General features: G+C 40.7%; 2 protein-coding genes and 2 long non-coding RNA genes across 4 annotated transcripts in view; 2 read left to right on the top strand and 2 right to left on the bottom strand.

The window, feature by feature from the left end:
* Positions 1–5,314, bottom strand: part of LOC143853963 (uncharacterized) — a 6,018-nt gene extending 704 nt beyond the window's left edge. Inside the window, exons 1-5 of the mRNA XM_077363659.1 lie at positions 4,490–5,314; positions 3,177–4,241; positions 2,041–2,282; positions 1,378–1,677; positions 973–1,033 (exon numbers count right to left, since the gene is read on the bottom strand). Of these exons, the coding sequence (XP_077219774.1) occupies positions 973–1,033; positions 1,378–1,677; positions 2,041–2,282; positions 3,177–4,241; positions 4,490–5,314 (2,493 nt within the window). The remainder of the gene's footprint in view (positions 1–972; positions 1,034–1,377; positions 1,678–2,040; positions 2,283–3,176; positions 4,242–4,489) is intronic.
* Positions 5,315–14,618: 9,304 nt separating this feature from the next.
* On the bottom strand, positions 14,619–39,277 carry LOC143854554 (uncharacterized). Its single transcript, XR_013237543.1, has 3 exons — positions 39,091–39,277; positions 37,716–37,778; positions 14,619–14,888 (listed from the first exon to the last, which is right to left on the bottom strand). It is a non-coding gene; the product is annotated as an uncharacterized LOC143854554 (long non-coding RNA).
* On the top strand, positions 21,734–39,334 carry LOC143854555 (uncharacterized). Its single transcript, XR_013237544.1, has 2 exons — positions 21,734–22,627; positions 38,607–39,334. It is a non-coding gene; the product is annotated as an uncharacterized LOC143854555 (long non-coding RNA).
* Positions 39,335–40,738: 1,404 nt separating this feature from the next.
* Positions 40,739–67,910, top strand: AAK6 (P-loop containing nucleoside triphosphate hydrolases superfamily protein). The gene is made up of 3 exons (XM_077364630.1): positions 40,739–41,134; positions 67,180–67,325; positions 67,423–67,910. The coding sequence occupies exons 1-3, from the start codon at positions 40,934–40,936 to the stop codon at positions 67,607–67,609; spliced, it is 534 nt and encodes a 177-aa protein (XP_077220745.1). The 5' UTR covers positions 40,739–40,933; the 3' UTR covers positions 67,610–67,910.
* The last annotated feature ends 4,179 nt before the right edge of the window (positions 67,911–72,089 follow it).

Genomic DNA, 72,089 nt, shown 5'->3' with positions numbered 1-72,089 from the left:
ACTTCAAAAACCCTTTGAAAATACTTTCAAAGCCTTGAACTACGCGGACCTGATCCCAACCTCTTTGGGGTACGTAGGTAGCCTGACAAACTCAGGTTCGGTTACCTTTTGGCGAAGCCAATAGAATCCTTCACGTCATCTCATTCAACCCCTTTCCACACAGAAAAGCCTCGAACTACGTAGACCTAATCCCAACCTTCCTTCGAGTACGTAGGCAGCCTGATCAATCCAGGTTCGGTCACGTTCTGTAAAACAACCTTAAGTCCAAGATTTCACAAGCAAGTCTTCCCAATATTCAAAACAAGAAGATCTGAAGACCTGCTAGATCAAAAACCTGAAAAGGCGACTTAGGCAAAATTTAGGGTCATTGCTCCCGTAAAAATGAAAACCCGAATGGGCGTTTCTGGCTCAGGGCAAAACGGTCCGCCAAGTCAAAAACCTGGAAAAGGCTACTTGGCTGTTGGCAATGCATGCCTTCAATAAAGACCGGGCGAAGCACTCTTTGGTCTAAAACAAATTACTTTAAAACTCTGAACAATCTAAAGGGTTTTTGGACCATGATTGAAAAATCGGGGGCAGGGAATACTGCCCATGTACAAATACATCCAAACTCATCTTCTAAGGTTCACCTACCTAAAATAAATCGAAAGCATTTGTTTCAGTAAGAGTCGAGTCTTCTTCCTTTCTTCTAAACTTCACAGGAAAGGTCAGAGAAAAGATCAACTTTCCCCCAGTAAGCCGTTACCCAGCAAAAGTAATCATGTGTTGAAGGAAAAACACATCGGATCTCTCTCTCTCTCTCTTAGGGAAACTCAGAGAAAATATCAACTTTTCCCTAACATACTGTTACCCAGCAAAGGTAATCATGCGTTGAAGGAAAAACATCAGATCTCTCTACCTCTCTCTCAGAGAAAGTCAGAGAAAAGATAACCTTTCCCCCAGTAAGCCGTTACCCAGCAAAGGTAATCATACGTTGAAGGCAAACACATCGGACCTCTCCCTCACTAGAAGGAACCAAATACAGCTCAGTACCCTGCGTACAGAAGAAGAAGGTTTAGAAAAATGTAACCTCATGATCAGGAGCGCTCAGAAAGAACCCTCTTGTCGTTGCAATGAAATTGCCTTTTTGTTCCTTACCTTATATTAAGTTTCTCTTGTCTATAAGAGTATGTACACTAGGGGCATTTTGCATTATTAGCCGTAGTGAAATATGACAAATAATGCAAAATGTTCAATCAAATCATTAAGGAAACCATACTAGGGGCATTTTGCAATGTTAGTTGTCACTAACAATGCAAATTGCTCAAATCAAGTTGTCAAAAGAATTAAACTAGACACATTTTGTGTAAATACTAAACTAAAATGGCGAACATTTACACAACACCTTGGCCTCGATTGTTGACTGCTCCATCGAAGTACATCAACCACTTTGTGTCTGGAACTTCATCTTCCACAGTCATTATCTCCTCATCTGGAAACTCTGCTTTCAAAAATTCATTAGTTTCTGCTGTTGAATCGACTAACTGTTCAGCTATCACGCGCCCTTTAATTGACTTCTGTGTGACATAAGTGATATCGAACTCAGACAATAACAACAACCACCTGGCAGTTCTTCCGGTGAGGGCTGGCTTCTCAAACAAGTATTTCAATGGGTCCATCCGTGAGAGTAGAAGAACCCTATTTGATAACAAATAATGCCTCAGCTTCTGAGTAGCCCAAACCACTGCTAGACAAGTCTTCTCAAGAATGGTGTACTACTGCTCGTACTCCAACATTTTCTTACTGACGTAGTAAATGGCTCTTTCTCGCTTCGACTCCGGGTCTTGCTGCGCTAACATACACCCCATCGCCGTGTCAGTAACAGACAAGTACAGCAACATCGGTTGTCCTGGTATGATTGGTGACAAAACTGGTGGTAAAGCCAAACACTGCTTGATTTTCTCAAAAGCTTCTTGACACTCTTCGTTCCATTTCTTTGAAGCATTCTTCTTTAAGAGCTTGAAAATCAGTTCACAAGTCGTTGTCAACTGTGCAATGAACCTTCTCAAGTACTGGACATGTCCTAAGAACCCACGGATCTGCTTCTCAGTCTTTGGCGGAGCCATTTCTTGAATAGCCTTGATTTTCTGCGGATCTACTTCAATCCCTCTCTGGCTGACCAAGAATCCCAGCAGTTTTCCTGACGTAACCCCAAATACACACTTATTCGGGTTGAGACGGAGCTTGAACTTTTGGATTCGCTGGAAGAACTTTCTCAATGCCCCTGCATGCTCTTCCCTGGTCTTCGCTTTAACGATCATGTCATCAACATATACTTCGACCTCTTTGTGTATCATGTCATGCAGTAAAGTGGTAGCAGCCCTCTGATATGTTGCCTCAGCATTTTTGAGTCCAAATGGCATAACTCTGTAACAAAATGTCCCCCATTGAGTGATGAAGGCCGTCTTGATCATGTCTTCAGGAGCCATCTTGATCTGGTTGTATCCTGAGAATCCATCCATAAATGAAAGGAGAGCATGGCCTGCTATGTTGTCCACCAAGATGTTAATGTGTGGCAAAGGGAAATCATCTTTCGGACTTGCTTTGTTCAGATCTCTGAAATACACACACATTCTGACTTTTCCATCCTTTTTGGGCACCGGTACTATGTTGGCTAGCCATTCAGGGTATTCAACAACTTGTATGAAGCCAACCTCCAATTGTTTCTGAACTTCATCTCTGGCTAACAAGTCCCACTCTGGTTTCATTTTTCGGAGTTTTTGCTTTTTCGGCCTAGCACCCGGGATTAGGGGAAGTCTATGTTGAACAATGTCTTCACTTAATCCCGGCATGTCATCATAGGACCAAGCGAAACCTTCTTTGAATTCCTTTAATAGGGCAATTAATTCCGCACGCTCTTCAGGAGATAATGTTTTGCCAATTCGAATTTCCCGAATTAGGGTTTCATCACCAATATTGATGGTCTCGATTTCCTCTTCGAATGGTTTTGCTTGACGCTGCTCCTCCTGCCTAATCATGTGTTTGATTTCAGGGAGAGTTTCGTCGGCATCCTCATTAGAGAGGGAGTCTTGATTATTATTATTATCAATTTGATCAGATAAAGAAGCAGAAATTGAAGTAGAGACAGGCGAATAAAAAAAAGAGTCTTTTATTTCATTCAAAGAAATCGAAGTTACATCTGTTGACGCGCCTTCAATGGGCTCAGTATTGAAATCTTTAAAAATCTTTACAGACTCATCAGACTGGACTATCGTATGAATAGACTTGACAGACTCGGTAGACTCAATGGAAGATGCAACGGACTCTGCATCGGATTGAACAACGGCATCAGAAGACTCCTCATCAACCGGCTTGATCACAACTGTACCTGCATCAAGAGAAACATCAGATATAGCAAACTCTATTTTTGACTCTGAAATGAACATATAGCTAGAGACAACGGACTCTTTGATAGAAACAGGACTGTACTGGATGACGACTTGGGGTATGACCTGGGAACTCCAGTTCGTGAGGGGTCCCTCGGCTGGGGTGATAAGGCTTTCAGGATCAAGGATCAGCGCATCTCCTCCGATCATGGCTACAATCGGTAACTCAACCTGGAACAGGGAATTCAGAAGACGCGGCTCAAGGATATCAGCCCAATCAACCTCCGGATCGATCTCATGAATCTGCAAACTCGGGTACTCATCTAGCAGCTCCATATCGAAAAATATCTCAAACCCCGGCAGCTCTTGCCCTGTTAACTCATCAACCCACGGCTCTGCGAACCCACATAATGCAAAGTCATCTCCCTCTCTGCAGTACTTACCATTTCTGATCAGACTAAATGATTTCATCGGCAGCTCTAGACCCTGGCGTCGGAGCTCGGACCATTTCCGCATGTAATTTCTCATTTCCCTAATCTCATCACGAGAAGGTTCATATCCGAGTCCGAACAACCCTTCTTTCTTTCTCATTACAGGCCATTCGACTATCCCCTGATGATTGCGACCCAGACCTGCACCGGGAAGGTACCCCTGTTTACGCATCATCTTTACAACCCGGGGATTAGTGCTGGTGAGGAACAAAATCTCTTCATTCTTTGCTTTTTCAAATGATATGGCTGTGACTTCTATAGAGAACCCGGTCAGACTAACATCACCTTTCTTTTCTGAGGTACCCTCTTGCGAAATTTGGCCTACCTCCAAGTCAGGATCACCCTTGACTGTTATCACCCTGTTATTTCTGATGAACTTCAGTTTCTGGTGCAGTGAAGACGGGATAACTCCAACCTTATGGAGCCAAGGTCGGCCAAGCAAGAGAAGGAAAGACGCTTTGATATCGAGCACTTGGAACTCCACTTCAAAGACTTCTCCTCCTATCAGAATTTTGGTTGCTAGTGTTCCAATAACATCGCGTCTGGTACCGTCATACGCCAAAATTCCTTATTCAGAAGGGATAAAGTCATTCGGCCCAAATCCCAGGACAGTAGCGTGGCTAATGGACATACGTTCAGTGCGGACCTGTTGTCAACTAATACATCTGGAACCTTCTTACCGTTACAGACAACAGTGATCTTCAGTGGACGCGTATGATTGTGACCCTCAGATGTCAGATCTTCATCAGTGAAAGAAAGAGTCTTGGACACCCTAGCCATCGCTACCAAACCAACCAGCTCATCAGATGTAATATCTACAGATACTTGTGCTGCATTCAACTCTCTAAGTACAACTTGACGGTGCTTTGGGGAAGCCATAAGCAAACCCCAAATTGAAATATTAGCCTGGGTCTTTTTAAGTTGACGTAAAAGATTCTCATCCTCTTCTTCGCAACTCGGCTTGTTCTGCTTCTGTGCTTCTGCGGCCCTTACAACTTCAGCTGGGTTCTCAGCTCTTAACTCGGCGGGTTTGAAAATTCGCCCACCTCGAGTAACATGGCGGACTTCGTCACATTGATCGTTCAAGAAATCAAAGTCATCGTCATCAAAGCTCAGAACATACGGAACCACATCTTGAACTTCCTCTTCATCGCATTGAAGGATGTAGGGACCAGTAGAAGACTCAGCATAATCATCTTCATCTCCGCCCAGCACATAAGGTTTCTCTTCCTCTACTTCTTCAACTTCTTCGCCAAATGCCAAGACAGTCGGTGAATCGGAAGCGATAGCACAAATCAGGGAAGTAGGGTCAAGGATAGGCTCTTCAGTAAAAACCGCCCCAACTGTAGGTGGAAGGCGCAGAGCATGAGCTGGTAATGGATTCCGGGTAGTGTTTGGTATGAATACCGCAATTTTTTTCGCTTCTATCATATCCTGAATTTTATGCCTCAAGGCCATGCAGTTATCTGTTAGGTGCCATGTTCCTTAACGATATGCACAATGCTGATCTTCACGCCAATATCTGGGGAGAATAGGTGGTGGAAGTCTCGGTTCTAAGAGAGTGATCTTTTTATCTCTTAGTAACTTCTTGAGAGCGACAGATAAAGGGTAAGGTAGAGGATCAAAATGCCTTGGCGCTTTCCTCGCTAGCTGCTCTGTCTCTGCTACAACTCTTCTCATAGGGCGCGCAGCAACCACATTGTTAACTTCAGGCTTTGAAACTACCATTGGTTTCTTTCCATTCCTCGGATCAAAAGATGACTTCGCCAGAGAACCCTTCAACAACGCATCTTCAGTTATGGTTCCTGTCTTGATCAAGTGATTGAAGTCAGAGTAATACTGCGTCGCCATGAAGTGGTAGTACTGTGGAGACAAATTCTTGACCACAATTTTGATCTGATCTTCTTCAGAAGGGCGGTTAGTCATCTGGGCCGCTTTTCTCCTCCATCTTCTTACAAAAGACGTAAATGTTTCCTGGGGTCCTTGCTTGATCGCTTTCAGATCCCTCTTCGTAACCTCTATTCCTTCTTCCATCGAAAATTGCTCAACAAACTTGTTAGCAATTTCGTCTAAAGTTCCGAGTTCTTCGGGTTTCAGATGAAGGACCCACTTCTTAGCTACTCCTGTTAGAGACATCGGAAACACCTTGGCGATCTGCTCTAGAGACAGCCCATACCCTTCTAAATTTGAAATGAACGATCTCAGATGACTCCACGGGCACCCCGTCCCATCATATTTATCAAAATCTGGCATTCTGAATTTTGGAGGAAGAGTGACACCAGGGAAAAGGGAAAAGTCAGACATATTGATCTTCTTTGGGCCCTTAACTTGCATGCTTTCAACTTGTTGGGTCAACTTTTCAACTTTATCGACCAATTCTTTCTCCTTGCCTGGCTTGACTGATTGCGGGAGACAGTTCTCCTCTACATACTGCTCGTCATAGAAATCATCTTCAGGGGAGATGACAGACCGATTAAAGCCTGGAATCACATTAGTAGGATTTTGGACGACAGGTGCTTTTGAGGTAGCGGCTTTCTCACTCTTCAACTGAGTAACCTCTTCCTTTAGGGAAGATACCTCTCTTATTAAGGTTCCTCATCATGTCTCTCATTTCAGCCAGCATCTCATTTGACTCGGCCATTTGGTTAAGACTAGGGGAGATAAGTGGAAATAAAGCTGGTGGGAGAGGTGAAGAAGATCTACGACATAGCCTCGACGTAGAAGATTGTCGGGACCAAGTAGGCTGTGAAATGGTAACTTTTTTCGAAGCAATGGCTATTGCTTAACTCAGACTCCTGAAATGGAAGTAAGAACACTAATTTAAATTAAGATAATAAAAAATAATGTTATGCACATATTGAAACAAGAGATAATACAAACACATCTCTCCTCTGGGTAAGAACCAGCAGTATAACAATTGTAAGAAGGGTCATGACGGCCCATCAAACCTAAACGGATAACCATCACACTGAGAGTGTTTCAGATAAATATCTGACAGCATAACGGCCTTACAAAAGGATCATGGCATGGTAAACTCATGGTTCATCAATAACCCTAAAGAATAGCGGTCACACTCAATATATTCTGGGTAAAATCCGGCAGCATAACGACTGTACAAAGAGATGTGGTAAGGTGAGCACATGGTTTATCAATAACCCTAAAGGATAATGGTTGCGCTTAAGGTTTTTGGAGAAAATCCGGCAGCATAACGACTGTACAAGGAGGGTTTCGGCAACCAAGCATAAAGAACACGCCGACAAGGTCAAGATGAAACGGGACTCTCAGCAAGAACACACACTCTGGTAGTGATAATGGCAAAGTAGACTCATAATCGACATGCGGAGCGATCTGATCAAGATCGATCAAAGGATCAAGCTCAGGGAAGATAGATCATGGCTATAAAGATAATGATGTGAAACCAATGATCTGATCATAATCCAAAAGATGGATAGATAGGGAGAATGGATTAGATTATGAAAGAAAATCTAACTAAGCAGCAAGCCCTAATCTAGTAATAAATATATATACATATATATACATCCTAACCAGGGGCACCAACCCTAGTCTAATCTAGATGAGTCAAGGAAGTCTTGACTCAAGACAGACATGTGAGTGTACTAGGACTGCGTCTGTAGCCACATAAAGTGAGCTACCCTAGTCTAAAAAATAGGATAAGGTCCCTAACTCTAGGCTCCACATGTGTAAGCAACACATATGTTCGTCCATAAATGCAAACAAAAGGACCATGCAATATATAGGGAGAGTAATGTCGCGAGGTCCACCTGGCCGGGTGCATAGTTACTTGTATGCTGTGACTATCGCCCAGCATACGAACTATGTCCGTTTTACACACAAGGTGTCCAGGTGTTGGGATACTACTGGTGCGGTGGCACTAGAAGGCGGGTATAGCCCTCACGGCTCCTACTTATAGTATCTCTCCGAGAGTAACCTGATAGTATATCCACAGCAGAAAAATAACCACAAAACAGATAATATATGCAACGGATGAAAGTGAGTGTGTGAGCCCTTGTTTTATTTTGTATCTATTTGGTGCCCCTGGCATTCTAACGGAAAAGGTTCCCATTTGAAATGATTTTAGTCCAAATTTCTTCCAAAATTAGTAAAAATTGTATTTTTACAGAGTTCGGCAATGTTCCAAGAACTCCTCAGCAGAGTCGCCAGCCTGTGGACCCCGATCCCGAGGACGGTTGGGCGAGGGACACGAGATCCCGCGCCGATCCTCAAAGATCTCCACAATGTGAAGGAGAGCTCTACCAAGGAACTCTCGAAATGATGCCACTCACGGCATGGGTGGCGATATAAATGAGATACCTCTCGATTCAAGGACCGGCCCGGAACCAATATGTACCTATAACAAAGAAGAGTCGCCATCCAAGGAAGTAGGCCCTGGATCCCATGAAATACTCTGTTGCAACGGATATCCAGAGATACAAAAGTCCGTACCTGATGACGAATGGGGAAGGTATTAAGCGCCCCCAATTCGTCCAAGTGCAAGCACCTGGTCTCTTATGCCATTTTTAATTAATTTTGAAGAGTTTTGGGCTAAAATCATGAGAAATGGGAACAAGTATCCCCGAAGAAACGTCTATATAAGCATGCATGACCCGGGGATGGGCAAAAGAAAATAAACATCCAAATCCTAACTCACCGCATCTACTCCTAACCCATCACATCTAGGAAAGCAATAATATGCCCATGCACAGCTACAACTAAGCAAGTAATAGCAGATATGATAAGCAGAAAAGCAGTAAATATCTACAGCTAAGCATGTGAAACTAAACGCACAAGGAATAAGCAAGCTGAAAGTAAACACACAAGGAACCAAAGACAAACACACGATAAACTAAAAGATGCGAGGGAAGAAAGGAATCAGAAAATAGACGGTATGCGCAAACCCAAAATGCTAGGGAAAAGAAAATGGGACATACGATAGAATCAGAGAGCGATTCTAAAGGAATCGAGCTCAGTGATTCTGATCCGCTAAAAATCGGACAAGTCTCGCGATCGTCATAGCCTATCGTTGGGCTCAGCGAGGACAATCCCTGTAAAGGGGTCACGCTACGTCATCGCCCATCCCAAAACCTGATAAAACGTCGGAAAACCGATAAAACCGGCAAACCATGATAAAAAATCAGAAATGAAATGAAAAGAAGGCTATGAGTGACCTGGCAATCACCATCCTTGCCCATTTTGGTTTTTGTATTTTTGGGAACAGCTTGAAAGATATTTTTAGATGCTGAAATGATTTATTTGAAGAGTTTAAATGATTTTATTGAAAATTTTGACTGAACTTGGGATGACGATCCCAAGCTACCTATGTACCCTGTGGAAAGGGATCAAGCCAACGTAGTTCGAACCCGCTTTTCAAAAAATGCTTTTGTTGTTTTTGAATTTTCGTTATTTGATTTTTATGTATTTTTATCCCTTTTGATCGAAAGGGGGTTTTGGCTCAAGAGGTTGCCGTCCGTCATCGCCTACCCCGACGAAACGTTCCCATGATCAATGGAATCTCGAAACACAAAGAGTATCCCAGGGAACGTAAGGAGAATGACTCTGAATGGAGAATAAACCCAAGGAAATGTCCCTATAATCGAAGGAATTCCGAAACTCAAGTAGGATCCCTAGGAAAATGAGGAGAGTGAACCTGAAGAATACACCCTGAACCTTGTAAGAAATGATGACCACGAAGAAGAGGAAACCCCTAAGCCCCATGAGAACCGACGAAGGAGAAGAAACAATATGGGGCTCCGAGTAGCCTCATCATAGCCCATCTTCTCCACTTAGGCGCCACAATCAAAGCCACCTTCCCAAGGAAATCAAATTTGGAGGCCAAATCTTAGGTCTTATTGGTTCAAACGCACATATCCAAAGTCAAAGAGTACCGAGAGAAATTTGAAGAGCAATTATCCATCTTCAAGCCCATACTCACACTAGCAATTAAAGCTGTTTGAATGAAAGCTGTGAGCAAGGAATAAATTCTGCCCTCAAATCAGAAGAATGTGTGTAGGGAATTTCAGAATCTAAATAAAATGAAACCAGAAACGAAGTTTCGACCTTTACAATTCTTATGATCATAGTAGTGCAGCATTGAACAAACCCAAGTGTTTGAACCACCATTTTACACACGAATACAGGGAGAAGTAGATCCACATATAAATTTCAGTCTTAGAAATCGCTAGCTGACATGAGAAATCAATGAAATCGAATCTCTGATCAGGTGAAAAGTAATATGGGTACCATGGATCGAGGGTATCACTTCTAACACATTTGTTTTTTACAGCAAATATTGAACTATCAAGTGATCAAGAACCGACCTCAAACTATGATTGTCAAAAGGCAGATTATCATTGCGGTAGTAACTCAATCAGAGGGCCAAACCCTTTTTTTTTTGTGCTAAATTATCAATGTATACTTATAGGAGAAAAGAACCTAATGAAAAATATTATTACCAATATTGATTTAGCGCACAGCAGAGAACAATCAGGGACATGTGTGAGGGTTGAAATACAAAGCAATGATAGACTCCAAGATTGAAAACTCAAAATATTCAAATTGAAATAAAAGTATCAAGACACGTCCTCTTCTAAACCCCATAAATTGTGATCACAGGTCTACAACTCATGCTATCAGAGCAAGCATAACATCTCAAGAACAAGTAAATACACACAGCAGCACCATAAACACTAAAAATTAAAAGGTAATAAAATGCAAAAGCTTGAGGGAATGGATCATACCTACAGAATGCAGGGAATTACGCTTGCAATGAAACAAAGCGTCGGTGATTGCGAGATTGCCAAAATGATGAAAATGCAGGTAGCAAAAATGACAAAAATGGGTTTTACCTGCCAGAAGGTGAGATGGGTTTGAGTAGGTAGCAAAGGTAGGAGGGAAGAAGGAAAAAGATTGAAGGTGGGCGGCAATGGCAGAGGTGGGGATCCGGCACCAGCGAGATTGCCGGAGAAGAGAATCTCCAAAACCCCTCCCTCTCTTAGCTCTCTGCCTCTTAGCTCTCTCTCTCTCTATATATATATTGCTCTGTTTTTTCATAAAACGAAATCAAGGAGAAGAAGTTGGAGGTGAGGTGGAGGAGACCGGAGTTGGAGCACGGTGGCTGAGGGAAGAGGGTTGGGTGGTAGGAACCGGTGGAATGGGGTCGGAAAAGGGGTTGGCCGGGATGGTGGATGGAGGTAGAAGAAGATGGTCGGCTGTAATGGTGTTTTAAAATGGGTTTAGGGAAGAAAATGGTGATGGTAATGAAGATGATGCAGAGGCTGGCCGGAGTGGGGTCTAGGCCGGAGGAGACGAAGGATTGGGGTTTGGGTTTTAAAGGCTTGGGTGGCCGGAATCCATGATGGTGGTGGAAGAGATGGATTTAGGGTAGAGAGGGGTTTTATGAGGTAGTGAAGATGGCCGATTATGATGGTGAGTGGGGGTATGGTGGCTGATTTGAGAATTGAAAGGGGAAATCGAAGTGGGTTTCAAGGGGGAAAAGAGACGGGGATGGTCGGAGTTAATGGAGATTTGCCGGAGGGAAATGGGGTTTCCAACGGAGGTGAAGATGGTCGGATGGTGGCTGGTGGTCGGAGAAGGTGGAGCTGCAAAGATTAGAAATGGAGATGGGTTTTGGGTTTTGGGTTTCGGTAGATGGTTTTAATGGGGGTGGCTGGGATGTAGATGTTGGTGGTAGAGTTGAGGATGGTGGTGGTGGATGACGGTGGTGGTTGACGGTGGTTTGGCCGGCCTCCTTCTCCTTCCTCTCTCTGTTTTGTTTTTCAGAAAAATCTCGGCCTCCTCCGTATACCCACGAGATTTATCATTTTTATAGCTAGGGTTGCCACCCTCCTCTAATCTCAGCCATCCATTTCATTCCCTTCTTGATCCTATGGCCCTTGCTTATTACTTGTAGAGGAAGCAATAGAAAGTTCCGAAAATGCCCTCTTGCCAACAAGAAATGGTATATTCTGCCCTAATTCAGTTGCTTAAAGAACAAGCAAAATGATAAAATTAGCCCCCTCTTTGCTCCATGGACACCCCTATATGGCATATTTATGACTACCATATTTTTTCTACAGGGGTGGCTTAGGCAAAAACAGGATGATAAAGAAAATAATATTCTCGCCCCTCTTTCTTTGTACAGGACAGCCCCTCTTAGTACACTTATTACCAATCTTTACGCACAACAGGGTGGTCCCTGGTGAAAACGAAGGGCAAACAGAGGAGGCTCTGGTGGTTACCCAACTGGTACAGGCACACCTCTATGTGCTTAATTCACTCTCCTCCTGGACAAAAAAAATAAAATAAAATAGAAATGACAGTAGCACAACTATGATTTAATATTTGCACCAACTTTCTTTGTCCTTTGTGCACCTACGGATCTGGGATCAACCCGGACACTCTAGCCTTGATGATGCACTCTTCTTATTCAACTAAGAGAATAATATTAGCTCCATCAATTTGATTTTTGCACTCTCTTCAGCTTGTCTTATTTGCGATTCTTCATCTGATTTACCTGAAATTTTGGGAGCACCCTTCTTGAAACATTAACCATCTTTTGGGAACTTTGCACTTGTCGATGTGCACAACAGGTTGGTACCATTTTGGGTTTCTTCTTCACACTTAGGGCCTACTCCTTTGGGAATTTCGAGATTAGGCTTCGGAACTTCATTCGAGAATTTATTCGATTTTGGGAAAAATGGTGCGGTCAAAATGGGGTGTCTACACTACCTAAGGACGAATATATGTCAGATAACGAGCACAACACACATATTCAATCTGTTATTACCCGATAGATATCATGAAATGTAATCTTTATCAATGCCTTAATGAATTGATATACGAAATGTACTGGTTTTTAAGGCACTGACTCTAACGAAAAGAAATTTTATGCCTATTTACTTGGTAAAATCATCAAGAAAATTATAAACAAATGCCATCTATTCACTAAACAATTAGAAAATGCGTTGTTGACAATGACATGAGTTTTTATATGGTGTAAGCCCCCATAGTCAGAAATTACCATACGACCCACGCCATAGGATGATCCAAACAATCCAATTAATGGGCACAACCTATTTACATTATGGTCCATTAACCTCCATAGATAAGGAGGGTTGATATCATCCTATGTAAATGATTTTTTTCGGCACAACCTATTTACATTGTGGTCCATTAAATGGATAGTTTGGAACATCTTATGGTGTGGGCCATATAGTACTTTTTGAAAAATTCTGGATTATAGGGGCTTACACCATATAAAAACTCCAATAACATTACCTTTTTGTGAGTTTTACTGGGACAGTTTGGAACATCTTATGGTGTGGGTAGTACAATAATTACTGAAAAATTCTGGATTATAGGGCTTACACCATATAAAAAACTCCAATAACATTTCCTTTTTATGAGTTTTACTGGACAATTGTTCCTTACTTATGATTAGGGTTGCAACTTGGGTCGGGGTTTACCTGACCTATATCGTTCCAACCCGAAAATAACTTGGGTCGAGTTTAGAAATCTTGGGCCTTGGGTTGCGTAGGGTTTTAGGTTGAAAAGCCCAACCCAATCTCGGGTAAGGTTGGGTTTGAAGGAAAAAAAACCCGAAACCCAAGATATATTTTCCAATATATTGATATCATTGTTTTCATTGAGGTGATCATGTCTGTGATGTGAAAAAATAGTTCCTTAAATTTATACACTTTATGACATATATGTAAAGATTTTTTATGTGAAAATTTGTTTTTTTAGTGTAAAAATATGTTTAAATTTGTTTTTTTAGTGTGAAAATTTGTTGTTTTCTATGATCTTTGAAATTAGTCACTATCCTATGCTAGAAAATAAAAACCCGACCCAACCTGAGAAACTATTTCAAGTAGGGTTGGGTCTATGAATCTTGGGTTTACCCATAAAAAATTAGACCCGACCTGACTCGAGATAATTTCTTAGGTAGGATAGGGTTTTGTAAAACCCACCCCGCCGACCTGAGTTGCAATTCTACTTGTGATGTAGTGGTAATAATTGATTTGTTCAGTTCCCTCCGTCGTAAAACTAGTTTTCCTAGCATTAGATTGCTGGAATCAAGAATCGGAATTAGCATCGCATTCCTTTCCTATTCTGATTCTCTCTATAATGGAATGCTAATTCCATTACAGAGAGAATCGGAATGCTAATTCCATTACGCACCAATTTTCATCAAGTTTTCTAGAGTAAGCTAGGTTAGAGAGAGTGCCAAAAATCAAGGTCCAACATTTCAAGAAATTTTAGGAGAGAATCGTAGAGCGAAAAATCAAGGCCAAAAATCCTTTTGGCATAAACCATTTTCATTTTTTTATCAATACCATATTCAGGCTCCAAAAAAAAAGAAAAATCAGAAAAGTTAGGAAGAATAGATTTCTACTATCCCAATCTCTATTTCTCTCTGCTATCAAAGAAAAATTGAGAAACAATTGGAGAGATTTTCTCTCTTTCTCTCCCACTTTTAATTGATCCTACTGAGAGAGAGAGAGGGGCAAAATCAGAAAAGTTGGGAAGAATAGATCTCTACTATCGCCATCTCTGTTTTTCTCGGTGCTATCAAAGGGAAATTGAGAAACAATTGGAGAGACTCTCTCTCTCTCTCTCTGTCTCTCTCTCTATCAATAAAAAAAAAGATTTTCTCTCTTTCTGTAACGACCCAAAAACCATATCGGGCCGTTACAAAAAAAACATAAAAACCTGTAATAAATTTACCAAGAATTTTTTTTTTTTAAACCATAAGAGAACAATTAATATCCAAATTAACTACTTTAACTAACATACCAAAATAATTCCAATCCAAATAAAATGTCACTACATCCAAAACCAAATCCCTCCAAATTGAGTTTATCTAAAAACTCCTAACAAGTTAAACAAGTCTTAATTACCAAACATAAATGAAAATAAAGAAGATAAATGATGACATCCGTCATGCTACTAAGTCTTATTCCAATGCTCTGCGCATCTATCTATTCGCCCCCATTTAAATTGTTCTCGTTATCATCTAAAGTTGCGAAACCAGTAGGATGATATTTGTGTTAGTTCATAGAACTATACAGGGTCATTTGATACACTAAAGAAGTACTAAAAACAATTACGATATTAAAGTGCATAATTGAACTATTTGTAAACACAAATTAATAATTATATCTACAAGAATATGTCAACTAAAAGATTAAGAAGAGAAATTACGTATCACAAACTAATCGTAATTAAACTACACAGGGCAAATCCAAACAATTTTAACGCTTATTAAACTATGAATGTGAAATGCAAAAATTTAGAATTCCTTAATTACGAAGTGGGTAACATGTGACAGCTTTCCCAAGGTACTCAGACTCCCAAATCGCCTGTTACCTCGCCCACCAATACGTTCCACTACTGCTGCCAAAGATAGTGGGCATGGGGAATATTTTACAATGTGCCTACTGGCCGCTCCGCCTCTTGACGTCGTGGTCTAAGAGGATGCATTTACCGCCAAGGGTGTGCGCTAAAACCCAAGGCCGGCTTGGAATTCAATGATTCCTGGACGACTCAACCTCCGCCCAAACCACCATATAACCCTCATGCTTATGCATTTATATCTCTTTCCAGTGTATTGGTATTATTTACCAATCATATTCCTATACCCGTTTAAACAATTTCTATACTTCAATTTTTCATTCTATAGTAATACTAACATATCAGGATATGAAACCAATGTTACATAAGAAACCGCTAACATTTCATGATTCTACATTTCAACCATCTATTAATAAAAATCTCATGCTTGCTAAATAATTCCTATCATACACAATTAACATCAATAATTATTTAAAGCACTTAAATAGAATACTGTCACCTGCCTTGTCTATCTGAAATGGAAGATTGAAGGGTATCCTAGATCTCGTTATGGTTCCCAACAACCGCTATAATACAAAATACATGTAAGTTCTCTAGTCACTTTAAACGACTAGCACACACACGCACACATACTCAATTAAGGCTTGTCCTAATCATCATTTTTTTAGGACTATTTATCCCCTTTAAAATTCATTTTCTGATGAGTTAAGTGTATCGTTTGATGCTGTTGCTTATATAATAAGTTTTGATTTTGAATGGATTTAATGGATTGTGTGTTGTCTGGACTATTCAATTGGAGGATGAGTTTTGGTTCAAAAGATACAACTTTGGGGTTGATTTTATTAAAAAGACAAGCTAAATTTATGTATTTATCAAAACATGGGTGTGTTTAAGACGGCAACTTAGCGTGTTAAAATAGAAATAGACAGGCTAAGTTTGGGCAATTATTAAAATGTAGATGGGTTATTAAAACATGGATGGGTTGTTATCATACCCATCTCTTTATAATTTTTATTCAATGGGATAACCCACCCCTCCTTCCTACCTGTACCACGCCTCTCTAATATAAAAAAGTAGTCATATATATACAACATAGGGAGGTGGCCCAATGTAAAAGGAGGGGATGAATACATCATTTTCTTAAAGGATACAAGGGTTTGCATGCACAGATGATGGTCTGTCCATGGGAACGCCCACATCAGCTGCCCCTTTTTTTATATTTATTTGGGGAATTAGTATATCCACCCCCTATATTTCCCCAAGCCACCCCCTTAATAATGCAAAAGAGAAATCATAAATACATGAAAAGGGTGTCCAAGGAAATATAAAGGAAGAAAATATATAGTTCCCTTTCCTCTTTATGTATGTTTACTTCCTATTAACAACATATGTGTTTGTTGAGTTTTTTTTTCCATTTGTAGCTGGGCAAGAAAGAAAGACGTTTGCTGATGAAGGTGATGTAAAGTCCAAAAAGGGTTTCGATCCAATGGTTTGGGCGTGCAACAATTGAGTGTTGACTGTGGGTTTCAATCAAGGGTTTGTTGTGGCTGAAAATTAATGGAGGGTTAGTTGTGGCTGAAAATTAATGGAGGTTGGTTGTTGGGGTTTGATGGGGTATAAAAAAGCAGCCTATGAGTTGTCGACACGTGGCCCAAGGATGGCCCACCGCATACCCCGCGTCAGCAGGGGTAGTTTGGTAATTACAGCAGAGTAGGTGAGCTCGAACCTATCGTTGGCCGACACCTGTCCGAGAGTAATAACTCCTCAACTACCCCCTTTTTCCCTCTATAAAAGGGCTTCCAAAGCTCATAAACGGGGGTAATAACTTCTTCACCCACCACTCTAAAACTAGCTCTGCACTCTTGCTCATACTGACTTGAGTGTCGAAGGGCTTGTCCGGAGTAACACTCCGGTTGGTCATTCTGACCTCGTTTGCTTCTGTGCAGAACGCAGCAGAACTCAATTCCACAAGACTCAGCTCCCTCACCTCGGTTTCTCAGGTCCTCCAGCTCACCTCTTATGTCACTGTCATATCTGTTACCGATTTTAGGCCTAACAGATTGGCGCCATCCGTGGGACCACGAACTAAAAGCTGTTCAGATCCCCTTACAAAATGGCAGGACGGAAGAGTGCCCGGATATCGGCTGCACAGGCTACCCGAGTCGCGTTACCTCGCAGGACCCGGAGTGAGCGAATCGCCTCGCAGGTGGTAGCTGCTTCTGCTACGGCCGAACAGAGCCCGGCTCGTTCGGACCACCTCAATCCTACTACTTCGGAGCAAGTTCAAGCTCTTTTCCAACATATAACCGCCCTTGTCGGTCAGTACCAGCAACTGCTCTAGGCGCCTCCCCAACCTCCTTCAGAAGCTCCACGACCTGTACAGGAAAGGTCGCGCGCTCACGGAGGAGAGTCAGCGCGCCACGACGAAGACCGGACTCACCACTCCACGAGACAAGTTCAGCACTCCAGAGCCCGGCACGCCCACACAGAACCTTACCACCGCCGGAGATTGCGGTCACGCTCTGCACGAAAGCATCGAGCCCAAGAAGACCGTGCGCCGCAGGAAAAACTCCGGCCTCGCCGTAGGAGTCCGGAAAGCCAGTCCGGCTCCGCAGTGAGCCAATCGGTGGAGAGAAACAGGTCACCAGACCGTAGAGCTGATCCGATGCTGCGGAGGATAGAAGAGATGGACCACCGAATAGAAGAGCTGGCAAAGGACCAGAGCCGCCCCGCTTCCAGGGCGTTCGCAAGCAGAACGCCATTCACTGACGACGTCATGGGTGCCCCAGCACCCAGAGGATTTAAAATGCCAACAATCCCGCAGTACGACGGGACCTCTGACCCTGTTGACCACTTGGAGACATTCAGGACGATGATGCTCCTCCACGGCGCATCTGATGGCTTCCTCTACCGAGCGTTCCCGACCACACTGACTGATGCAGCAAGGGACTGGTACTCAAGGATCAAACCGAACTCCATCAGCAATTTCAATGACTTCGGAGAAGATCTGGTCCGCCACTTCATGAGCAGCCGTAGGCCAAGGAAAACGACGGCATTGGTGTTCAAATCCAAAATCACTTCGTAGACCAACACTCCCCTCTACTTGGAGATAACTATCCGTTGGAAGCGGAGTGGTGTTCAAATCCAAAATCACTTCGTCCCCAACCACCTCGTCATCACTCCCTACGATATCCAAGATGACATCATGACTTGCCATTTGGGGGGCTGGTGTCCAGATCGGCCTATCCTGGGTCCTAATCGATGACCTAGACCCTGAGCTACTAGAAGACGACTCCCCCGAACCGGACTCAGAACTAGAGCTACTACTTGACATGAAAGCAGGAAAAGAAACGAATGAAAGGCGCGCTCAAGAAGATTACCGGACAGAACTGAAGTCTCCCGGTTTCGAACTGAAAGCTCGCAAATCCTCAGCCGTTCACAACCACGAACCACGCAACCCGAACTGGCAGAACAAAAAGCAGAAAGAGTAAAAAGTGAAAAGTAAGAAATGGAAGGTGAAAACCCTCCTTTTATAAGCCTTGGCGGTGGGAACCTGCATTTAATGAAGGGCACGCACGTCGAGGGAGCCTATACGGCGAAACGTGTCTTCATTAATGAAGGGCACAAACTTCGAGGCAAGGGCGTTAGTGAAAATACGCGCGTATCTCCAAAAGACTAAAGGCATCTGCACGTATCTCCCAAAAGACTAAAGGCATCCGCAAAAGTGCTCGTGTGAAGGATAGCTCTCAAAAGTGATTGAGTCCGGCTAAAAAAACAGTCCGGCCCAAGCCAGACTGGATATGAGCGTCTCGCTACACGACAAAAAACAGTCCGGCTCAAGCCGGATATGACGCGTCTCGCTAGATGACAAAAAACAATCCGGCTTGGGCCGGACTGGATATGACGCGTCTCGCTACACGACAAAAAACAGTCCAGCCCATGCCGGACTGGATATGACGCATCTCGCTACACGACAAAAAAACAGTCCGGCCCAAGCCGGACTGGATATGACGTGTCTCGCTAGACGACAAAAAACAGTCCGGCCTGACAATTTCCGGACTGATTTCCGTGCCGGACTGACAATTTCCGGACTGATTCATAGGCCGGACTGACAATTTCCGGACTGATTCACAGGCCGGGCTGACAATTTCCGGACTGATTCACAGGCCGGACTGACAATTTCCGGACTGATTCCCGTGCCGGACTGAAAATTTCTGGACTAATTCACAGGCAGGACTGACAATTTCCGGACTGATTCACAGGCCGGACTGACTCCCCCCGATCAGAGATATAACTCGCCACACTTCCCCAAGTCATCATAATGACTTGGAGAACTGGGGGGCAAGTGATGGGGTATAAAAACAGCAGCCTATGAGTTGTCGACACGTGGCCCAAGGATGGCCCACCACAAACCCCGCGTCAGCAGGGGTAGTTTGGTAATTACAGCAGAGTAGGTGAGCTCGAACCTATCGCTGGCTGACACCTGTCCGGGAGTAATAACTCCTCAACTACCCCCTTTTTCCCTCTATAAAAGGGCTTCCAAAGCTCATAAATGGGGGTAATAACTTCTTCACCCACCACTCTAAAACTAGCTCTGCACTCTTGCTCATACTGACTTGAGTGTCGAAGGGCCTGTCCGGAGTAACACTCCGGTTGGTCATTCTGACCTCGTTTGCTTCTGTGCAGAACGCAGCAGAACTCAATTCCACAAGACTCAGCACCCTCACCTCGGTTTCTCGGGTCCTCCAGATCACCTCTTACGTCACTGTCATATCTGTTACCGATTTTAGGCCTAAGAGGGTTGACAATCGGTTGTCATAGAAGGGGTTTTCCTATGGGTTTCAAAGAGGGTTTCATTGGAGGTTAGTGAAAAAGGGTTTGAGTTTAATCCAATTGGGGTTGCAAGGTGCTGTTAGAACTTTCAAAGTGCTGTTGGGAACAGCTTTTATGATATTGGGGTTAAATTTGGATTGCGAAGATGGGTTTTGAGCAAAGGATTAATGGAATATGGGGTATGAAATATTAACCATGGGTGAGAAGTTAAAAAAATAAAGAGACATGGAAGGACTTTGGAAGAAAACCACTTACTTGATGAAGAACAAGAAGATTGAAGTGGATGAGAAGGGCCTTTCTTCCCTTCCCTTTTCTTTTATCTTATCTTTTTTTTTCTTCTTATTTGTTTTTTTTTTTCGCTACTGTTGCTGGGAGAAATTTGTGCTTGAAAACCCAAACGATGGCTTTGTTATTATTTTTAAAGTCCTAAATTTCCATCTTGTTTTGAGTTTGTATCCTATACAAACACTAATAGATTTGCAGGTTTCCATGCTTACTAAGTCTCTTAGACCTTTATCTACATTTTTAAGTTAACTTGTAAAGAAAACCTCAATTTTTTTATTTTTTATAAAGGCACACCCAAACATGGCCCACTGAATTTGCACGCATACTCCAAATTTTATGAGTTGTGTGGCCACTGATTTGGGTAGGTTTTCAAATCTCTTATTTGAATGAAATTCCTACTTTGCCCCACCTTTACAAGATATTACTTAAATACCCCCTCTCACATTACTTATTTAGGGTTCTAATTGAAGTAGTTTTCAAGATGGTCTCAATTGGATCTTATATGATTGTTTGTAATTAAAATAATACTTAAGATTATTGATGAAGATTCAAGGGTGGTCGTTACATTCTACCTCCCTTAAATGGAATTTCGTCCCGGAAATTCTACAACAACTTTTTATAAATAAGAAAAATTCTTTCACACATCTTAAGGCTAAAGATGTACGTAATCGATACATGATAATAGTGACACTAAAAGGAAGGTGTACCTTGAAGCAATTTTGGAAATTTCTTTTCGATCTCGGATTCCCACTCCGAAGTTGCCTCTTCGACGCCATGATGGCACCAAAGAACCTTCACCAAGGGGATCCTCTTATTCCTTAGCACTCTTTCCTCTCACTCCAAGATGCGCATCGGCCCTTCAGAAAAGGACAAATCCTCTTGGTGTTTTACTTCATCCACTTTGAGTATATGAGACGGATCGGGGTGATAGGCGCGAAGCATAGAAACATGGAAGACATTATGCATCCGCTCAAGATTAGGAGGTGTAGACACCCCATTTTGACCGTGCCCTAAACCTTCCAATTTTGTGCAAAACCCCATCAAATGAATGAATTAGGGTTCCAAAATTCACCCTAAGCTAGGGTAGGATCCTACTAAGGTCTCTGCAAAATTTCGTCAAAATCCGAGCACGTTTGCCTAGCGAACGAGCCGAGATAGGACCGTAGTGTAAACCAGAAAGGGGGTTGAGTTTATCCTGAGAGGGGGCGAATTTATCCTGGAAAGGACGTGCATGGCCGAATAAGACATGATTCGGGCGTGCGCCCATCACTTTTTCGTGCAAATTCGCGCGCCTCATCCACTTGGAGTGCGGATATCAACTACCAGAATTTCCTATAAATACCGAGCTAACCCTCTCATTTTAAAAAAATCAAGGTTTTCTAAGCTGATTTTAGAGAGATAAACTCTGAGAATTTAGGAGAGAGAAAGTAGATCTCACATTTACAAACCCTAACTTCATCTTCTCCGGCGATCTCGCAGGAGCTCCGGCCGGCCATTTTTTTATAGTTCAATTCCTTACTATCTTCTCCAATAGATCTTTGCCCTTACAGATTTCCTCTTATACTTCCATTATATCTCTTTTTCTTCTCAAGTCATGTTGAAAATCTGTTTCAGCCACAATTTTCTTTCACCTCCGGCAAATTTTCGCTGGAATTCGATGATTTGCCATTAAATCCGGCCAGGTTACTTTACTGCCTCTATCTTCAACCTACTACCATATCAAATCTCCTTCCCTGCAACTTCTTTTTTTTCATTTTGATTGAAAATCCTAGCTGAAGAGAAAATCACAGAGGTATAGAAGTTGAGAAAGGAAGAAGATTTTGAGTCTTCCTTCTCTGGCGATTTCGCCGAAGCCGATCTCTTTACCATCATTTCTATTTTATTTTGAAAATCAGAGAGATAGATCTGAAAGAAAGGAGGAACTTGCAGAGAAAAGGAAGAGAATCATAGCCAATAAATCCTTCAGCTCTATCATATTCTTAGCTTCGTGAGATCAGATTCTAACTTCTTAATGAAAATAGTGGCAAGACCTTTGCAAAATCAGGCCTTCTCTTAAGCCAAAATTCTAGATTTGGCTGCCATCTTCATCCATTTGGCCGAGCAGTCATTATCACCACCATTAGCAGCTTCAGCAATCCGACCAATCCATTATCTTGGGAATCAGTTCCTGCTAGCAATTTAACACAATGGCAGCAAAGCGACGATGCTAAATTGGATCTCTGCGATCATATTTCACATCAAAAATCCAAAGAGCACTCAAATATTCGTAACGTTTCTCAACAGGTAGTGTTTTGACCTTTTAGTTATTTCATTTTTAATATTTGATTAGTGTAGAGTAGAATTTCTAATTCCAATTTCTGTTCGTTAGAATTATATAGCATCATAATCAGTGCAAAATATCTTATGGTTATCATATAGATTAGACTACAAAATGAATGGGGATAGCTTCCATTGAAGGAATTCTTTTCTTGAGAGTTTAGGTTGAATCATTTCAGCTTTAGAATTTTATACAGTTAAGATCTGATATTAAGTTAGCATAATTCAGTAAGATATTTCGTTAATGAGTCTTATCTCAATAGATAATTTTTAGGATCACTCTTGCTGGCTGTTAATTGAATGTTTTTAGGTTCACTCTTATTGGATGCTAATTGAATGCTTTTAAACTCATTAATTCTGTAAGCTAAAATGATTTTGTCAGCCGCCCATTGAATATTTCATTAGTAAGCTTATCTTGTTCCCAACTGATCCTAGACTCATTAAATCTGTTTCATTCGAAGTCTTTAGCATATTCACTTAGAAACTTTTATTACATCTACATTTAGCATAATGAATTTTATTGAGTAATTAGTAGTTATGGGTTACCAAATTATTTTTAAATGGGGACTTAAGATTAGAAATTAAAAAAAAGAAAAAGGGAAGAAGATCAGAAGTTAAATTTTCAGTTTCCAGTTTTTAGGATATAGTGCTGGAAATCTGAACTTTCATATTTTTGGGGTGCTTACGCCCAGAATTATCCAGATAGACAAACTAGAAAGTTGTAGATATTTTTCCATAGATAGGAATACATATAAATTTTGCTAAATTTGGATAAGAATTGAGTAAGTTATACTCATTTCAACTTTTTTGTTGAAAAGTGGGTTCAAAAGGGTGGTTTCTTGTTTTCCGGTCACATACGGCCAGAATTGGCTGGGATCCAAACATAAAAGTTTTAGGGGATATTTTTAAAAATAATTTTTATGTTTTGTAAAACTTCCAATTCTAAGTGTATAAAGAGTTACATTCAAATTTAGTTTCTAATGTGAGTGGATGCCCACTTTCTGACAGCAGAGGAGAAAATGGTAATTTCGGGCTGTTGACGGTGAAAATTGGCCAAAGTGGTAAACTAAAAAGTTGTTCCTGTACTTTTAATAAACAACTTTTATGTTTACCATTTTTTCAGATTTGGAGTTCTTGAGGAAGAAAATTTTTAATTAGATTTCAGGTTTTTTTTTAGAAGTTTTACCTAGGCCGGTCAATTGGGCTGCAGAAAGTAATGTTTTGTTTTTTTCTTTCTTTGAGAGAAGAAATGTGTTTCCTCCTCTAGTATGCATAGGCATGGTATAATATGTTTAGATATCTTCTGGTTTGCGTGCTATATTTTACTTGCCTCTTATTTTGAAACTTATCGAGACTTAGTAGTAGGCCACCCTTGTTGGTTATTACCTCTCTTATTAGAGATTAGTATAAAATTCTTAGACATTTGTTCTCTCATTGCAGGGCGATGAAGGCGTTAGCCCAAGCCCATCCTTAGGAGACTTGCTCAGTCCAAGTAGCACTCCCCTCTTCTATTTAAAAGACTTGCCCAGTCTTTTAGATGAGTATCCCTTCGGCCTCAGTAGCCTTATCATTGTAAGGGCGATGAAGGAGTTATCCCAAGCCCATCTCTTAGGGAGACCTACTTGGTCCATGTAGTATCCCTCTTCCTTTTGTCTTTTATAAAGATAGCCTCAAGTCATTAGATCCTTCCATTCATCGCCAGAGCGATGAAGGTGCTAGCCCAAGCCCATCATTAGGGGACTTGCTCAGTCCAAGTAGCACTCCCCTCTTTTGTTTAAAAGACTTGCCTAGTCTTTTAGATGTACATTCCTTAAACTTTAGGTCCCTCTCATTGCAAGGGCAATGAAAAGGTTATCTAGAGCCCCTTTAGGGAGACGAGCTATATCTCAGCATGAATGTCTTACCCTATTAGAAGACAAGCTATGTCTCGTGCAGAAATGTCTTACCCTGTTAAGAGACATGCTTTGTCTCATAGAAAATCGCACCCTTTTAGAGAGACATGCTTTGTCTCGTAGAAAAGCTTACCCTCAGGGAGACAGGCTGTGTCTCATGCAGAGAAAGTTATATCCTTTAGAGACAAGCTTTGTCTCATTAGTGAGTTCATCCCTAGGAGACATGCCATGTCTCGTTAGCACTTCTCTTAGAGTCACTAATTTCAGAGTCAGTCCTTTAGCATAGGAATCTCTCCTTAGCTAGAGAGTCAGTCATTCAGTTTCAGGAGTCTGTCCTATCATCATAGGGGTTAGGATTTTGTCCAACCTCTCATCAAATCATGTGATTTTTTATCCACTCTTGCAAGGTATAGGATGTTGTCCAACCCTTATAGAGTCGTGATTCTGTCCAATTTCCCCGCAAAGCATAGGATGTTGTCCAACCTTTGCGGGATATCAGGAGTCTATCCTACCCTTATGATGATAGGATTCTGTCCTCTTATGTCAAAAATTCAAAAACACTTGAAAAATATCTGAAAAACCCAAAATTCTCAAAAATCTGAGTCATTAAGAGTAGTTAGGAAAATCTGTTCTGAACTACGTTGGCTTGATCCCTTTCAACAGGGTACGTAGTGCAGCTTGGGATCCACATCCCAAGTCCAGCCAAACCTTTAAAAAATAAGCATTTCAAATCTTCCAAAAATACAAAACTTCGTTAAAACCTTTTCAAAAAGATCTTCCCTTAGAGTTAGGAGTCTGTCCTAGATTTTGGGGTGTTTTACAGTTAGGAGGCTGTCCTGATTTGTATTGATATGGTGTGTCCTATCGTGTGAGTGTCCCTAGAGTTAGGAGGCCTCGAGTTGATCGGTTAGACATTTAGTCGAACCGATGGCTAGACTAGGAAGCTGTGGACCCCGATCCGAGATAGGCGGCGAGGGAACGGGTCCCTAACACCCTCTGGATCATCCACGTGTGTGGAGAGCTCTACTAAGGAACTCTCAAAACGGATGCCACCCTCATAGCATAGCACGAGTGGCGATATAAAAAGAAAGAGATATGTCTCGATCCGAAGCCAAGGCTCGAAACCAAGACATACCTGAAATAAACTCAGAGTCGCCATCCATGGATATGCCATGGAACCCTAAAATCAAATCCTCTGTGCAATGGATAACCAGAAATATATATAGGTTCGTGCCTGGTTACGAATGGGGAAGGTCTGAGAGCACCCCCAATTCGTCCGAGTGCAAGCACTTGGTCTCTTATGCCATTTATTATTAACTCCAAAGAAGTTTGGGTAAAAATCATGTGAAATGGGAACAATCCTCAGGAGTCGTCTACCTAAGCATGCATTTCCTGAGAATACAAATAATAAACACACATAAAATAAAATGAAAGATGTGCCACCTAAGCATAGCTAGGTTATGAGTGACAAGCCTAATAGGTGTCTAAGTTCTGATGTGCAAACACATGCAAGCTATAGCTAAAAGTATAGGATCAGTACGAGAAAGTAAGAAAACACATCAAAATATGTAATAACAACACAATAAATCCTAAGACTCTAAAACATTAGCCCGAGTCCTCGGATGATCTGGTATTCATCCAAAGAAGCCTACGTATCCCCGCCTCCACGAGAATCAAGGCAACGTAGTTCTTCGCGCCTATTCTAAGCTATGATGCCTAAGACACCTAGCCCTCTATCCTAGACTCGATCTAAAAGACCGGACTAGTTATTAAAGTTTCTTGAACGATTATTTAAATTCGAGTGAATTGTGGATTTTCAGGACACCCTATATGCCCTAACTAAATGCATGTTAGCCCTAGGCTAATGCAAGTGATTCCTACAACCTATGTGTAACTAGGCTGTATTTCCTAAGGAAAACCAAAGGTGGACTAGCGTATCCTACTCTAGTCATCACTCGGCGATGGGATCGCCGACTGACCGGACGGAGGCGCTCCTATAACTCTAGGACAGACCCCTAACTCTAAAACAAGCACACAGCAAACAAACAATCAAACAACCTATCAAAAGAAAAACCCTAACTCTAAAACTCTCTATCTAGGAGAAACTCCTAACTCTAGAGGAAGATCTTTTGAAAACAAGATTTTAAAGGTTTTTGAAGAAGGTTTAAAACATTTATTTACAAAAAAAGTTTGGCTGGACTTGTGATAAGAATCTCAAGCTGCACTACGTACCTCGTGGAAGAGGATCAAGCCAACGTAGTTCGAAAATCGAACTCGCCTAATACGCTTCTAAAAGAAACACTCAACACTTTAGATTTTTAAAGGTTTTTTATGTTTTTCAAATGTTTTTGAGTTTAAATTTCTAATGTTTTTGGATTTTAAAGCTTTTCCAACGCTCTAAACCTTTAAATGTTTTCAATCTTAAAGGGAACACGCAAGTAGTACCACAAACTAGGGCAAAGCCCTAAAGCAAAAGGGGAAACCCCGAATAAGCAACTAGCGTCTTAAAGAGACGAACCACAACAAGAAAGATAGCGTCCCAAGAGGAGAGAAAACGATCCAAGATCCCAAGCAAGCAAAGCTCTAATAAGACTGAGTTAGCCTCTAATCAAAGCGAAGTAATTAACAACTCTAAAGGAGAAACTCCGAACTAACAACACTAAAGAGGGGGAACAAATGAGTCAGAGACTCTCTAATAACACTACCGAGTCAAAGACTCACTCTAAAAGAGGAGGCCACTCTAACATGAGGCTAGGTAAGCCTCCTAAAGGGGAAACTCTCTACATGAGACAAGGCTTGTCTCCGAAACACAAATGACGTAAAAAGGAAAAAGAGACCCTGTGCATATTTGGCAAAGGTAAAAACACCCAGCCGGGCCGGACAGCTGCCTAGCCCTAGGGTGCAACAAATGTGCAACCCAATACCCATAAGGGTAGGGGTATGCTGCCAAGCCGAGTAGGGCGTTCTCCCAAAACCAAACGACGCACAAAGAGGAGGCTTAGCAAGAGAATGAGACTGGGCAAGTCTCCTATATACAAAAGAGGGGTATGCTACTTGGACTGGGCAAGTCCCCTAAGGATGGGCTTGGGCTAGCGCCTTCATCGCCCTTGCAAGAGGTAAGCAAGGCTAAGACAACTAATTGACCAAATTGGTCTCTAATTAACAGAGGTACAAATTGAGGTGCAACCTCAGAGAGGATTCTACAAATGAGGCCAAGCAGGCCTTCTAAAAGCTAATTACTTACAAAGCCAAGACAGATGACTCCCTAATAACATCAATAAAGATCAAATGAGTCAAAGACTCCCCCGATAACATCACCACACAAACGAATGATTCAAAGGCTCTCTAAATAAATCAAGTGCTAAGCAAAGAAGAATTTTCAATAAAAAAATACACAATCTATAGCAATCATAAAATGATAAACAACATTAATTAGTCCAGACCGGCCGCTGGATAGCCTAATAAAGCAAAAAACAATATCAAACACTTCAAAGCCAACCACAAACACCACCCCAATATGGGGATGAAATCAGATGATGCTAAAGTAATCATCTGATATCATAATACACATGATAATATTTCTAATCCCGCCTTGAAATCAGACAGTACTCATGTCGATAATATCGAATAGAGTAGTCATCTGATCTCCTTCTTTCCTAAAACAATTTATTTAAATAAAATTAAACAAATATGATAAGCTTCAAGATAATCTCACCTGAACAGTCCATTCATTATTGTCTTCAGAACCTAACTCAATGCTTAAGATAAGAAGAGTATTAGAAATATCAAAAGATTATGATAATTCCAATTAGTAAAAATTTCAGTGCATACAGGGGACATCAACTTGTGCAGATCCAAGTGCGAAGCGGTGAGCCACAAAACATAAAGACGGGCTCCAAGTAACCTTATCATTGCCCAGAGAAGGGTTCTTTTTAAAAAAAAAAATGGTTAAAAGAAATCCAAAAGGTTGGGTAGGCCTACTAAACAAAAGAGGGGAGCGCTACTTGGATTGAGCGAGTCCCCTAAAGATGGGCTTGGGCTATCGCCTTCATCGCCCTTTTGTCTTGTAATAAAGAAGGGCTATAACATCTAAAGGCGAACAGAAGACTAAACTATTCATCCAAATAAAAGATAAGAGTGCTACTTGAAACTACAAACTCCTAACCAAATGCAACTCACAATTGTATAATATAAAGATTTGCAAGACAACAGTTCTAAACTTCTAATCAGACACAGCTCATAGCTAAATAAAAAATAGAATATAGCATCACATCATACCCTTATGATCATAAAAACAGAGCATTGACCAATTGGATCACTATTTTCCACAACACACATACGACGAAGATCACGTCTGAGTAGTGGAGACGATTGAATGTAACAGGGGAATAACCTGAAATTGGACAATACTGGCTGTTTCTACAAACAGAGAGGTTGATTTTGGTTTTAAAACAGGTGCTGAGCTATGGAACACTTCCTTTGTTAAAATTGCTTTGGGCAATCCAACAGGTGATCTACCAGTACTAAAATTACAAAGGAAAACAAGCTAAAACACAAAACAGGAATTCAAATCATCCAACAAAACACATTAACATAATCGTAATACGATCAATTTTTAAGAAACAGAAAAATAATGCCAATGAATTACTGTATTTTCAAGAGTTAAAAAACAATGATCTCAAGAGTAACCACAAAACCAAAACTGGAGTTTCAAAACTGCTAACACAAAGAACATCTAAACTCCAACTCTTAACATTTTTGCGGATAATGAAATTCAAATTAAGATCATGAGAATTCCTCGCAAGCCAGGCATTGCTATGACAAACAAAATTGTCATTCGAATCACGTACTGAATAGAGAGGGAGAATCACCTGAAAGGGCTGAAATGTTATCAGGAATAAGTGAAAATCAAGTTCCCTTTCTATCTCGCTGGAATCCTCTGATGCTGTACTCAGAGAGCGGATCAAATTCCAGCAAAATCAGCTGGAGAAGATGGAGCACGGCTGGAGCTTCGCTGGAGCTCCGGCGAAAATAATCTGAGAGGACAAAAGGAGATAAAACCCTCACCTACACTCTCTCTTTCTCTTCCTTGATTTTTTCTAAAAAAAGGAAATCCTCTCTTTCAGATCCCTCCGATGGTGGCGGCTGAGATGATGGAGGTGGTGATCAAGATCTATCAAAGAAAAAGGAATGTAAATTTGCCACCGGAATCCGACTAGGTCCGACCGGAGAAGATGACCGGAATCCAGCAAGATCTTAGCCGGATCTCTGAAAGATATGAGAAGATGAGGGAGAAATAACAGCTTTGCAGTAAATTCGAAAAGAAAGGGGAGAAAATGTGCTGATCGGAGGTGACAGAGGTGGCCGGCCGGAGATGATGCTCGAGAAGAAAATCTCCAAAATCCCTTTCTCCCTCTCTCGATCTCTCTCTTCCTCTAGTTTTCCCCTTTTTCCTCATATCTCAGATCTCATATCTGAAATAGTAAGATCGGCCGGAGCTTGGAGGTTCTCGATGGGGATTTGGGCTTAATGGAGGTGGAGGAAGCTGGAAGAAGAAGAAAACGGAGAAGAGGAGTCGGGGATTGGGAAGGAGAGATGGTGGTGCAGACCGGAGCTCCGGCGATGATGGCTTTGGAAATGGTAAATAGAGGTGGTGGCTGCTAGGGAGAGCCAAGATAGTGGAGATCGTGACCATAGGGTAGCAAACCCTCCTCATCTTCTTCTTCTTCCCTCTCTCTGCTTCAGCGAGAATGAGCTCCTCCCTCTCTGCGAGAATGAGCAGATCTGAGATTCCCCCTTATTTTCTATGAAAAATCCACCGGAAAATAATTGGGAATCCAACGGAATACGACCGGAGCTCTGGGAGAAGATGATGGGAGAAAATTGCTGGAATCTCGACCGAAGAAAAGGAATTTTGATCGGAGAGAAAATAGGTTTTCTCGCTCTCTCTCCCTCTCTCTGCTTCTGGAATTTTCAGACGAGGATCAATCCTCTTCCCTTTTGTCTTTCGATTTTCTTTTTTTTATATCCAAATGTAGGTTGAGATATTGGCACACCACAGATTGATGGGCGCACCATCAACATGATAAGCGCGCGAACTAGGCCTAATCTCGAATGAGTTGATTCACCCCCCTTTGCTTTGAACCCGTTTATGCCGATAATTCATTCCCCTTTTTCGGATTGCATTGTGCGCACTGCTCGACTCGCTGGCTAGGTGAATGGGCTCAGATCTCGACGAAATTTTGTGAGGATCTGGAAGGGACCCTAATCTACACTAGGGTTAAATTTGGGGCATCCACTCACTCATTTGACGAGATTTTGAACAAATAACGCGAACTTGGGTCCGGTCAAAATGGGGTGTCTACAGAAGCATATAGTCAGCCCATGGTTTTCCTTAGAATGAACAGCCTAGATACACATAGGGTATAAGGCCCACCTGCATTAGCTTAAGGCTAACCAACTTGCATTAGTTAGGACATATAGAGAGTCCTAAAAATTACAATTCACTTGAATTGAAGCAATCGTACAAAAAAGCTTTAAAAATCAGTCGAGTCTAGTGGATCGAGTCTAGGATAGCGGTTATAGATGGTTAGGCATTGTAGTTTAGAATAGGTCATCGAACTACGTTGACTCATATTCTTCCCGAGGCCGGGATACGTAGAGCAGCCAGGGTGGATGGCCATTCTGGTCCGAGTCAAGTATTGCATTAGAGTTTTAGGATTTGTCTTGTCGAGTCGTGTATAGAGTTAAATTGTGTTGTGTGTTTTGTTGTGTTTTCTTACTTTCATTGTACAGATCCTATACTTTTAGTTGTAGCATGCATGTGTTTGCACACCAGAACTTAGACACCAATTAGGTATGACACTCATAACTTAGATATTCTCAGGTGACACTTCTTTCATTTATTTTGTGTGTGTTTATTATTCATCTCCGAGACATGCATGATTAGGTAGACGTCTTCTCGGAGATATATGTTCTCATTTCATATGACTTTCGCTCAAAACTCTTCAAAATTATTAAGTAAATGGCATAAGAGACCAAGTGTTTGCACTTGGGCGGATGAGGTGCTCTTCGGAACTTCCAAATTCGTAACCAGGCACGAACCTTCTTTTTATATCTCTGGTTATCCGTTGCAACAGAGTATAGTATGGGATCCCGGACCCACTTCCTTGGATGGCGACTCTTCTTTTGTTTAAGGTACGCCTCGAATCCGGGCTAGTCCCCGAATCGAGAGGTATCTCACCTTATATCGCCACTCATGCTGTGAGAGGCACATTCTTTCAAGAGTTCTTTGGTAGAGCTCTCCATTCACGTGGATGGTCTGTAGAGAGATCCTGAGACTCGTGTGGGGCTCGTCCCCCGCCTTTCTCGGATCGGGGTCCACAGGAGGTAAGTCCAACTCATACGCTCGAGCTCCAAGGCGCTTAATAATACGGTAAGGCCTAATGAAACGAGGGCTCAGTTTCCCTTTTCGACCAAAGCGCATCACTGCCTTAAATGGGGAAATTTTAACAAAGACCATGTCCCCAACTGCGAATTCAAGCTCCCTACGCAGTTGATCGGCGTAGCTCTTTTGTCCACTCTGCGCTGTCTTTAATCTGTCCCGAATAATAGCAATTTTCTCACTAGTCTCTTGCACTAGACTTGCCCAATTAATTGCTTTTCTCCCACTTCAAACCAACACAAAGGTGAGCGACAAGCTCGACCATAGAGGGCCTCAAAAGGAGTCATATGAATACTTTGTTGGTAACTGTTGTTGTAGGCGAACTCTACCAATGGTAAGTGTGTCTCCCAATCTCCTCCAAATTCAAGGATACAGGCTCTCAAAAGATCTTCTATAATCTGATTTACTCGCTCTGTCTGCCCATCAGTCTGAGGATGATATGCAATACTAAAGTTCAATGTCGAACCCAAAGCCCTATGCAAACTCTACCAAAAACTAGAAGTAAACCTGGTATCTCTGTCAGACACGATAGATGTAGGTATTCCATGAAGTTTAATGATTTGGGACATATAAATTTCAGCCAAATGCTTCAAGGTCCAAGTCTTCTTCATAGGAATAAAATGAGCAAACTTTGTAAGACGGTCAACAATCACCCAAATGCTATCCATCCTATTCTTTGCTCTAGGTAACCCCATAATGAAATCCATGGACAGACTATCCCAATTCCACACGAGGATCTCTGAAGGATCTAGAGTACTGCCCGATTTCTTATGTTCAAACTTCATTTTTTGACTTGTCAAACACTTGGATACATATTCGGTCACATCTTTCTTCATTCCACTCCACCAAAAATTTCTTTTCAAATCTCGATACATCTTAGTGCTACCCGGGTGTACGGTGTAACGAGACTTATGGGCCTCATCTAAGATGTTCTTTCTAAGATCACCAACCAATGGTACACATATTCTACCCTTAAAGTATAGACAACCATCAAATCCAACTGAAAAGTCTGGTCTTAAGTCCACCTCAGATCTTATCTTTGCAATCTCTTCGTCACTTGCTTTTTCTACCTTGATTGATTCTAGAAAGTCTGCTTGAATCTGTAGGTTTGCTACTAAAGATTTCTCACCGGTTTCACAAGTCCCAATGGTCAAGTCTCTAAATTGCTCCAAGAGTTCCCATTCTTTCATGATTAAAGAGGCAAGTTTCACATAACTGTGTCTGCTAAGGGCGTCTGCCACTACATTTGCCTTCCCAGGATGGTAGTTCAAGGTGAAATCATAATCTTTAAGAAACTCAAGCCACCTCCTCTGACGCATATTTAACTCCTTCTGATCGAATAAATACTTTAAACTTTTATGATCTGTAAATATCTCAAACTTTACCCCATACAGATAATGCCGCCAAATTCTAAGTGCAAAGACCACTGCTGCTAACTCCAAGTCATGCGTGGGGTAATTAACTTCATGTCTTTTCAACTGACGTGAACCATACGCGATCACCTTCCCTCCTTGCATAAGCACACAACCAAGTCCTTTAAATAAAGCATCACTATACACCACAAATTCTCCTCCCTCAGATGGAAGGACTAATACAGGTGCTGAAGTAAGTCTCTTTTTCAATTCTTGAAAGCTTTGCTCGCACTCTTCAGTCCAGACAAATTTTGTATTTTTCCAGGTCAACTTCGTCAATGGACCAGCCAATAAGGAAAAACCTTCCACAAACTTTCTGTAATAACCAGCTAATCAGAAAAAAGCTTCTAATCTCTATAACATTTGTAGGTTGTTTCCACTGCGTAACTGCTTCAACTTTAGCTGGGTCAACTGAAATTCCTTCTCTCGAAACCACATGGCCGAGAAAAGTCACCTTCTCAAACCAAAACTCACACTTGGAGAATTTAGCATGCAACTTATTCTCTCTTAAGGTACCAAGTGCCTTCCTTAGATGTTCAGCATGCTCCTCCCTGGTTTTAGAATAAATCAAGATATCATCTATAAACACTACCACGAACTGGTCTAAAAAGGATCGAAATACACAATTCATTACATCCATGAAGATTGCCGGAGCATTGGTCAATCCAAAAGGCATCACCACAAACTCATAGTGCCCATAGCGAGTTCTGAATGCTGTTTTCGGAATGTCCTCTTCTCTGACTCTAAGCTGGTGGTATCCCGATCTAAGATCAATCTTAGAGAAATAACTAGCACCTTGCAACTAATCAAATAAATCGTCGATCCTAGGCAAAGGATAACGATTTTTAATAGTGACCTTATTCAATTGCCGATAATCAATACATAAGCGCAAGCTACCATCCTTTTTCTTGACAAATAAAACTGGAGCTCCCCAGGGTGAAGAGCTCGGCCTGATAAACCCTTTTTCCAACAATTCGAACAATTGTTCCTTCAACTTCTTTAATTCTGCAGGGGCCATCCTGTATGGTGCTTTAGAGATAGGGCCAACCCCTTGTTCAAGATCAATGGTGAAGTCGATCTCACGATGTGGAGGTAACTCCATCAAGTCCTAAGGAAATACATCAAGGAACTCTCTCAGCACTGGGATGTCAGCTGCAGAAAGCTCACTTCCAACATCCTTCTCTACCTCTACATAGGCAAGACAACACTCGCAACCCTGGTTAATCAACTTTTGCCCTTCTAGTGTTGCGATCAACTTAATCTCTTTGGGACGCTTCACCCCTTCAAATATAAATTCTTCCTCCCCAGGTATTTAAAACTGATTGTTTTATGGAAACAATCAACACTAGCGTGATAGGATGCTAGCCAATCCATGCCCAAAATGACCTTAAAGTCATTCATATTCAATAAAACTAAGTCCACAAGGAGTTCACAATCTCCTATCTTCACTACATAACCCTTACATACTTCACTGGTTATTGCTACTTCCCCAACTGGTGTCATAACTTTCAACGGTTTTTGCAAAGATGAGGGTTTCAAATCCAATTCTTTCACAAATGTAGGTGATATGAAAGATAACGAAGAACCAGAATCAATTAATATGTATGCAGGCATGTTATTAATGAAAAGCTGACCTTCGATGACGGCGTCAGACGCATCTGAATCCTGCTGAGAAATGGCAAAGACTCGGTTCATAGGTGCAGGTGGTGTGCCCCTTCCTTGATTCTGAGGGCGATTCTGGTTCCCTCTCCATTGATTTGGCTGAGGCCGAGGTGGGGGTCGAGGCTGATTCTGCTGTTGATTCTCATTGCTCCTAAAGTTCTGGTTGACATTCTGCTGATTAAACTGTGGGTTTGTTGGCCTATTGTTCTGCTGCCTCTGCTGATAATTTCCCTCTGGGCAATCCTTCTTCCTGTGATTTGGGTCCCCACAGTTATAGCACACCTTCATAGTCCTCCAACACTGGCCTTGGTGTGACTTATAGCAAATAGGGTACACCATCTTAGGCTGAGACGAGTCTCCCTCTGTCTTTGGTTTCTTTGCAGGAGGTCCTTGATTTTTGTTATTCCAAGACTGGGATCTTGCTGCCTGCACAATTTTCTCAGTCTGTTCTGATATCTCCGCTTTCTCATAAGCCTCTGCCAAAGTTTGAGACCCAAGGTTAATAATGCTCTCCATTAAAGAAGGGTGTAGACCATTAATGAATTTCCATACTCTATCTGCCTCCGTGGATGCATAACCAGGCGCGTAGAGCAATAATCTCCTGAATTTGGCTCCATACTGAGCCACTGACATCGCACCCTGCTTCAACCCGGCAAATTCCTTTGCCAGCCGATCCTTGACATGCATAGGGAAGAATTGATTCTTGAAGCGGGTTTTGAATTGTGCCCAAGTCTCATTCACTGCATTCAGTTAATTTTCCTCGATAGATCTCCACCAGACTCCTGCCTCCCCTACTAGCAAAAATGAGGCTAACCAAATCTTTTGTGCATCAGTGCACCTCATAACCCTAAATATCCTCTCTATCTCCTCTAACCAGTGATCAGCTGCCAAAGGGTCACCCGCTCCATCAAACTCAGGGGGATGATAATCCTTGAATTGCTTGTGCAACTGCGAAGCATCGTCCCTAGCCCTCGGCTCCTGATGAGCTGCTGTATTGGCTGCAATAGCCTATAAAGTGGCTTGAATAGCAGCCTGGGCTTCCTGCTGGTTCCTCGAAATCTCTGCAAGCATCTGAAATCCTCCCTGGTCGTTGGGCATTTGCTCAGGTACATGCACTTGCTCAGGTACAGGCACCTGCTCATTGCCTGCATTTCTAATATTTTCATTTGCACGACGTGCATTATTTCCACGACCAGCGGTCCTCCTCCTTCGATACATTCTGCCAAAATAGATAAAAGCTTTAATAATATTATTATATAACTTAAAGGAAGTTTTAAAGCCTAAACAAGTGAAAGTTTTGCAAGTTGTTTCTTCTTTTTATGACACGTGAGGGTCTTTCACTTGGGTCATAATTTGTCTTTAATATTCGTTTAACTACCCCTTTCCAACGGCCTACCCATACTCACACGTACCAAGTTTTACGTAAACCTGGCTTTGATACCACAACTGTAACGACCCAAAAACCATATCGGGCCGTTACCAAAAAGAAAACATAAAAACCTATAGTAAATTTACTAAGAATATTTTTTTTTAAAACCATAAGAGAACAATTAATATCCAAATTAACTACTTTAACTAACATACCAAAATGATTCCAATCCAAATAAAATGTCACTACATCCAAAGCCAAATCCCTCCAAATTGAGTTTATCTAAAAACTCCTAACAAATTAAACAAGTCTTAATTAACAAACATAAATGAAAATATAGAAGATAAATGACGACATCCGTCATGCTACTAAGTCTTATTCCAATGCTCTGCGCATCTATCTATTCGCCCCCATTTAAATTGTTCACGTTATCATCCAAAGTTGTGAAACATGTAGGGTGATTTTTGTGTTAGTTTATAGAACTACACAGGGTCATTTGATACTCGAAAGAAGTACTAAAAACAAATACGAAATTAAAGTGCATAATTGAACTATTTGTAAACACAAATTAGTAATGATATCTACAAGAATACGTTAACTAAAAGATTAAGAAGAGAAATTATGTATCACAAACTAATCGTAATTAAACTACACAGGGCATATCCAAACAATTTTAACCCTTATTAAACTATGAATGTGAAATGCAAAAATTTAGAATTCCTTAATTACGTAATGGGTAACATGTGACAGCTTTCCCAAGGTACTCAGACTCTCAAATCGCCAGTTACCTCGCCCACCAATACTTTCCACTGCCCCTGCCAAAGATAGTGGGCATGGGGGACTTTTTACGATGCGCCTACTGGCCGCTCCGCCTCTTGACGTCGTGATCTAAGATGATGCATTTACCGCCAAGGGGGTGCGCTAAAACCCAAGGCCGGTTTGGAATTCAATGATTCTTGGACGACTCAACCTCCGCCCAAACCACCATATAACCCTCATGCTTATGCATTTATATCTCTTGCCAGTGTATTGGCATTATTTACCAATCATATTCCTATACCCGTTTAAACAATTTCTATACTTCAATTTTTCATTCTATAGTAACACTAACATATCAGGATATGAAACCAATGTTACATAAGAAACTGCTAACATTTCATGATTCTACATTTCAACCATCTAATAATAAAAATCTCATGCTTGCTAAATAATTCCTATCATACACAGTTAAAATCAATAATTATTTAAAGCACTTAAATAGAGTACTATCACCTGCCTTGTCTATTTGATATGGAAGATTGAAGGTTCTCCTAGATCTCGTTATGGTTCCCAACAACCGCTGTAATACAAAATACATGTAAGTTCTCTAGTCACTTTAAACGACTCGCACACACACACATACTCAATTAAGGCTTGTCCTAATCATCATTTTTTAGACTATTTATCCCCTTTAAAATTCATTTCCAATGAGTTAAGTGTATCGTGATGCTGTTGCTTATATAATAAATTTTGATTTTGAATGGATTTAATGGATTATGTGTTGTCTGGACTATTCAATTGGAGGATGAGTTTTGGTTCAAAAGATACAGATTTGGGGTTTACTTTATTAAAAAGACAAGCTAAATTTATGTATTTATCAAAACATGGGTGTGTTTAAGACGACAACTTATCGTGTTAAAATAGAAATAGACAGGATAAGTTTTGGCAGTTATTAAAACATAGATGGGCTGTTATCAAACCCGTCTCGTTATACTTTTTATTCAATGGGATAACCCACCCCTCCTTCCTACCTGTACCACCCCTCTCTAATATTAAAAAGTAGTCATATATATATACAACATAGGGAGGTGGCCCAATGTAAAAGGAGGGGATGAATACATCATTTTCTTAAAGGATACAAGGGTTTACATGCACAGATGATGGTCTGTCTATGGGAACGCCCACATCAGCTGCCCCTTTTTTTTAATATTTATTTGGGGAATTAGTATATCCACCCCTATATTTCCCCAAGCCACCCCCTTAATAATGCAAAAGAGAAATCATAAATACATGAAAAGAGTGTCCAAGGAAATATGAAAGAAGAAAATATATAGTTCCCTTTCCTCTTTATGTATGTTTACTTCCTATTAACAGCATGTGTTTGTTGACTCTTTTTCTCCATTAGCAGCTAGGGCAAGAAAGAAAGATGGGTGCTGATGAAGGTGATGTGAAGTTCAAAAAGGGTTTCGATCCAATGGTTTGGGCGTGCAACAATGGAGTGTTGGCTGTGGGTTTCAATCAAGGGTTTGTTGTGGCTGAAAATTAATGGAGGGTTTGTTGTGGCTGAAAATTAATGGAGTTTGGTTGTTGGGGTTCACAATCGGTTGTCATAGAAAGGTTTTCCTATGGGTTTCAAGATGGGTTTCAAAGAGGGTTTCATTGGGAGGTTAGTGAAAAAGAGTTTGAGTTTAATCCAATTGGGGTTGCAAGGTGCTGTTAAAACTTTCAAAGTGCTGTTGGGAACAACTTTTATGATGTTGGGGTTAAATTTGGATTGCGAAGATCGGTTTTGAGGAAGGGATTAATGGAATATGGGGTATGAAATATTAACTATGGGTGAGAAGTTAAAAAAATAAAGAGACATGGAAGGACTTTGGAAGAAAACCACTTACTTGATGAAGAAGAAGAAGATTGAAGATTGAAGTGTATGAGAAGAGCCTCTCTTCCCTTTCCTTTCTTTTCTCTTATCTTTTTTTTTCTTCTTATTATTTTTTTTTTTCGCTACTGTTGCTGGGAGAAATTTGGGCGTGAAAACGATGGCTTTGTTATTCTTTTTAAAGTCCTAAATGTCCTTCTAGTTTTGAGTTTGTATCCTATACTAGGTGTCTTTGACCTTTATCTACATTTTTAAGTTAACTTGTAAAGAAAACACCAATTTTTTTTTTTAATAAAGGCACACCCAAATGTGGCCCACTAAATTTGCTTGCATACTCCAAATTTTAGGAGTTGTGCGACTGATTTGGGTAGGTTTTCAAATCTCTTATTTGAATGAAATTCCTACTTTGACCCACCTTTACAAGATATTACTTAAATTCCCCCTCTCACATTACTTATTTAAGGTACTAATTGAAGTAGTTTTCAAGATGGTCTCAATGGGATCTCACATGATTATTATTTTTTTGTAATTAAAATAATACTTAAGATTATTGATGAAGATTCAAGGGTGGTCGTTACACTTTCTCTCCCATTTTCACTTGATCCTGCTGTGAGAGAGAGAGAGAGCTCTTGGGTGGGTAACGAAAGCCCGCCCAAAATTGCCCAAGAAATTCTGCCTTGTATCCTTTGTTCCCTTTACGTTTTGGGACCAAACGTTGGAATCAGCCCAAATGGAATAATATAAGGTCATGGATACCCACAAGATTTAGATTTGGATTTGGATTTCTCACATTTGCAGTTGAGATTTGGAACTGGATCAAATCCTTAGATTTCTAAATCAACAACAGTAAAAAAATCCGATTTTCAAATCTGTTCTACAAGACATTATTTGAAAAATCTCTCTCTCTCTCTCTCTCTCTCTCTCTCTCTCTCGTACAACACGGGCATGAGGATGATATATGTATTTTGTATCCAAAACTCAAATCCAAATCCAAATACAAAAACATGAGGTATCCAAATGTGGCCTAACGATTCATATTTATGAATCCATCTAACCAAACGTGCCCTTTAATTACTGATTAAAGAAAGGGAAGTGATACGTTCGCCACCTTTTCTTCCATGGACAGCTCCACTAATGTATTTATCATTTGGGATTTGCTAGGGTCCATCGCAGAAGGCATTTCTCGCGGCTGGTCTGTCGCATGTCAGACCAGCCACCTCATGAATGGAGACAAGTCCCGGGGTGGCTGGTTTGACATGCGACATACCAGCCGCGAAATGCCGTCTGCGATGGACTCTAGCAATTTCTTATTTGGGATTTGCTAGGGATTCCCCATTCTTTGGGGAGAACTTTGGAAGATCTCAAGCATTTGAAACTCCTACAATCCCCTACTGTATTTCGATGATCGCACTCCTCACTTTATTAAAGGTACGGTATGGCTCGCACTATAGGATGATCCAAACCGTCCATTAGATGGCCCACAACCTAAATAGGTTGTACCCCAAAAATAATTTCCATAGGTTGATCCTAACCCTCCGATCTATAGAGGGTTAGGATCAACCTATGAATATGATTTTTATAGTGTGTTTATTTTCTCTTTTACACTGGAGCCCGTCCCAGTTCCAGGGAATAATAGGGTTAATATTTCATTTCTAAATAGGAACGTCTACGCAAAATTGGGGCGTGTCCTTACTGAACTAAACAAGCCAGTGAGGTTATCATTCCCTCTCCTAAAATTACACTCGTACATGCATTTCACGATCAATCTTTTCTTTAACACTTCAACCCTGCCGCTTCCTCTGTCTCCCAGACTCTCGGCGAAAGAGCATAAGCTGGATTAAGGGCAGATTAAACAAAATATGGCTTCGCAGAATGGGATTAGAAGTAAGCCGAACGTTCTGGTGACGGGAACCCCAGGGACAGGTAAGACGACGACCTGCTCGCTTCTTGCCGACGCAACCCAACTCCGACACATCAACGTTGGAGAGCTCGTCAAGGATAAAAGCCTCCACGATGGTTGGGACGATGAATTCGACTGTCATGTCATCAACGAAGACCTGGTAAACAGAAAAAACTTTGAAACCCTAACCCTGACCCTAGGTCATTTACTTGGAATGATTATCTCTTAGGCCATTTACGATTTGGATTTTGAAGCCTGAACTGATTATTTTAGTCAAAATTTCGTTTAATTAAGTCCAATAATCACTTTTACACTCAAGGAAGACGTGGTAAGAAGAGAAAAAAACACTCAACCCTAACACTAGATCCTTTACTTGGAAAGATCATCTGTTAGGCCCTGTGCGATTTGGATTTTGAGAATTGATTTTGAAGCCAGAACTGATTATTTTACTCAAAATTGCGTTTAATTTTAAGTCCAATAATCAGTTTTAGACTAAGACCTGGTAAGAATAACAGAAAAAACCCTAACCCTAACCCTAACCCTAGCCCTAGCCCTAGCCCTAACCCTAACACCAGCTCCTTTATTTGGAATGATTATCTCTTAGGCCCTGTTCGATTTGGATTTTGAGAATTGATTTTGGAAACAAAAGTTATTATTTTACTCAAAATTGGATTTAATTTTGAGTCCAATAGTCAGTTTTGGACTGAAAATCAAATCTCAAAATCCAAAAAGAACAGGGCCTTAGTCTTTTTCTCTTAGAGGAGATTCGAATACATAAGAGCTTATTTTATGTTTTCGCAATGGCGGGAGCCTTGTGCACTGGGTCGCCCTTTTAGCCGACCCCAACTAGTTTGGGACAAAGGCTTAGTTGAGTTGAGTTGAGTTGTATACATGTATAAGCTTACACCAATGACCGGCGTATAGTTGAGCTGTTCCCAGGCCTCGAAACAGATGGTGCGGTCAATTATACTCTGAATAATGGTGCATCTTATACAACAATAATATTAACAGCAATATTTTTATCAATAATATTAATTTATTAATGCTTAATGTAAGATTGACATTATATGCTTCTCCACATAGGGACTGAGAAAAGAGGATGATGCAGTGTCTATGGTTGTGTTAACAGATTTGAAATGGTTTTCTGATCTTTGAGGGAAGTTTATCATTCCTTCATGTCTATGTGTTTGCATTGTGTGTGTGCGTGCGCTTGCTGTCATGGGAATGCTTAGATAGGAATTACCTAATCTAAATAAATCTTGTTTGCTATTATTTGTTGATTGATTAGCCGGCTAGGAGGGAGTGATTGTGTTGGTGTGAATCTTGCTAGCTATGATAGTGAGGAAATCTAATAAGAATTTCGACAGAGATCGTAGGAGGGGATCAATTGGGTTGTATTGCTGCAACATGAATTCATGAAAGGCAGACAGAAATAATAATGAACTTTTCTCTTCAAATTGGGGCATTTTTTATATCTGGAAACAATCTTTTTTCTTCTATATTCCTTTTTATTTTTGCTAATTGCTTCCGGCTTGAAATATCTGTGGATCTGTTAAATTTGGTATCAGAGTGAATCAATCTGGTTGATCTGACTTTTGTGGAATTCAATCATCTCTTGGGAAAGAGGGCTCGGTGTTCATTTATGTGGTGAAAACCTGAATATAGGTCCATTTCATAAAATAAATAAAAAACTTAATAGCGGAGAGTATTTATCTTGGTCATTGTTGCTGGGCGCTACATGTTTTCTTGACCTAAAGGAAGGTAGAAGAGAATCAAACGCTGAAATCTCAGAAGATGAGAAAGTGTTGGAGACCAACTAGCATTGTGCTGCTGATCCACTGCTTCTTTGATGTGGATATGATGTGGTGGAAGCAATCTTTGGATCATTTTTTTATTGCACTGAAGCAATCACATAAAAAACAGAGCAAACGCACCAAGACTGGTTCACACTTATGTAAGAAGGTCTCCGACAGTTCTAGCTTATAACCAACTCCAATTTAAATTCCTGAATTGTGATAAGAGACAGATCTCAATATTTATATGAAATATGACATAGTAGTGGATCTGAGAAGGTCTCTCAGATCTTAAAGGTCTATTTCAAACCGAGACTCGGCCAGATTTTCAGCAGTGATAACAAAACCTCAGAATGCATTCTTTATATCTATGTCTGTCGATTGAGTTTTATGAAAAAGTCCCGAGAGAATATGTAGTTTCAGATTCAAACAATTCTCAGCAATGGGATTAGCCTGAATTCAAACTGAGAAAGATCTTCAGAAACAGATCTTAAAACTGACTGAGAAGCTTGTTGCCAACAGATTTCAGCATAGTGAAATCTAAGATTTTCCATTACTGAAGGATGCTAAATCTAATAGACTCTTAGTATTATCAGCGATCTCTTTTGCTTTGGAACAAGCTTCACTCAGCAATTGAAAGAGAGGCTAGAAAGAATGGTATGATTCGATCAAGAATCATGTTTCTAATGCTAACCGGGATTTAGATTTGCAGAAAATTTTGAGGACATGACCTGAGAATAAGGCTTTAAAGAGCTTTAACTCTGTCCGAAATCTTGGAAGATCTGATCTGGTTCTATAATTTGAGCTTTTAAAAAAATTTAGGAGCGAGATCTTGAAGAAAACTGAAGAACAGATTAAGGAAAACTGTTCCAAGAGCTGACCGAAACTAGCACTTTTAGCAGCATTTTGATTTTTATAAACCAGAGATTGATGTCATAGATCTGTGAGTTGTGTGCAGATTGAGACAACTGCTCAATGGATCTTGTAGATCTTTATTGGAAGAAATTTCAGGAGAAAATTAAGTAAAAGGTCTGATGGAAACTAATGCAAGAAGTAGAGATCAAAGGCAATTGGTCATTGATTCATGGCAGCAAGTTCAACTAGTGAGCTTTGCTGTCGTATGAGTTTGAATCTTGCAGCAAAGATCCAGATCTGATTCGAATGATCAGATCTGATCTTAAATTAGGTTATTCTTGATGGTAATGATGCAGATCTCACTTATCCGTAACAGATTTGGCTCTGGAATTTTTTGATCTTCAACAAGCTCTTCACAAAGTGTATGACTTGAATTCCTTGAAAACCAGCTCTGATCTCCAGAGATCTTGATGATTCCACTTGAGCTTGAGCGACGGGATGCAGGAACTCCGTAAAATGATAAAAAAGAAATGAAATTCCACAGCTCCTATCTTCCATTCAATAAGACCACAAGGTTAGAACTCTAGCCTACAATCCTCTAGTCTTGTACAAGAAAAAACATGAATGCTGGAACACCAGCCTCTTTCGAAGAGAACTCACACTCTACTTGAATTCATCGTAAAAAAACTGAGTAAAATGACATGTGAGGGCCTTTATACAGGCTATGTCACAAATATCGTTCTCGGGAATTTCTCGGCAAGGGAACTCCGTAAAATGATAAAAAAGAACTGAAATTCCACAGCTTCTATCTTCCATTCAACCAGACCACAAGATTTGAGAAAAAGGTTAGAACTCTAGCCTACAATCCTTTAGTCTTGTAAAACAAAACACATGAATGCTGGAACACCAGCCTCTTTCCAAGAGAACTCACTCTACTTGAATTCATCATAAAAAAAACTGAGTAAAATGACATGTGAGGGCCTTTATACAGGCTATGTCACAAATATCATTTTCGGGAATTTCTCAGCAAGGGAAAATCTTGGAAGATATTTTTATTTTTTTTATATTTTCTGGTTTATATCAGGAAAAAACAATAAATAAAATTATTTAAAATATATAAATTAAGAAAAAATATAAAATAAAAAATATCATAAAAATATCGTGATATTTTTGTCATATTTTCACTGTAAATGAAAACATTGCTATATTTTTAAATTCTCGGGATTCTTTTGTGATTTTGTAGTTTTATCAAAATATCGCAATAAAATTGCTATATTTTGAAAATATCTGAGACATTTGTGACATAGTATACAGGCAACCCATGGCAATTACAGCACTAACTAACTAAGTTACCCAACTAAAAAGTGTAAAATTACCTAAAAGGACAACCACAATGAAGAAAAGACTAAACATGACACTCTTACAACAAAAAACTAATATAGTGAACTACTACCCCTAGGGAGCTATGTAATGGACTGATGTTTCTCAAGGGGTTACTCCTGCATCACACTCCCCTTCTTGAAAGAACTCGGCATCGAGTTCCTCACCTGCCTCACTGTCTCCTCCAGGATAGAAAAACAGAGGATCCATTCGCTATTCATGACTGGAACTCCTTAGTAATCATCCTTCTGCTGCAATGCTTGTGATGCCCTGACACTTAGCCTGAGGTGCTGGCAGCGTAGAACCATAGAAATCATTCGTGAGGATTCATAAAGCTGCCAGCTGATCATGGATAAAATATAAGCTGGAAATACCTCATAGTATTCCTCCAGAACTGGTGTGATGGCTTTGGGTAACACCAAGCCACTATCATCCTCCTCGTTATCCTCATGTTCAACTTCATCATTTTCTTCCGTGTTCTCCTGTTTCACAATCTCTTCATCTCCTCTGTTATCAATCTCCTTGTCAATAACATCTCTTGAGTCAACCTCTGGATACCCATCAACATTTGAGGGAAGCGTAACATTCTTTCCTGTCTTTTTGCTACCATTCAAAAAAAAAAAATGTTTCATGTCTATGTGTTTGCATTGTGTGTGTGTGACTGTGTGTCATGGGAATGCTTAGATAGGAATTACCTAATCTAAATAAATCTTGTTTGATATTATTTGTTGATTGATTAGCCGGTTAGGAGGGAGTGATTGGGTTGGTTTGGATCTTTCTTGCATGATAGTGTGGAGATCTAATAAGAATTTGTGCAGGGATTGTTGGAGCGGTTGACCTGACCTTTGTTGAATTCATTCATCTCTTGGGAAAGAGGACTGGGTGTTCATTAAGGGTCTGTTTGGAATTTGGATGCGTGGTATAGACCCGGAGAGTAGTTGAATAAGAAGCCAACCAGCAAGTTTTTAAATTTCAGCCGGCACGGAAATGGAAACATTTCTGTTTTGGTGGAATTTTTGGTGAAAATCTTGTAAAATCATGGAAACGTATGGAAAATATGCGAATGATGAAATTTTTTAATCTTAAAAAAAATATGCAAATGATGAAATTTAAAGATGAAACATTGGGAAATGACAAGTAAACATGGTTTTGAAAATCGTACGATTCACGATTTGGAATCGTACGAATCAAATCGAATCGTAGTATAAATGATTCAAATCGCATGCTTAAATCGTTTTTGGTGTGAATCGTGCTATTCACACTCGAATTGTACGATTTGATCCTGAATCGTACACGCGATTCAATTTTTATTGCTTTGTTTAAGTTGTTTTCCATATTCTCTTCTCGTCTATCTTCTCTTTCCTCTTTACATGTAAAGTCATTTAAGTAAATGTCCATGTAACTAAGGGAATACCCCCATTTGGATTTACTAAAAATAGTTTCAAGACCCAATTCTAAAAGGAAAAAAGTCAACTTTCCAGTTCTAGTACAAAATTCTAAAAATCTGGTTGAGTCAAAATCTTAACTCTTTAACTTCCAGACAATGGCGTATTTTTTCAATTTAAAAGATTCATAAATTCTATCATACATTATTAAATCCCAAAAGTCTGGTATAAAAATCTGATAATTTGGTCTCTAAATTTTTTTCATCGAGTCAGGCACTAGTCAACACAGGCATCTCAGCTGGTAGTGACTTTCCTCTAAGTAAATGTTGGATCTTTACAACTTTAATGTTACGATGGATTGGGTTGTGGAGGATGACCATGCTATTACAATTTTGAGCAATTCTTGAATTTGGAGTTCGGGACTGATTATTGGGCTCAAAATAATCTTTTTGTTTGTGTGTAGTAATCAGTTTTGAGCTCGAAATTCATTCACAAAATCTTAAATGAATAGGGCCTTAGTTTTTTGTTTCTGGTATTTTTAAACCCTGATGGATTGAGAACTGAATAGTTTTATGAGTGTACAATACATGCTCTGTTAGTGTACAATACACTGTATGTTACTGTTTTTCTGTACAACAGATTTGTTTTTTCTTGGTCTATTTCTGATTACATACTCTGTTAGTGTACAATATACTATATGTTACCATTAGTCTATGTATTTTTGAAAGGAAAGATGATGAAACAAGATAATTACATGCTATGATAGTGTACAATACATGCTCTTTTAGTTTTTATATTTTTTAATATTTTTTCTGATTTTTATATAAATCTGAAAAAATCTAACGATTTATGATTCGATATGATTCGACCCCTGTGACGATTTACGATTCGATTCCGATTTTCAGAACCTTGTTAGTAAATTCTTGGAAACTGTGAAACAACCAATTACTTCAAAAAGCTTAAGCGGTTGGAGAAGGCATTATTGTTTTTTTTTTTGAAATGGCAGAATAATATTATATATTTTTTTTTGAAATGGCAGAATAATATTATAAAAGAAAAAAGGGAGCGGGCCGAGGAGGACCACAACAAAATACAAGAAACTCAATAAAAAAACCGGAAAAAACAATACAACTCTTACGGAGGAAGAAAATCAAACCACTCCAAAACCAAACGACTGCTCCCCCCCCCCCTTGCCAACGAATCTACCTCCCCATTAGTCGACCGCCGCACATGATTAAACACTATAGCAGAGCCCGAGATTAGATCTTCTATTTCATCAAAAATAGAAGAAAATCTCCAAAGGGGCACCACCGCCCCTCTCAACCACCTAATCACGTTAAGTGAATCCCCCTCCACAATGGTACGATCCATACATTCTTTATCAAGTCTTTTAATGCCGTAATATACCGCCTGTTTAGGGTTGGCCTCACGTGTGGCCCCTCTTTTAGGGTTGGCCTACACGTGGCATATGTGGCCTCTCTGCACCACTTTTTAGGGTTGGCCTACACTTGGCATATGTGGCCCCTATTTTGGGTTGGCCATTACGTGTGGATTTTTAATATCAAGGAGGTTTGAATTCTGGACCTTTGCTCTTGAAACCATGTGAAACAATCAATTACTCCAAAAGCTTAATCCTTTGGAGAGGGCATTATTTAATCTTCTGTACTTTAATAGAAACCAGCACATAAGCAACAAAACCATCCAATGGCTTAATCCCATCGAACACCTGTTGACATGCTTTCTTCCGCATGTCCAGAACAATAGAATAAATAAAGATGTACAATGTAATGAAGTATAAGAAAGTAAAATGATTAGTCTTCCCTCTAAGGACCCCAACTCTATGTCAATACTGATGCAGCAGCGATCCGACGGAAGCTTGAGTCTGAGCAGATGATCCAAAAGTTCTTGATGCAGGCCAAGCTCCCTGATAGGAAGTGCTTCAATCTGTAAGCCGAACCAAAAGAAACGGGCAAGAGCAAGTGGTTTTTCAAGTTTGTATCAAATGGTAGTGCCAACTCACATTTCCTCACTCCAGGTTGAAGGAAATTCCAATTGACTAATGCCATTCCAAAACCTAAACCGTTTGACCTTGATCCAGCTCAATTTGAAATGTTCCTTTCTATGAATAATAAACTCAAACAGTTGGTAGGCACTAGGGCTTATCACATCAAGAGCTTGCTATTAGCATCACACTATTCCTGAATCTTTGAGTAGATAATATTCAATTCTTAAGAAAAATGGGCTTAATAGATGGATTAACCCAAAATTGAAAGAAGGCAACCAATCCAATAGAGGATTATAAGCAACCGCGGCTTCCTCCACTGAGCATAAGAAAAGACCCTTTTAATAGCAGAAATCTGCTATTAGGTTTGTTTGGCTCTCACCGTTTGAACCCAGATTACCTTTTGTATAACCTTACTAATCGTCTAATAGTTCCACCTAAATTCTTGTACAGGTCAGAGTCTTTATTATTTTGCTCACGTTCAGGTTCGGGCGTGAGATGAATCCACTTTCAAGGAGTTAACGAGAGTGACCAGATCGTAATGAAATTTCAGTAATTTTGACACAAAATTTTCACAACAAGCAGTAGCCTTCATACGAACAATCAGTGCTCAATATCCATGACATTCAGAACAATACATAGCAAATTTCAATGGCAAACTGAGATTTAGATTGTGGAAGTTGAGTTTTACATTCAATGAAAGAGAAAAGAGAATTAAAGACTTGGTAATTGTGTTCCAATCGACAGGGCAACCGGATCTTACCGAGCTCTTCAAAAACATGCAAATAACTGCTTGCAACAGGGAAGATAAGAATCAAGATAAATGGACACAGGGCTGAGGTACTCACGATACTAGCACCTGAACTTCCATAGATGTTGAGCTCTCACAGCAGCTCCTCTTCTTCAAACCAATTTCTTCTTCTTCAATTAGTGTCAAAGGTCCCATAAAATGAAAAGAAACCCCCAATCTATACTAAGCTCTAAAACATAAAAAGACAGAAATACCCCCTTAGTAGGGAAAATGACTAGAGTAGCCCGTCTTTGCTCGCCGAGCAATATCTTTCTTTAGAGTTACACTTGTCAGCTTTGCATCAAATACCCCATAGAGTTATGAGGTCTTATTGGTCCCATGCCAATATGACATCCCATGCATATGATCGGTTACTTTGTTGTGCAGTTCAATGATATTGCCTACCAAATATCATTCTCTACATTAATGAAGCGAAACAAAATGCAAATAATATCTTTCTATTTTTTTGGCATTCTGGCCATTTTAGTCGAATTTCAGGAATTTTGGTCAAAATTTTGGGGAAATAATGACATGAAAGGAAATCATGTAGATTTTGATTCGGTGGGGATAGAAATGGAAACATTTCTGTCATTTCGGGAAATTTTTTGAGAAATTTAAAACCATGCCAACAGGAAGGAGACAAGCATTGGATTTGCCTATTATTACCTCGGAGAATAGTGGTAAGTAGTGTTTGGGTGTGCGACATAGACTCGGAGTGTAGGGGAAGTAGGGGTGCTATTACCATTATAGAGAGAGAGAGCACCATTCCCTAGATTTTCCAAGCAAAATTTCGCCTATGGGGGGGATTTCGTTTGAAAGATATAAGGAGGGGACATGAATTCCACCTCAATAGACATGAAATAATTACCTAGGAAACATGCAAAGGAGTCTCTTGGGAGTTCAATGCAATATCGGCAACCAAACGAGGAATGGGATCTAAAACTCCTTCAAAATCTCGTCGGCTGCTGAGAGTTTGTGCAACCAAACACTGCCTTGGGATGAAAACTCGAATAGAGGAAGAAAGTTTTTTTTTTTTTTTGAATGGTAGCTAATTTTATTGCAATAAAAGAGGATCGAGATGGTCGATACACAGGAATATAAAAAACATAAGAGAAGAAGGTTAAACACAAAAATAAGGAAATAAATCAAGGTGTAAGAGAATTGAACAACGCTAAAGCTTCCTTTGAAACTCCCCTAGCTAGACTATCTGCCGCCAGATTAGCGGATTGGCGATTATGCTGAAAAAAAGATCCCACCCAATCTTGTATTTCATCAAAAAGCTGATCAAATCTCCAACGATGTTTTTGCGCACCATTTAGCCATCAGATGACAATCAGGGAGTCCCCTTCAACCACCACATTATCCAGTCAATCTCTATCTAACAACTTTAAGCCTCGGTGAACTGCTCTCAGCTCAGCCTTAGTACCATTCGCCACCCCTATGGGACCCGCAAAGGCCCAAATCACCTCCCCTAGCTCATTTCTCAAGGTACCTCCAACACCGGCTGGACTAGGATTCCCCATGCTAGAACCATCACAGTTAAGCTTCAAGAATCCAAGCGCAGGTGGAACCCACTCTTGCACAATCTTTTGCTTAATCTCCACACTGAAACACTTCTCTCCAACCTAGCCATAAATCGTACGCAGAGACAAATTTGAAATATGGGGAGACTTGACTCATGAGATCGTTAGAGCAATCACTTCGTGAAGAGGAAAGCGGAGCTTTTTGAAACACCTTTAAAAACTCTGGCATTTCTTTCTTTCCAAAGCACCCAAATGGTAGTTAAGAAGGACACATTCCACAAGACTTTTCCTTCTTCCACGGGACCGTAGACCATCCCAGAAGGAGATTAATGAGTTTTGTAGGGAACACCCAAACAATGCTAAATTACTTAATATTTGCTCCATATCTCTCTTTCTATTTTACAATGCATGTGTGAGTGATCGATAGTTTTTCCTCCTCTAAACATAACGCATAGTGGTCAATGATGAGCATCTCCCTCTTTCGCAGAAAATCAACATTCTGAATCCTTTTTAGCTTAGCCACCCAACCAAAAGTGCACACTCTAGGCGGGGCCTGAAAAGACCACACTCTAGCTACCTTGGAAGACACGGGGCAAGCCACTAGATGTTGATAGAAAGACTTGGAAGAGAAGCCTCCTGATAAATTCCAGACCCAAACCCTTTTATCCTCCCCGTCCTGCTTAATGTAGCCCTCTTCAAGCATCTCTAAAAGCCTAGCAATGGATGCAAGCTCCAGATTGAATAAATTCCTTCTGAACTGAGGCTTCCGTACCACACTATCATTTCTTCTTTCCATCTTTTCCTTGACAAAATCGTCCTTTAGCAGTGCAATGACTCGGGAAATATCTCTTTTTGGGTCTAATCTGAGCACCACTTATCTAACCAGAACCTCATCCCCTGAATAGATTCTGAATCTGATTCATGCCGAAAACAAATGGCCAAAACTCAAGATTCCCTTCCAAATCTTCACCCAAGGACATCTTAAGTTGTCCTTTGACCCCCAATGCCCTGGCGAGGCTCCATATTTTCCTACCATAACTTTAACCTAAAATTGAGACTCCTCCTTTCCACATCTCCACAGCCATTTCCCGAGAAGGGAAATATTCATTTCCTTAATCTTCCATATACCTAGATCTCTCCTTTTATAGGCTTACAGACATCTTCCCACTTCACCAATGGAGTACCCCGCTTATCATCGGTTTCCCCCACAGGAAGCGCCTTTGAATTTGCTCAATTCTATTTACTATGCTCATAGGGCATTTAAATACCGACATTTCGTAGATTGGCATATTGGCTTGGACAGCTTTATTAATAGTGATTCTACGCCCCCCCTCGAAACTAGATTTTTCTTCCAAGTGTCCAATCTTTTTTCCACTCTCTATAATATGGCCTCAACTAATCTTTCTAGCTCTACCTGCCCCAAGTGGGAGCCCAAGATATGTAGTAGGGAGCATGACCACCTTACACCCCATAATGCCAGCCAACCTTTAATCACCCCCTCCTTTACGTGGATGCCAAAGATTTTGGATTTATGAAAATTTGACCTCTGCCTCGTTATAGCTTCATAGCATCGCAGGATAGCGTTCATATTTCATAACTTCCATCACATTAGCAGAGCTAAATATGAGGGTATCATCTGCAAACTGTAACTGGAAGACTACCTCATTCTCACTTATCTTGAAGCCTTCGATTAAACCACATACTTTCCCTGTCTCTATCAACCCGCTTAGGGTCTCTGCTACAATAACTAAGAGGAAGGGAGAAAGGGGATCTCCCTGCTTAAACCCTGAGATGATTTAAAAAAACCCTTAGGTGATCCGAGCATTGAGAACCACGCCGATGATACGCATCCAAGATCTCGCAATCCAAGATCTCCATTTGATCCCAAAACCCATTCTGTACAGAAGGTAATCCAAACACTTCCACTCCACGCTATCATAAGCCTTCTCCATATCCAATTTACAGACAACACTGCTTCTCTCAACTTTTTTGTAGTAATCCACAACTTCATTAGCAATCAGTAAACAATTGAGAATCTGTCTCTCACTCATAAAAGCGATTTGGCTACCAGTAATGATTTTAGGCAAGACCCTTTTCAACTAGGGGTGTTCATTATTCGGTTATAACCGAATAACCGAACCGAACCGAATTGGTTTGGTCGGTTCGGTTTTGGTTATTTTTTTTTGGAAATTCGGTTATTCGGGTTCGGGTTCGGTTATCTCAAAAAAAAAAATTCTGTTAACCGAATAACCGAAATCATGGATAAATACCATTATTTTTCCAAAAAACTGCTATATGGGCACTCCGTAGGATGATCAAAAGCGTCCATTTGATTGATCACAACTTAATTAGGTTATGCTCAAAAAATCATTTCGATAGGATGATCCTAGCCCTCCGATCCAAACTGAGATTTTACTTTCTTTCCTCTTTTTCTCCCACTATTCGGAATTTTTAATCGGTTCGGTTTTCGGTTTTGGTTTTTGGAAATTTCGGTTCGGTTTCGGTTATCGAAATTTGATAACCGAAATTATTTCGGTTATCAAATTTCGGTCTATTCGGTTCGGTTATCGAACACCCCTATTTTCAACCGCTTCAGAACCTTAGCAAGTACTTTGTACAAGCTTCCAACCAAACTAATAGGGTGAAATTCCGATATTGATGAAGCACGCTTCACCTTAGGAATCAAGGCAATGAAAGTGGCCCCAGTATCTCGATCCAATTCAAATCTGTTAAAGAATTCTTTGAAAATATGCAGGATATCTTCCTTTAGATACTCCCAACAACACTGAAAGAAGGCAAGACAGAAACTGTTAGGGTTAGGTGCTCTATCCCTCCCCTAAAGAGCGCCCCCCCCTTCCCCCCCTCTCAATTTCCTATGCAGAAAATGGCATTTCTAATTTCCTTTTCTCCTCCTCCCCAAGGCTTTTGAATTCTACTTCTTCAGGAATAGGATGGATGACCTCTTCAGATGAATACAATTGGTGATAATAGTCTACAATTTCCTTCGAAATTACTTCTTTGTTGTCCATTAACTTCCCATTAAGCTTCAAGATTTCTACGTCTTCTTGCACTAGCAATCCAATGGAAATATGCCATATTTTTGTCATCTTCCTTTAACCATCTCACTCTAGACTTTTACTGCCATGAAATTTCCTCTTGTAAAAGAGTTCTTTTATGTTCCTCTTTCAACCATCCCGCCTCTTCTATCTTCACAGAACTAGTAGTCCCATCTTCCATTGCAATGGCTATTTCCTTGATTTTGGATAGCAACCACTGCTTTCTTTCAGATACTTCCCTAGTCCCCTCATGATTCCAACACTTGAGTTTCCTTTTCACAAGGCGCAATTTGGATCCAATCACTACATCAGCGGGACCTTCCACTTTAGCATTTACCCGCCATTCACCCAACTTTTCCTCCATTTTAGGGCACTCCAACCAAGATATCTCAAATCTAAAAGGTGGTGGGCCTCGTGATTTGAGCCAAGGGTCTAAAAGTAGGGGCAGTGATCCGACAACGTGTGGGCTAGGGAATTTTTGCACACTTCAGGAAACAGATCCATCCATCTAGAGCGAATTAAGAATCGATCAATCCTACTGCGGCTGGAGTTTCTGGCCTCGGTGAAATGCACCCCCGATAATGGCAAATCAATCAAATCATGATTCGCAATGAAGTCTGCACGGACTACCATGTTTTGACTCATCCTACTGCACCCCACTCTCTCCTCCATGGCTCTAATCAGACCAACATCTGGGCTCCACCATAGGAACAGAGAATTTATACAGGTCATTGTTTCAGGGCACGCCATATTTTTCCTTGACCAAAACGCTGAAGAAGAATCAAACGATGAAATTTTTCACAAAAAAAGAAGAAAAGAATCAAATGATGAAACTTCATAAGATGAGAAAGTGTAGGACACCAACTAGCATCGTGCTACTGATCCATGCTCTGAAATTTCTTTCCATACATTGATACTAGGATCAACTGCTCCTTACACCGTGAGGTTGTAAGTTCAATTAAGTGACAATCTGTGACCATATTGATCGACCCACCCCAACTTTCTTAATATCAAACTAGCTCAATGATTAGGATGTGCGGTTTGGTCCAAGGGAAAATATTACTTATAACAGTTGCTAATGTTGAGAAAGTTGCTACTGAAACTCTATATTTCCAAGCTTGTATTTGCCTCTTGAGAATTCCAATTTATTGTGAATGTGTAGCTCTTGGATTTTGGATGGTTTGAGACGGTCCTCAGAGCCCATTGGCTGTGAACGAATAGGTGCCATGTTGTGGGACTTTACAAACTCGTTGATGTAGTTTGATCTGGGAGGAAAAAGGGTTGTTGCTCAAGGGATCTACTATTCAGATTATGTTGTTGGCTTTGGGCGTGCGGGGGGGGGGATTACAAAATGATAAGATCCATGCATATCGGTGCGCTTGGAGTTTTCCTCCAAATGTGAAGTGCAATAAAAAACACAATGGAGGAGTACGAGGGGAAAATCCAATGGTAGGAGTGAGAGTATGCCAGCTTGTGTGTCAGAAACGTTGGGCGGCAATTCTGGCCTATTAAGTTCCAGCTGTGTTATAAACACAGATCATTCAAATGTGTTGTTAACGTCGGAACCGTGTACAGCTAGCAAATAAAAGATTTATGCAAGAGTATGAAAAGAAGTAATCGTGGTGCTAGGAAAACTCCAATAGTTACGACAGAGCAAAATCTCCTCTCAAAATAGTGATGTTCTCATGTGCTGCTGCATCAGTTGTGGCAACTTGAAGCGCCAGGTAGCAATAGTGAGTTAACTGGAACGTGTACGGTCACAAGAAACACCCCAGCTATCACCCTTGAAAACTTGGTACACTCAAGTCAATGGGTCGACTCATCCTTACCCCAACTATCAGTGGGTCCTCAAAATCTTCCCGGGCCTATTTTGAAGTTAGCTACGGATATTATGGGCCTTATATCTAATGCATACAGATTGGGATCCAATCAATTTTCTCCTGAACGAGGCCCATTAGAAATGAACCAAGGTCCCCTTAATCCTATTCTCACCAGAGCCTCAAGCGGTACCCATATCTCAATGCAGTATAAGAATATCACCTGCTGAGGATATTGACCCCAAGGCTAGGTCAACATTCAAGAGAAGAAGGATTGGTTTAGGATCGCCGACTCGATCTTATACTGGGACGCGAGGCAACATGATGATAACGTGTCTGGCAAAATCTCTATCTTTCCAGGAAGAGGAATCAAGCTTGGGAGATTTATCTAGTTCTCAGACTGAAGGGGGTCTCTATCCAGTTGAGATGGAAGTGAAGAGGAAGGGTTTATAGCATCTCTGGGGATTCTTCAAATGATAGTCGAAGTTTGTACCCTTCCTTCGAAGTAGTTGATGAGTTGATTGAAGACTCTGGGTTGATGAAATGCAAGTGTGGCAACCCAAGAGGGGGGGTGAATTGGTTAATTAAAATTTTTTGGCTTAATTAAGTGGAAGATTAAAATTAATTTGCCAATTTTAAGCAATTTATATTTAACCCTTGTTCAAATAATAAGATAGTAACCATTCAAAAATAAAATAAAAAAATAATAAGATAGTAGAGTTAGGGTTTAGACATTACAACCATTTATATTTTTTTAACTCTTGTTCAATAAAACATAAACACAAGTTAGGGTTTGAATTTACCAATCACCACATGCAATTTTCCCTTGTTACTTTGAAAGATTAAGCGGAAATGAAAAATGCAAAGTAAAGGGAATTACCGTACACCAATTAGAGAAGGAGGGAGAAGATGGGAGTGCACAAGAGATTTATAGTGGTTTGGGAAAATCCCTACGTCCACTCTTATCAAGTTTGGCTCCTTGGGGAATACACTAAGTGTGATCCTCCTTTCTTACCGGGCCGGATCAATAACCTTCTTACAAATGATTCTCCTCTATTATCGGGCTGAATCGAAGACCCTCGTACATTCAAGCTTTTCCTTTCTCAAGGGCCAAAGCAAAAACCCCTCTTCACCAACTTGATTCGCCTTTCTTAGCGGGCCGAGTCGGAGACCCTCTTACAATCAAGAACTAAAAAGAAAAACACTCAAAGCTTCTTGATAGACGAATTTTACAAAGATTGAAAAGCTCACAATCTCTCCAAAAGAATATACAAGTGAAAAGCCCTATGGAGATTCTCTTGATAAATGGAAAATGCAAATTCAAAGCATAGAAGAGGATAAACCTTAGATTTGAAAGTTTAGGTTCAAAATGATGTGAAATGATTTGCCAAAAGGTTGATTAGAAAGGTTTGGATAGTGTATATATAACCCATTTGAAAATATGACCGTTTAGGGGTAAAACCGTAAAAAACTGGGTTGAAAAAGTCAACCTGCACAAGCCCCAAGGGCTAGTTTTCCAGGCCGCGGCGGTCAACCGAGGAACGACAGTTGTCCGCCCTTATCGGGCTCACATATATATTTTCAAATTTCATAGCGTCACGGTCGACAGGTCCATGGCGGTCGTCCGGCGAGGGCTACCTGTTTTATTTAAAAATTTGGCTCAAAACTATCCGCGGTCGACCGGCCCTGTGGCGGTCGCCCACCCAAACCATGCTGGATTGTTTCTGCTTCTACAGAAACAATTCCGCGGTCGCCCGGGATACCTTGGTCGACCGGCCCGCTATATTTCGGTAGGTGCTGGATTTCCAGCCACCTTACCGCGGTCGCCCGGGGAACTCCGATCGACTGGCCCTGCTTTGAAATCTCAGTTTTAAATATAAAATTTCAGGGACTTGGGCCATGGTCTTTGGGCTTTTGTCCAAGGTTTTCAAACATGTTATGTGGAGTGTGGATGGTTTCCAAAGATGTTAAAGTTATTATGAAAACCATTTTGAAAACCTTTTTGAAAGTGCAAATACATATAACAAGAGGACTCCAAATACAATCTAAAACTGATATAACCTTGAGTCTTCTTGGCTTGCTTGGCTCCTCCGCACTTTCTTGGACATCCTTGACTTGTGAGAGAACTCTTCGACATTCTTCGGCCCTTATGACTTCCTCCATTCTTCGAACATGTTGAATGGTACATGAGGTGGTCACCAAGGCTGGTTCATCTCCAAGCTTCTACTGGCACTTGCTAGGCATGCTTGTGGGATCTTTGACTTGAGTTGTTGACTTCAACATCTTCCAATGGTGATGTTTCCAATGTATGTGCAAGCTCTTTGGTTCATGGTGCATGTTGATCCTCAAGCCATGTGTTGTGTTGAGTTGTGTAATGGCGATATGACATGTCAAGTTCCTGTCTAAGACGCAACACTCAAAGCAACACATTAGTCCATAAAGACTATTCAATTTGAGTTTGCTAGCATCAAAACAAGAAGGTAAAGGTGAATGATTGAACCCATGGGAACCCTTGGGCTTACAGTTGAGGAATTTTGAAACTTTGGCTGTGAATGAGATTTCAATTCTCCCTTCATCAAGTTCCATCCCACTGGAGTCTGGATCAGTTGGGCGCAATGCTTGGCAGCTCGGTGGTTCGATGTCTGGATTCAATGAGCATCATCAGACATTGACAAGAAATATTTCTTACGATGCAGTCTCTGATGGGTCCCCTAGATTGCAAGCTAGGGCAGCCCCAAATCACACATCTGAAATGTCCTCAGAGCTGTTGCCCGACGTCTCGAGTTGTGCGGTCATGCGCTTGATGCGGGGGATCTTGGCATTACGATGGCTCGGCGACCCACGCCAGCCCGACCCCTTGTTTCTCAAATGAAGTTCAGGGGAAACATCCAGATTTCCCGATGGATCATGTGGTGGATTTCCGTCATTTCCCTTCCCCTCCAGGTAGCCTCAATATTTTATTTCATAGTTCTCATGGTTTTTCTGCACTTTTGTTGAATTTGCAGGGTACAGAGAGAGGCCAAATGCTTTCCGAGACTGGAAAAATTCCAAAAGTTCTTCCAGATCCATATCCCAATGTCCAAGCTCAACCATATAATCTGGTTTCAAATGAAAGTAATAATAATAGCAGCTCCGACATGATGATATCCGAGTCTGAGAAGGTTAAAGGTATGGAGATTGTAATTTAGCAGGATGGGGGATTAGATCGGACTATAATTTTGCTTCCTTAGATGTGGTGGGTTTATCTGGAGGAATAATTGTTGCTTGGGCCAAACTAAATGGGAAATTCAGCATATTTGGCAAGGCAGATTTTCTGTGTCTTGGCACACGGAAAAATAACGACAATTCTTGGTGGACTTTCACAGGAGTGTATGGGCCTGTCCATAGAGCTGAGAAGTCTTTTTTGGGCTGAATTGGTTGGGGTTGGAGAAATGTGGAATTATCCTTGGTGTATAGGAGGGGACTTTAATGAAGTCAGTTCGATATAGGAAAGGCATGGGTGCAAAAGGGTGTCCCAGGGTATGATTGCTTTTTCGGATTTCATAGCCTCCAATGAATTGGTGGATTTGGTTCTATCGGGCTCTTCTTTCACATGGTCTAGAGGCCCTAGTTGTTGTAGGCTTGATAGATTTCTTATTTGCCCCCGATGGCTAGCCTTGGCCCCTGATGTTTGTCAAAAAGCTCTGTCGCATTCTCGGTCAGATCATTGCCTGGTACTTCTTGATCCAAGGCTGGAATGGTGGGGTCCATCTCCTTTTAATTCGAGCTTGCTTGGTTGGAAATCCCAAGGATGAATGAGAAGATGGGGGAGTGGTGGGTTCGCCATAAAATTGAAGGTCCGGCGGATGTGGTGATTGGGGAAAAACTGCATTTTGTTAAGAAGAAACTTAAAGAATGGAATGAGAAAAGAGTAAAGTCGGCCCCAGAAAATAAAAACTGGTTGGAATCTAGAATCAGAGATATCACACTAGGGTAGGAAAATGATTTGGCGGGAGAGGAGGAAAGAGAGGAACTAGGCAGGGTTGAAGAAGAGCATAAAAGACTTACTACTGGAGAAAATCTCTTGGTGTCAGAAATCTAGGGCGAGATGATTAAACGAAGGGGATAAGAATACCGCTTACTTTCATGCCATCGCCAGTGCTAGAAGGAGAAGGAACCGAATTGAAGCTTTAGATGCGAATGGATCTATGTCCTCATGTAAAGAGCTCATTATTAGGGAAATTATTAGCTTCTATGTCTCTCTATATTCCTCGGAGAGATGTATTCAGCCGGACCTAGTAGGAGTGGAGTTTAGAGACTTGGAGGCAATGGGTAAAGAGTCCTTGGGAAAACCTTTTGAGGAAGAGGAAATTGAAAAAGGGGTTTTCTCTATTGCCAAGGATAGGTCAAGGTGGCAATTGGGCCGTGCCGGCACGGCACGACACTAAATTTTCCGGTCGTCACGTCACATCACGAAATAGTTAATGGGCTGTGTCGTGCCGACACGATCCATAGATCGAGTGAAAATTGTGCATTTCTCCCCCCTTCTGGATTCTCTGACAAATGAAATGGCAGTCCACCTCAATATGTTGTAAACATATCGGCCAGCTGATCCACAGATCGAGTGAAAACTGTGCATATCTCCCCCTTCTAGATTCTTTGACAATTGAAATGGCAGTCCACCTCAATATGTTCCGTTCGTTCGTGGAAGACTGGATTGGTAGCAATATGTATGGTAGCCTTGTTATCACAATACAACCGAGAGGGGGAAGATGAAACAATACCAATCTCAGACAAGAGTGAACACAACTAGATAAGCTTTATACTGTGTGTGTCATGGCCCTGTATTCGGCTTCAGCACTAGACTTGGCTATGACATCTTTTTTCTTGCTTCTCCACGACACCAAGTTACCTCCTACAAAGGTGCAACACCTAGTGGTTGATCTCCTATCCGCGGGAGATCCAGCCCAATCTGCATCAGAAAAGTCTTCAATCTTCATATGACGGGCCTTTTAAACTACACGCCTCTCTCTGGAGTGCTTTTCAAGTACTTGAGAATCTGGACTACTGCAGCCCAGTGCGAGGTACGTGGGGAGCTCATATACTGACTGACTACCCCTACAGCATATGAGATGTCTGGGTGAGTTACTGTGAGGTATATGTGCTTACCAACTAGTCTCCTATATCTGCTTGGGTCATCCAACAAGTCCCCTTCTTCTGGAATAAGTTTTACACTAGGATCCATGGGTATAGATGAGTGGTGGTGACTGGTGGGGCAAGGAGGAGGCAGGGGGTTTACGGAAGCAGGGGTTAAGGAGAGGGTGTACGGGGGGTTTGCGGGGCAGGGAGGGAGGGGCGATGGTATTTGGGGGGCTGGGATGGTGGGCTGAGGGTTTGCGGGGGGACATGGAAGTAGGGCGGGGACAGGGAGAGGGGTTACGAGGAGGGGATGAAGGGAGAGAGGGGGGGGGGGTGCGGAAGCAGCGGGGTGGTGCAGAGGGTGTACGGGAGTAGAGGGGTGGGGCGGGGGCTGCCGGGGTAGAGTGAGAGCCGTGGGGTTGGGTTAGGGTTTGGGTGTGATGGAGAATAGAATTGGGAGAGATGGTAGAGAAAAAACAAAAACTCTATGGTTGTCCTTAGGGGATCAAAACCCTAGGGCTCTGATACCATGTTGAGGAAGAATTGTGAGAAGAATGTATTGAGTTTGAGAGAACTTCCCCTCACTTATGTATTTATATTCTTTTTTTAGAAGGTAACATAACTTGTGTATTTATATTAAGAGAGGGAAAAGGTATAAAGACAACTATGCTCTTAGGCATTCTACATATTCTAACATAGGCCATTAAAGAATGGGGGTTTGGGCATCCGAAGAATTAAGGAGACCAACTTAGCTCTCTTGGGAAAATGGTTATGGAGATTAGGCGAGGAACCATCTCAATTGTGGGCCAAAGTCATAAAGGGCAAGTATGGTGCAAAACCAGGCTTTTGAGAATTTGATGTTATCTTTGGAAATGAGTTACGGTTTGGCGTGACTTTCTCAACACCATGTTTCACTTTACTTGGGTATGAGATTTATAGTATACTCTAGGGATCGTATTAGTTTTTAGGGTGATGCCTGATGCTCTCATGTTCCATTGAAAGTCTTGTTCCGATCGCTATTTTTAAGTGGCTGAACAGAAGGATGTGTTAGTGTAGACACCTCATTTTTGGACTGATGATAGTTTGGCGCGGTGATGATTCTAATGCTGAATCCTTGTTTGGGGAAGTAATGCGTATCCGTGTGATATTGTATTTCCAGCATGAGAGCCGGGGAGTTTCAGCATTCTTCAGATGGTAGAATTACGGTCTATTGTATGATTTGACCTAAACAAGTTTGTAAATACAGCCTGGAGCTTGCATACCTGAGATCCCTGAGATTGAGCCCAAAAACTAGCAAACCAGCAGAAAACTAGCCAATTTCTGAGCCTAATCAACATTTGTTGGAATTTTCGTATGATTTATTGTGTACGACAATAATTTCGTACATATTTAAAATGTACGAAATTCCTTAAGTTTGATGGAATTTGTTTTGTACAAAATTTGTTTAGGGCTGGCAACGGGGCGGTGTGGGGCCGGATGTTGCATTCCCCGTCCCCGCTTCGGGGATTGCTGGGAATCCCCGTCCCCGCCCCGCGGGGGGGATCTAATCCCCATCCCCGCCAGGGAAAAAATCCCCATACAATTCCCGCCCAATGAAATAAGAAATGTGAGAACTACTTACATATAGAATATAAGACAAACTTAAATCATAAGCATATTTTTATGGAAAATGATATTTGCACAACCTCAGTTGTCATTTCTTCATTAATTTGCTCGTGAAAGCCTTTGGGAAATGAAATGATCATTTGATAGATCTTCAAATTTTAAATAAGTTATTTTTTATGATGCAAGGTACTAGTAATGAATCGGGGCGGGGCCAAAGTCCTCCCCGTTCCCGCCCCGAACGGGGCGGGGCGGATCCCCGGTTTTCCGGGTTAAATATCCAGCCCCATTTGTATTCGTACACCCTAAAGTGTACAAAATCTCTGTATGAAATCCCAATCGTACGAAAACCAGATCTGTAACCACTTTTTGAAATTTGTGCTGGAATTTCCCCCCTCATTTATGCCGATAAATAGGTCCTAGTTCTATTCATTCAAGGACTTTTGGACTTTTCAAGACTTCTCCATTTTTCACTCAATTTCATTTCAAATTTGAGGAAATTCTCCCTTTTGAGAAGAGGGAAGTCTTGCCGGAGCTCGCGAAATCCGCCCATAAACTTTGGCGGAGAAATTCTAGAAGAGATTAAGGTTTTAAAGGCATTATTCAATTTCCTCATTTGATTTCTCCGTCGAATTGGCCCGAGAGGATTGATTGAGGTATTGGAGCGCCACCATTTGGATCACCAGAATTCTTACCAGAGCACCGCCATTTTGATCACCGGATTCTGTCAATCTTCACTCCAAAACAGGTTTTTCATTTCTACTTCTTTTGAATTCTTAGCTTAAAGTAATCTAGATCTAGGGGAGAACCTAGGGAATTAGGGTTCCTTACCCTAACTCAAGGTTTTCCCCCAAATCCAATAGATCTAGGTTAAAGTTTCGAAGAATAAGGTTATAAAATTCAAACTCTATTGAGATTCAATGCCGGACTTTGAGAATTGTGGAGAAATCTTTTATAATTCTCAATGATCCCTAATGAAATTCAATCTAATTTGAATTTTAAAGAAATCTGGTAGGTAGCATGATAGAATTTAGGTATACAATAACCCTTAATAATCATATCAGTTCTTGGATCTAGAAATTTCTACAAAACTCTGGAAAAATCTTTGGATTTGAAATTTTGTACAAATTGAATGATAAATTTCGTATGATTATTTTCATACGAAAATTTCCAATTTGTATGAAAATTTAGTTTTCTGGGAATATTTTTTTCTAAAGGATTCATTTAGCCGACCCCAACTAGCTTGGGACAAAGGCTTTGTTGAGTTGAGTTGAGACAAAATTGCACAAAAAATTGTACAAATGATATTATGTTTTGTACGAAATTACATAACCGAATTAATTCTGTACGAAATTTCAAAACAGAAGCTGAACAATGAGAAATTTCAGTAGATTCTTTCAAAACTTGTAGATCTGATTCATAAAGACCAGGATTCCCTAGGCATGAGTGGTGCCTAACACTTTCCACTCGCGTAACCTAGCATAACGTAGCCTAACACCTTCCACTTGCGTAAGCCGTTTACAGAGTCAATTAAGTGTCTTAGGCCCATTCCTAGGTGGCGACTCTACAATCCTTGTGAGATTCGGTTGTGATGGGGGATCTTGATTTGGTTTTCCAAAAGGTTTTTTACAAACTTGGGAATTTCAAATCATTTCAAAAATAAAGAGATCAAAGGACCAAATTCTGTGGACCTTCAGGGTGCTACAGCTAGTATATGAATCTAGTGTATGGATCTGGGACTCGTCTGGGACTTTTTCTGTTAAATCTTTCTGCAATCATCTTTTGCATATCTCTGTACCCTCTATTAAAGCAAAAGCGTGGAAAATTCAAGCTCCACCTACAGTAAGCTTTTTTGGTTGGGCAGCTTTCAGAGGGAGAATCCTGACAATACACTATGCGAAAAATGGGGATGTGGTTGATGGACCACCTTTGTCTATCGAGGCTGGGAAACAATTTATCCTATATTCATTAATTGTAAGTTTGTGAGATTGGTTTGGAGTGGGATTTTATCTAGGTTTGGCATAGCGTGGGTATTTCGATCCACCTTATCAGAGCTCCTTCAAGGGTGGGAGGCGGCTCCATGGAGGAAGAAAGGTACAGTGCTATGGAAATCTTGCCTTCTAGCATCTATATGGGTCCTTTGGAAAGAGAGGAATGCTAGGATCTTTGATGGAGCGGCAAAGTCCCCTTTTTTCTTGTACATTAAAGCAATAGCTTTGGTTATTTCTTGGGTAAGAAACCTCCCTATGTTTTGTATCGGAACGTCGTAGTTCAGAACTGGAAGGGTGGAGCCTGGTGTGCGTAAGTGGCGACGGGCGTAACATCATAGTTCAGAACTAGGAGACCCCTCCGATGGGCATGTTTAAGCTAAACTTTGATGGCTCTAGCATGGGAGGGGCCATCGGGCATCAATGGAGTTTTGTGGGATTCATTGGGAGAGGTTTTATTGGCTAACTCTAGCCCCATTGGGATGGCAAATGCTAGTGAGGCGGAAGTCAAAGCCGTTCACCAAGGTATAAAGTGCATACGAAAAGAATCCTTGTACTCAACGATTGTAGAAGGAGATTCCATCAATGTTATCCAATGGCTTAGAGGATCTGTAGTCCCACCATGGAGGTTTGCATTTGTGTTTGGCGAAATTGGAGATCGGATCTCTATCATCTTCATCCATATTAGGAGATCGGCCAATTATGTGGCAGCTTGTGGGCATGTGGAGAGGCCGGGCCTGGAAATGTTTGATTTCCTCCCCTCGTGATTGATTGTATTGTTTTTACTCATTCGTATCTCTTTTGCTTTTTATCTTGTACTTTGGGGACGACTATCTTGGTCTCCCCCTTTTTACTTTGAATGAAATTGCAACCATTCAAAAAAAAGAAGTCAACCAACGGACATACATCCATATTGATACCCCATTTTAAAAAAGTGTTTGAAAATATGGCTAGGAATGTTGGAGCTGAAATCATTTATCTGAATTCTTGAGCCATTCGCTTGTTTTATTGGTATGAAAACAAGATGGGTTGCACATCATTTGGCTAACTCATTTTCCATGGATTTTTATTTTCTAATTTGAAACTTTCCTTGTTTTCAAGGAAATCGCAACCCAACTAAGTCGAGTTTTATTTTTCCATTTTTCCCATGATCCAAAAGGCCCCTAGGAGTTTTTCACAATCAAGAAGGAGGAGGAAGCAGGTTCTACCACAAGCCTCCAGAGTTATGTTTGTTGTCCATGGTTTTAGAAAATAGTCCTTCACATGGCATTATATTTTATTAATCTCTCTACTTCATTTTAGACACATGAGTTTGTATGTGCATTATCATGCCAATTAATGCGAACCCAAGCTCCGATACCAAATTGATGTTAATCAATGATAACCAAGAAAAAGAGAGAAGGAATAGATGATCAAGACCAAGATCAAGGGAAGACATACATGGGCAAAATGGCCCATGTATGTACTACCCCAACATAACAATCCAAGTTTTAAAAGACACAGATAAGGGAAGACTCGATACGCGAAAGCCAAGGTCTCTTAAGCAAAACACGATTACAACATTAATCGGGCCCAATCCGCCATCATATCAGTCTTTCTGCCAAAAAAAAATCCCATAATGGAGAATTCACCCATCCAAGACCAAGAAACACTACCCTCTAGCAGCCCCGACCACGGTCCCTCAAGCACACTTGATAGTGTTATTATATCATCCTTTTCCACATAGAAAGAAAAAAAACAAACTTCAAAACACCAAAGTAGGAACACCATCTCCGCATTCTCACAAAAATCATCACAATCAGTTCTTCCTAAAGCACTGTCGATGCCCATGGGCCAGGAAATGCTTTATCTTTTCAGGGCCTTGCGTTCCCTACTGCCCTTACCCGTAGTCTTCCCCTTCTTTTCCCCACCATCATGCCTCTCAATATCATTAAACATTTTCTTAGTTTGATCAATATCTGCATAATCTATCCCTAAAAAACTTCCCATTTTCGACATGTCATCAAACTCTTCCAACTGCACTTGTTCATCCTCCTCCGGCGATAAAATCTTGTTATTATAATCTAAATTGCACCCCGAACGGTGGGAAATGGTCTATATTGGATACCACCCTGCATCACGGTTACATGCTTCCTCGTTGGAAAGTCCATTTCCCTTTCCTCGTTCCATCTTCAATTGCAAAGCTTTGGATAGCTCTCGTTCCCCCATGGATTCAAACTTTTTGTTAGACAGCTTGGAGTCAAGTGAATATGTTGACATTATGTAGGAAAATTGTTTTATGTTTGCTAGTATATCTTTTTTGTGGAGGGACGAGGAGCAAATTGGCTTCCACATTTTCATTCATTTTAAGGTGTAAACAATTTGAATTTCTTAGATCATGGTTTACACTAGTGTTGTTTAAATTAAATCATTCCATTTACACTGTTCACACTTCTATAATTCAATCTAAATCCACCGAACTAGCTCTGATTTCAACACGAATTCTATTAACAAACTATAACATGAATGTAAAATTAAGTAAAACTGGGTTTCCATTATTGGTGCTCTTAAAAATAGTTTAACCTAATTGCTTGGAGTGTAATGAATTGGTATTGCAAGGGACATTCTAAGACCGACTTACCATTTTTTATTGGTTTGGTTGTCCCGCATAATCCAAAACTACATTCCAATTCCATGGCATGGTATAAATTAATTAAATTTTGATATAGATCTTCTCTACTTTATTTAACACGTGTTGAATTTTTCATACGTCACTTTTCATATTCTCAAGTACTTATATATTTTCTTAATTCCATATCAAAAAGTCCATCTGTTTTTATGATTATTGCTCAATTTTCAAACGGTCGATTAGTGCACGATATTGGCGGTGCATCAATTAATTGTTTTGGTTTTTCAGGTATGTGATGAGCTTGAGGACATGATGGAAGAAGGGGGTAATATTGTAGATTATCATGGCTGCGATTTCTTCCCCGAGCGCTGGTTTGACTGTGTCGTGGTCCTTCAAACCGACAATTCCATATTGTATGATCGGTTGGCTAGCAGGTGAAGTTCATCACTTATTTGCATTTTTATTCCAATTATATATCCGAAATCTGCGGCCAAAAATTTCAATATTTATGATGGAATCTGGTATATGCAGAGGTTACATGGGGCCAAAACTTGCAAATAATATCGAATGTGAAATCTTTCAAGTGCTATTGGAGGAGGCGAAAGCCAGTTACCCAGAGGACATTGTTATGGCGCTACGAAGCGACAGTGTGGACGACATAAGTAGGAACGTGGCGACATTGATAGATTGGATGAAGAATTGGCGTCCGAGTTCCTAGACATGCGCACTTTTAAGGGTGTTCTTATCAATGATAAGTAATTTCTAACCACACCACCTTTGTGAGGCTATGCATCTGCTTATGAAAGAAATTTTGTTTAGATGAAGGTAATATGAAAACCATCCCTGTTATGTTTTATGATCTTATATAAAAGTGCGTTTTTAAGGTCTTCGATAAAACGTCATTTAAATCAGTGTGTAAATTGAATATTGGTGCTCATCGGACTGTCTGGATCCCTATTGATAGTAATCAAAGAGTTGTGTATTCTCAATGAAAAGAACTGGCTGCAACTTTTTTTTTCTTTTTTTTTTTTCCTTTTTTAATTAGGGGTTTGCTATTTTAAGGAGAGCGAAAGCAATAAGACCAGATATTTAGAGGAGGAATGCTAGACTCACAGGCGCCCTTGGAAGAAAAAAGGCAAATGGCGCCCCCATTGGTCAAAATCCATTTAAGGCCCGTTTGGATGCAAAGAAGATTTTGATTTGGATTTCTCACCTTTGCAGCCCTTTTTGCATTTTGATTTGGATCCGGATCAAATCCTTGGATTTTCAAATCAGCGACTGACATTGAAAAAAAAACAGATTTCTAAATATGCTGCGGAAATAAGTAATCCGAAATCCACAGATCTGGCAGTTTCCTTCACCCGCTTTGCTCCTCAACCTCTCCCCTCCAGTAGGAAGTACCCCCTGTACCATCTCTGTCTTACTCAGCATGAGCTGGCGGATCTATTCTTTTGTATTCAAAACTCAACTCCAAATCCAAATACAAAATATGAGGTATCCAAACGGGACCTTAAGACAGTTATTATCATAATTTTATGTGCCATCTTAAATGGATTTTCACCAATGGGGCGCCATTTGCCCCTTTTTTAGCAAGGGCCCCTTTGAATCTAGCAGTCCTGAGCATTTTATCTTTTCTTGCTGATAGGGAAAAAAAAATAAAGAAAAAGATTTTCTAAGGAGAACAAAAACATCATTAAAAAAAAGGGAAATGATATTTCCCCACTCTATCGGATAAAATTGTCAAGTTTTAAAGGCAAAGAAAAACGTTACAGGGGTGACTATCCTCAACCAGGGAACCAGAAACCATTAAAGGGGGGATTTTATCTGTTTACGGGGGGGGGGGGGGGGGGGGGGGGGGGATATCATTTCCCTAAAAAACAAGGGAAGATAGGATATTTATAGCAGACTATCTTTTCTTGCTCATAGGACGTAAATTGAAGAATAATAGGATTTTTTGCTTTTATGGGCCGATTCACTTTTCTTAAAAAAAATGACTTATTTTTTGGGAAATGAGATCTGCACAGCCATGTTTTGAGATTTGCACTAACTCATCTTGTCTGTTATTGTTTAAAGAGCTGTCGAAGTTTATTACAGTTCCCCAATAGCTCTCACATTAGCAATCTAAATAGAAATGACAAGCTTGGTTTTATTAAAACATTGTTGTGCTGGAAATGATTACTTATTCCTTTATTGATATTGACACTCCTCACTTTATAAAAAATAAGGAAGATGATATGGAGACGGAGAGTATCACCCAGCAAGGGACCTGCAATGATAATGTGACGTGTGCACAAAAAAAATGAGTTTTTGTTGATCTCCCTAAATATAAGTGATGGCACACGTCACTTGTGATAATGTGGCCAGAAGCCATTTGTTGGGTCCCCTTTCCGGTGGTACTGTCGGTTTCCCTAGCATTACTTTTTTTAATTTTCTTAATTTGGTGGCGCTTTTTTTCTTGGAATTTTAATGTTAGAATATGTGAGATCTCATAAGATCTCATTGGTGGATTATGTGGAGATCTCACCTTGGATCATCTATTCATCTTAGTATACTAGGCAAGTTGGCTAGTAGAGGTAACCTAGATAGATTAGGAAACTAGATTTGATTAGTAATTAGGTTAGAATATTCTACACATATCTCCTTCCATAGTTTTATTGATTTATTTCTATGTTTATCATGTAAGTGCTCTGTATAAGCACATTCTCTTGTTAATGAATATTATCCAAGAATAATAGAAATTCTCTAACATTTGTCATGGTATCAGAGCAGGTTGATTTGACCGTGCCTTGAGCACAATCGTAGAAGCTTCATCATCCGGCCGATGGCTAATCGCCGGGCCTCCCGCTGCTCCTATCCAATATTACTCCACCTCTTCTTCCTTAGATCTGCTTCCCATCTTCTTTTCGGGCTCTTGATCACTGTATCCAAGTCCATGTCTAAGCACCTTCTTACTTTCTTTGTCCTCACCATCACCATGTCCAAGTCCATGTTGGAGCTGATAACATTAAGTTTTCTCTTGGCTCTTAGGATGTTGAATGTGATTCTTTCTTCATTTGTCCTTGTGGCTTCATCGGCACCCATGTGTCTTCCGCCCATCTCGGCCATGGAATCCTCATCCAGATAAAGCATACTTTCATGGCAATCTTGGATCAATGGCAAAGCAATTAACAAGCAACCAGGACATGATAAGAGGGGGCAATGCCCTTTTCTATCAATCTGTCGTATCTGCTTCAAGGGTTGCATGCATGAGATGAAAAGATGGTTCAAATTGAAACTTACTTTTTCACCCATTCCCTTGTCATTTATCTTATTCTTATCCAAATTGGTATTGGCACCCCTTGGTTATAATTTTTCCAAACACTTCAGTCTTTTTCTCTTGCATTGTTTAATCCCCTCGTTCTCTTGGAAGCCACTACCTCGTCTCATTCTCTTAACATTTTGAGAAAAAATAATCTTTCTATTGTCCCAATATTTGCATTATTGCCAAGAATTATTCTTATTGTCCTGTGCCGCTAGTTGTTGCTCTTTTATCTTTCTTCCCCCATTTCTTGCCCAATCCGACATTGGTCCATCATGACTCATTTCTTGCCCATTCAGGCATTGGTCCATAGTGACCAATTTCTTGCCCATTCCGGCATTGTCCATCATGACTAGGGGTGGGAATGGTTCCGTTTTGGTTCGGTTTGACCCCAATCTGAACCAAACCGAAATTTGAATCGGTTTGGTTTAACCAAACTGAAACTGAATTTTCGGCTCGGTTTCGGTTCAGTTCCGTCAATTTTGCCATCCCTTGAAAATGAGTTAGCCAACCTAAGAGAGGGGGGGGGGGCGGGGGTGAATTAGGTTTATAAAAATTGTAGTTTAGAAAACCCTCGTTCTAAAACTATTTTCTTTATAATTTATAAGACTATTATCTAGCCAAGTATTTATAATGTAGAGAGGTTAGGATATTACCAATGTAATTGCAATGAGGCAACGAGAAAGATAATAGAAGGCACACCACAAGCACACGGAGATTTATAGTGGTTCGGTCCACAAAAGAGACCTACTCTACTCTTCTTGAGATCGCACTCAAGGTTATGCACTATCCGAAGGCCACACAACACCTTACTTCAAGGCTCCTTACAAATCCGAGTCTTTAAACTCACCGAAGTATTTAAACTCACCCAGGGTATCAACCCTTTCTCTTTAGATGAAAGAAATAAAAGCTCTTAAGCCTCTTCAATAGGCATATACAAATGTAGAAGCTCAATAATCACTCTTGCTTTTCACTCAATGAAAACAACCCTAAAAGGATCTCTCTTGGAGGATTAAATGTAATGTCACACTAGAGAAATCAATGAAGAAGAATCTCACATTCAATATCAAAATTAGAGTAGGTGAGAGTTTTATGACTTTGAAGTGGTAGCTAGGCTTTTGGAATGCAAGAGATGTGTCTAGGGTTTCTTAAGAGGTTGTTTAAATAGCAAGTCACAAGGAACCTAATTTTTGGCTTTCAAATGCGTCGCGGAAGAAGTGTCGGACGACCGCCAATTATAGCCGTTTGAAATTAAGACACGCCCCAAAGTCCGTTCACGAACATCTGTAGGATCCCGGACGACCGCCGTTTTCTCGGTTATTTTTATCTGAAATCAAAAGGTTGAGACGGATGTCAGCCAGTTTCCCGAACGTCAGCATTTTCCTCGGATATTTTTCAAAGGTGCAGACGAACGTCCGCCAATATCCCGGAAGTCCGTAATTCCTCTCGATACTTGGATTTACATTGCTTGAGAAAATTTACTACAGACTTGAAACGACTAAAAGGAGTATGATTCCTATACATGTCTAATGTTAGTTTTAGGACTCCCTAGGTGCCAAAAACACAATCAACCAAGAGAGAGCATACATTCTAATATTTCATGAGCAGCTTCTCTTCTTGGTTGCTTGATTCTTCAATCTTCTTGTTGGCTTCAATCTATCTTGGATCTTCAATTTGTGTTCACTTTAGTTCTGAAGGTCACTTGTAATAACCACGATATCTTGCTTCGAAGTCTTGCTTGCTTTCTTGTGAATAGAATATACAAGCAACTTACCATGTTCAATCAATATGGGTTTGGGTTCAATCAAAACGTGAGTGATCGATAGCCATTCACCTTACAGTCTCCCCCTTTTTGATTAGTGGCAAAAATCTAGATTGATTGCGAGGTAGGAGCTAGACA

The sequence above is a fragment of the Tasmannia lanceolata genome, unplaced genomic scaffold (assembly GCF_043159265.1).
Source record: "Tasmannia lanceolata isolate RefF3 unplaced genomic scaffold, GAP_Taslan_0.1 ptg000020l, whole genome shotgun sequence".
NCBI classification, from domain to species: domain Eukaryota; kingdom Viridiplantae; phylum Streptophyta; class Magnoliopsida; order Canellales; family Winteraceae; genus Tasmannia; species Tasmannia lanceolata.
The sequence above is the reverse complement of the archived record's forward strand: the minus strand, read 5'-3'. Positions and strand labels throughout refer to the sequence as shown.

Bases quoted from the DNA above. Each gene is read 5' to 3' on its own strand.
- AAK6 (XM_077364630.1), top strand. From the start codon at position 40,934: ATGGCTTCGCAGAATGGGATTAGAAGTAAGCCGAACGTTCTGGTGACG. The intron at 41,135-67,179 runs GTAAACAGAAAA...TTGGTTTTTCAG, and splicing joins ATGTCATCAACGAAGACCTG to GTATGTGATGAGCTTGAGGA. The intron at 67,326-67,422 runs GTGAAGTTCATC...TGGTATATGCAG, and splicing joins TATGATCGGTTGGCTAGCAG to AGGTTACATGGGGCCAAAAC.